Source organism: Lampetra fluviatilis, chromosome 70, assembly GCF_964198595.1.
Source record: "Lampetra fluviatilis chromosome 70, kcLamFluv1.1, whole genome shotgun sequence".
Classification (NCBI taxonomy): Eukaryota; Metazoa; Chordata; class Hyperoartia; order Petromyzontiformes; family Petromyzontidae; genus Lampetra; species Lampetra fluviatilis.
In genome coordinates, this window is record NC_136344.1 from 4,346,305 (window position 1) to 4,418,393 (window position 72,089).

Here is a 72,089-nt window from a genome sequence, read left to right on the forward strand (position 1 = left end):
AACACAACGTAATATGTACCGTCATTGTGGAGAATACTCTTTGGTTCTTTCGGTAAAGTTACGTAGGTATAAAAATAAAATAAATCACGATGTTTCGGGCGCAACACAAGCGTCCGTCATCAGGTGGGAAAGCATGGCCTGCTGCTGATGCAGACTATTTTAAAACACTTGATGCAGACTGTTTTAAAACAGTGTTTTAAAACAGTCTGCATCAGCAGCAGGTCATGATTTCCCACCTGATGACAGACGCTTGTGTTGCGCCTGAAACGTCGTGATTTATTTTATTTTTATACCTACGTGACTTTACCGAAATAACCAAAGAGTATGGATTCCTGCAGTCACGAAAGCTTAAAATCAAGATTGTGGAGAATTAATATGCTGATGAGACTCTGAATGTCGAAACCGGTCCAGAGTATTTCTCGTACTAAACTAATGGTTCAAACAAAAGCTTGACATTGCTGCTGATGTGTCACTAAATGTGGAAACTGATGTGTAATTTGTGGTGGAGAGAGTTTATTTGCTCATAGAGCTCGGCCAATAATTGGTTCGATGTTATTGTAATAATCAGTTTCATGTAAATTAGTGTTTATATGTAAGTATGTTCATATAATCGTGTATATATGTTACTTATGTTAATGTATGAATAATGATAATTGTCCCACGTTTTAACTCCCCAATTCCTAGCTCATTTGAATAAATTCTACTCAATTTCCCAAAACACATGTGTTTAGTAGGTATATCTTATAATCTGGTACATGTGTTTATGAGATGACTGCGTTTGCTGTGTTTAATTCTTGAGTACATTGCAAACATAATCAGCATCACTTCATAAGCCTGCAAAACATAGACACAACATAGTTACACAAGGCTAATGGAGAGCCACAGCCTCGCACAAAAACACACAGACTCACGGACACATGCACTCACAGGGAGAGATGGAAACTCACATAGAGACATGCAGATTCACAGAGATGCACAAACTCACAACAAGACACAAGGACTGACAAAGACACAAATTCCCATACATAAACACACACACTCCCACAAATACATACGGACTCACACAGGGACTCATATACTCCCACAGTGACACAATTATAATCCTCATAGAGTGTCTCCATTATATGGTCGTAATTTACTCCATTGCGATTACAACAGCATCGATCATTTCCCCTTTCTGGCAGCAGACAAATACACGAGGACAGCTGCCACTGGGGGTGCTATAGGCGAAACCATATTAGAGGTTTTGGGTTAGATCGCGTAAATATAAATGCGTTGTTAAACTTGCCACCACCTGTCACAGCCAATTAGTAAGGTTTGTCACGTTAATAGAACGTGTCAATTCGTTATGAGTATAGCATAATGGTGTGTTGGAGAGTAAATCCACAACATTTACAATTCGTGACTTAAAGCTTTCGTGACTGCATGAATTCATATTCTTTGGGTCTTTCGGTAAAGTCACGTGACTTTACCGAAAGACTCAAGGAATGTTTACAATTCGAGTATGACGCTTCGCCAGTAATTACAACTAGCATAATCAGGCGACAGCCAGGTTTGTGGAGCGATCCCATTGTTTTGTTTTTAACCACGCACTTGGGGTGCCATACGTTGACCACACAGCAGCAATCATCGCCCCCTACTGGCAACAGACGAATGCCCCAGGTCACTTTTGCAAATTCGACTATATTCTGATCTCTCAACTGGTTTCTCACCTTGAGCTCTGGCCTGGTCACACATTAAATTTGACACTTGAACCTTCATCTTCTTGGTTCTTTCGGTAAAGTCACGTAGAAGGGAAGTAATAAAATAATAAAAATAAAACATAATAAAATAATTATCACGACGTTTCGGCCACAATGCGTGACTTTACCGAAAGAACCAAGAAGATGAATCCCTGCAGTCACGAAAGCTTTAAATCGAAATTGAACCTTCATCATTACTACGATGGCTGTAGTGATGCGTGTGGCTTTGTTTAACACTCACAGAACATCAGTGCGATACTGATGAGGATTGATGCGGTGAACTCCCACATCAACACACTGCAAGGAGGGGAGGACGAATTCTTGGTCGTTGGGGACCAATTCCTGGTCGTCGGGGACGATGTACTGGTCGTCGGGGACGATGTACTGGTCGTCGGGGACGATGTACTGGTCGTCGGGGACGATGTACTGGTCGTCGGGGACGATTTACTGGTCGTCGGGGACGATGTACTGGTCGTCGGCGACGATGTACTGGTCGTCGGGGACGATGTACTGGTCGTCGGGGACGATTTACTGGTCGTCGGGGACGATGTACTGGTCGTCGGGGACGATGTACTGGTCGTCGGGGACGATGTACTGGTCGTCGGGGACGATGTACTGGTCGTCGGGGACGATGTACTGGTCGTCGGGGACGATTTACTGGTCGTCGGGGACGATGTACTGGTCGTCGGGGACGATTTACTGGTCGTCGGGGACGATGTACTGGTCGTCGGGGACGATGTACTGGTCGTCGGGGACGATGTACTGGTCGTCGGGGACGATTTACTGGTCGTCGGGGACGATGTACTGGTCGTCGGGGACGATGTACTGGTCGTCGGGGACGATGTACTGGTCGTCGGGGACGATGTACTGGTCGTCGGGGACGATTTACTGGTCGTCGGGGACGATGTACTGGTCGTCGGGGACGATGTACTGGTCGTCGGGGACGATGTACTGGTTGTCGGGGACGATGCACTGGTCGTCGGGGACGATGTACTGGTCGTTGTTGGTGATATCTGTACATCATAAGCAGAATTATTAATATCATCATTAACATCATAAGCAAGATTGATATTAAGATCAACATCATTCTTATCAGCAAAAAAGAACATTATCATCATCATGAAAATCATCATCACCAACATGAATAATATCATCATCCGCAAGATTAATAATACATTTATTATCAATATCATCTGCAACTTAAAGAACATGACCATCGTGCATACGTTTTGTGAGTTTGCGTTCGGGTGCTTCTTAAATAACAAAGTATGTGTGTGTTTATTTATCATATCTTTTCTTCTTTTTTTTTCTTATATATAAAAGTATCCGCGCGCTCGCGCTTGCGGGGGATTTGGCTCTCAGACGGTGGCCTTCACGTAGAAATTTTTTTGCCAGGCGGCACGCCCCAAGCCCAGCGGTGGGAATAGGCTATTCCGTTTTCCCGTCCGTAAACTTTAAAGTAGTTTCATTAACACTTTTGTGCCGTTTCTATAATTAATTATTTACTTATTGCGCGCCATCGACCATACCAACTAACGACAATTGCGTTGGGGGGGGCGGACCCTGCCAAGTGATGCGCGTTCGCTCCAGCTCACGGGGGACATTTCCTTTTACGTGTTTAACAGCCAATACATACACACATGACGCTGCGGATATTTCTTCACAGTGTGATGTCCTCTTGCCCCCCCCCCCCCCCCACACGATGCGTCCAGTTTATACTACAGACTCCGTAGATCATATTTTTTTAGTGCTTACGTAGCATTATTCTTGCACGCCCGGGGGATGCTGGGGGGGGGTAGAGGCCCAGCCCCTAGCCTGGCAACGTGCCAACTCCGCCGCCTCGCCAATGTAGGCCAGGACGGGGCTACGCATGGCACAATGCCTCAACATGGCAATGGTAAGTACAAAGTTCCTTGCTTCTTACGCTAACAACTCAAGTCAATTGTTTACTATTGTTGTGCAGATAATTAATCACGTTCATTGCTTATTATTATTATTAAACAAATACCTTGCCAGATATTACAAGAATTATGTTTGTGTGCAGATAACAACTCAGGTTCATTGTTTACCATTATGAAACAAGTTCACAGATGTTATAATAATTATGTTTGTGTGCACAAAACTAATTTTACATTATTAGGTTGCTAAGTATTCGCTTTTTTTGCTGTGCTTTTATGACGCTGCGACGGTCTACTGCCAGTCTGTGATGTGGCCTGCTGCCTGCTGATTAATTAACATCAGTGCACTGCCACTCTATTATCTACTCTGCTCATTTTCCTTTTGACCATTATGAGTATAGGCCAGTCTATAATCTGTTGCCTGCTTCTTTACCTCACTCAGTGTACTGCCAGCCTTTCACGTCGACTGTATTCTGCTTTATCAGCTGCTGCCCGTATTGCCAGCTTTTTATGTCGACTGTATCAATGCTTATGTCATTGAGTCGGGGTACTGGCAGTCTATACTCTAGACTGTAGCCTGCTTCTCAACTTACCTTTGCGTACTGCTGCTCTTTAATTTACGCTTATTTCTGCTTATTTCTTCAATGCATTTCAATTGTTTCGATTGCTCACGTCACGCTATTTACTCATACGTAGTACTGCCATACTGATAGCTGGTCCATCATCGGGGATTGCTGTGCACGTCGATGTGTGTGTGAGTCGATGTGTGTGTGTTTGAGTCCATATGTGTGTGCGTGTAGGTCCATACGTGTGTTTAAGTCCATGTGTGTGTCTGCCTTTTCGACCGGACAACGCTCGATGTGCGTGTGTACGTCAAAGTGTTTGTGTATGTGTCAGTCTATTTGTGTGCGTATCAGTCGCTGTGTGTGTGAGAGTTCATGTGTGTGTGTTAGTCGATGTGTGTGCATGGCTCCATCTGACTGTGTAAGTCAATGTGCGTTTGTGTGTCTATGTGTGTCAGTCGATGTGTGTGCGTACGTCGATGTGTATGTGTGTGTCAGTCCATATGTCTGTGTGTTAGTCCACATGTGTGTGTAAGTCCATACATGTGTAGCGGTGTCAGGGGAAGGATTCCCACCAATTGGTGGGTTAGTGGGAGGGGTGATCGAGGAGATATAAGGAGAGAACGGGCGGGAAGAGGAGGCCTTTTGGCGGGAACGATATTGGGATGGCTGGGGACAGGTGTGGATGGAAGAAAAGGAATAAAGGACGAGACCCCTGCAATCTGGTGTCGGCTCCCCTTTACATCTGGTGGCAGCGGTGGGATTACAATGGCTACAAAGAAGAATCCCCGCGGAAAAGAGCCAAGGGAAGAGGAAGCAGGGGCCGGGGATCCTTCCCATCCCGGGCAACAAGGGGGCCTGCTATCAGAAGCAGCAGCAGGGGGCCCGGATCGCCTGGAGGACCCCATGGAGGACCGCATGGCCCGCGTGGAGGGGCACTCCAGGAGCTACTGCAGAGGCTCCCTATGGGGGGCCCGCCAGCACCGGGACCCCCACCCCCACGCGTACTATGGGAGGAGAGGCCACGGGACCCGGAGGCCGACCAGCCGGCCGGGCAGGAGCCGCAACCAACATCGTCACGACAGCCGCCGCTGCTCCCGCCAAAACCCCCAGGGCTAAACACCCAACATGGAGAGCAGGTGGCCGGACGGCCGCGTCGGCTGGGGCCCGTCGACAAGTTCATGGCTGAGCAAGAAGATTGGGAGGGGTTTGTCCGCCGATTCGAGGCTGCCTTCCACGCTCTCGAGTGGACAGACGAAGAGGCACAACGAGCGCTGCCATCCGTTCTGGGCAAGGAAGCACTCTCCTCTTACACCTCCCTTCCCTCGCACAGCAAGTCCACGCTACAGGCGGCCTACGAGGCTTTGGGAGAGATCTATTGCCCGGCGGAAGGAGCCTTTAAACGGTTCCAGGATCGCCAGCGAGGGGCTAAAGAATCCCCTTTAGCCTACAGGGGTGCGCTGCTCGTGTTGGCGAGGAGAGCTTTCCCTCGCCTGGCTGAAGAAGCGCTCGAGGACCTCGTGGTCGAGCACCTCATCGCCTACGCTTGCTGCGCTGGCGTTGTAATGCCCGTGGTGACGCCGGGGGAACGCACCTCGCTGTGGGCTGCCCGGACCATCCAAGCCCATGAGCAGGTCATGGGCCGGGCGCCACCCGTGGGCCCGGTGGCTGGCGCGGCGGGGGGGAACAGCCGAGCCGTTTCCACGGCGCTACTGGGTCCAGCGACACCAACCGCCGAACCTGCACCATCGCCACAGGCTGCCTGTGGGGCAGCTGGGAACGGACCCCCGACGTCTGAGACGGAGCCATCGCTGCGGGAGGTGTACGTGGCGATCCGGGGACTGGCGGAGCAGAGGGACCAGGGGCGCGACCAGCTGCCGCGTCGCTGGCAGCCGCCTCTACAACATCGCGCCAAGCCCCCCCAACGGAACGCCCCGTGGGTCTGCCACCGTTGTGGTCGAGAGGGGCATGTGGCGAGGGGGTGCCGCACGGAGCCGGAAGCCGCCAACGTCACCTGGAACCCGCCGGGGCCGAACGCCGACAGGATCCAGGCGAGTGACGCCGTCCCGCCCGGCCTCTCGGTCGGGCCGAGCAATTACAATTCCGACGCCGCAAACTTACCGGGAGTCTCCTCGGGGTGGGCGCCATCGGTGTCATTCCCCGGTCCCCATTGTCCGGGTCGGGGGAAGGGGATCGCGCCGGGGATAGCGCCGGGGCCGGTGAATGCGTCGCGACCAGAAGTGGCGTCGCGACCCGGAGTGGTGTCGCGAACGGACGTGACGTTGCATCCGGAAGTGACGTCGCGGCCGAAAGTGGTGTCGTGGATTGCGCCGGGAATTGCGCCGGGGCCGTGGACCGCGCCGGGAATCGCGCCGAGGCCGGGGACCGCACCGGGGATCGCGCCGAGGCCGGGGACCGTGCCGGGAATCGCGCCGAGGCCGGGAGGGACGTCGCGGGCGGAAGTGACGTCGCGGGCGGGGGTGACGTCGCGGGCGGAGGTGACGTTGCGGGCGGAGGTGACGTCGCGGCCGGCAGTGACGTCGCGGCCGGGCGTGGCGTCGCGGGCGGGTGTGATGTCGCGGGCGGGCGTGGTTTCGCGGGTGGGCGTGACGTCGCCGGCGGGCGTGACGTCACCAGTTACCTGCGACGCCGGCAAGTTGCCAGGGGCAACGGCCCTGGGGCGGAGGCAGCCCACAAAATTGACATTGCGCCCTGGAGCAGTTCCACGGCCCGCCTCACCACCGCTTTGCGGCAGAGCGAGACAGAACCAGGGGGACCACGCCCCCGTGACAAAGGAAAGGGAGGGGAGAAGGGAGGGGCTCATGGGAAGGCCCACCCCCCAGTCCCCACCGCCCCCTACAATGGGGGGGGCCCCCCCACACCACAAGGGGGGCCCATCCTACGTCATCAAGGGGGGGCAATTTGCACCACATAGAGAGCCCAGCCCGCAACCCAGGGGTAAACCCACACTATGTAACAAGGGCGCGTTCACCCTGCTGCGACGCACTCCAAAGGGAGCAACCCCATCTTCGGTCCATTCACATCTATCCCCCATCATTTCACCATGCACCACAGGATAACGAGACGCCGCCTGATCAGTGGCCGGACTCAGCCACACAATGGAGGAAGCTGACAAGGCGGGTGGTAGCGGCCACGTCAGGAACCTCGGTCCTGGTCGGTGAAATCGCGGGAGTGTCGGCACGTATCTTGGTGGATACGGGGGCATCAGCCACGATCATTTCGAGCACCATGCACGAGATGCTGCCGGATAAAATCCGACCTTTAGTCCCCGTCAAGACAACGTTCATTGCAGCAAATGGAGGCAGCATGGGCTTCCTGGGCCAGGTTGAAGCCCCGATACAGATTGGGCAGCTTTCGGTAGCAGGACCCATCTTTGTCTCCGCAACGTTGCCCGTACCCTGCCTGTTGGGGACGGACTTTCTGAGGCGGATGCCAATGAAAATCGATCTGGCCAATGGGCGGGTGGAAGTCCAGGGAACGCATCTCCATTTCCTAAAGGCGGAGGGGGCCAGCCGGGGTGTACCCTACGTGCAGGCTCTGGTCAGTAAGTCTGTCTCCATTCCCCCGGCAGCCCAGATGCTATTTCCGCTGCAATATCGGTCCCCCCTCGTGACAGCCCGACCAGACTCACCCATCCTGGTGTCCCCGGCGTCAGCTGCCATGGATCGCCATGCGCTGGTGGGAGCCGAAACTATTGTACAGAGGAACCAGCATCTGTTCATTCAGGTGCTGAACACCTCCGATAGAACAGCGACGGTGCAGGAGAGAACAGTTCTGGCCCACACTAGTCCCTTGTCACTAGGAGCCCCAGGGACAGAGCCCGAGCTTGTAGGCAGCATCAGCCAGTCCGAGGTCAGAGGGGCCGAATCGTGGATGGACCAGCTGGCGGGGCCTGAGCCGGGATTGCCGCCCGACCAGAAACAGCAGCTGCACTCGTTATTGCAGGAGTTCTCGGACGTGTTCAGCCGGGGACCGTTCGACCTAGGGCGCACAAATCTGTCGCAGCACCACATCAACACGGGAGATGCTGCACACCTGCGCCAAAACACATATAGAATGAGCCCAATGGAAAAAGGGCACATTCAACAAGCGGTGCAGGAGATGCTGCGGGCCGACATAATTTCTCCATCCTCGAGTCCCTGGGGGGCACCGGTGGTCCTAGTCAAGAAGTCAGATGGGTCACTGAGATTCTGTGTGGACTTCCGACGCCTCAATGCCGTCACGCTGGCCGACGCATGTCCCCTACCAGGTATCGACGACTCATTGGATGCACTGGCGGGAGCAACATTTTTCAGTACACTGGATTTATTGTCCGGGTTCTGGCAGGTCCTACTAGACGCAGACTCCCGGCCTAAAACAGCGTTCCGGACACCACAGGGCCTGTTCGAGTTCAACTGCCTGCCTATGGGCCTCCAGACTGCGCCGGCGACGTTCCAACGCATAATGGAGTTGGCCTTAGCAGGCCTCCAATGGGAAACGTGCCTCATCTACCTGGATGACGTCATTGTTTTCAGCCGATCATTCGAGGAACACATTGACCGATTACGTCAGGTATTCCTGTGGTTCCGGAACGCGAACTTGAAGCTCAAGCCATCGAAGTGCCACCTTATGCAGTCGTCGGTACGCTACTTGGGCCACGTCGTCAGTGAGTCTGGAGTGGCTACAGACCCGGAAAAGACGGCCTGCGTGAGGGCCTGGGCTTTCCCACAACGGTTCCAGAGGTACGCCAGTTTGTGGGTTTCGTTTCTTACTACCGCCGGTTTGTGCCCAACTTCGCAACCATTGCCAAGCCCTTGCACGTGTTGACGGCGAAGAAACAGAGGTTTTATTGGGGCCCTCTGGAGGAAGAGGCATTCCAGCAGCTGCGCTCATGTCTGACAGATGCACCACCATTGGCCTTTCCGGATTTTGGCCTCCCCTTTATCCTGGACACGGACGCCAGCGATGTGGGCATCGGCAGTGTTTTGTCGCAAGTCCAGCAGGGTCGGGAGGTGGTTATCGCCTATGGTAGTCGCGTGGTTTCATCAGCGGAGCAGCGCTACTGCGTCACACGTAGGGAACTCCTGGCAGTCGTTCACTTCGTGCAGCAATTCAGACCCTACCTTTATGGTCGCAAATTTACGGTCCGCACTGACCACGCGGCCTTGCAGTATTCGCTCTGCATCGACCAGCCTTCGGGCCAGCTGGCCAGATGGATAGAGCGCCTGCAACAGTACAGGTACCAAGTAGTGCATCGCAAAGGGACCAGACATGCCAACGCAGACGCATTGTCCCGACTGGCGCCCCAGGGCCCTTGTGCATGCACCACAGGCGGGGCACGCTGCAAGGAGGCGAGGCCGGAGGGGACGGTCATCGCTCCCGTACGCACGGCGGAGGGCGCACAGGGTGAGGTCCAGCTGACCGACCACGACCTGGGGCTGACCTTGGACAATTGGAGACGGCTACAGCTGGAGGAAGCCCCACTGCGAACGCTACGCGCCTCAGCAGAGGCAGGGGGGGAGGAGTACATCGTATGGGAGGACCTCCTCATGCGATGGGACCTGACAGGGCGCCGGCGATGCCTGATAGTTCCGGATTTGCTGCGTCAACAATTGGTTATGGACGTACACGGCCGCCAGCTGCTGCACCTGGCGGGGTGGAAGACACTGTACACATTACAGGGTCAGTACTTTTGGCCAGGTATGACCGCTGACGTGCATCGATGGGTCGCTACCTGCGTCGAATGTGCGCGGCGAAAGCCGCCATCCCGGGTAAGCCGGGCGCCCCTACAGCCCATCACGGTGACCAGGGTCAACGAATTGGTTGCGTTGGACATCCTGGGACCACTGTCGGTCACGCCACGGGGAAATAAATACCTGTTGGTCGGAGTCGAGTACTGCATGAGGTGGCCGATGGCGTGGGCCCTCCCGGACCAAACGGCACAGACCATCGCCGATGCCTTCGTGGGAGGCTATGTCCTTGATAAGGGGGCACCGGAGCGGTTGCTCACGGATCATGGCAGGAATTTCTCCTCACAGCTATTGCAGGACGTCTGCTCTATTCTGGGCACTAAAAAGGTCTGAACATATCCGTATCATCCCCAGACCGATGGGATGGTAGAGCGGCTTAACCGGACCATAGCGGCCATGCTGTCCCAAGTGGTGGACGAAAACCATTCCGACTGGGACCTCCACATTCCATCGGTCTTAGCGGCGTACAGGGTGGCCCCACACGCAGCGACGGGGTTCTCGCCGTTTTTTCTGATGTACGGACGGGATCCCGTTCCGCCTATTGAGGTGCAGCTGACGGACATTCCCGCAAGAGCCGACGCATGGCCGAAGGCACTAAAGACCTCCCTCATTTATTTGAGAGAGGCCCGCCAAGCAGCCGAGGCCGCATCGGCCACGAGCCAAGAGAGTAATGTATGGATACGGGAGAGGACAGTGACAGCCAAGCCCTTTAAAGTCGGGGACCAGGCATGGCTACACTGTCCTCAGGTGCCGGTTGGCCTCTCACCAAAGCTGCACCGACCCTGGAAAGGGCCGGTCGAGGTCATTAAAGCACTCCGACCGCAGTGCGTCCAGGTCCAACTGGGTAAGCGAAGATGGTTTGTACACCCCACCCGCCTTAAGCCATACATCTCTCCACCGTCATCTTCACCAACATCACCACCAACATTACTGCCAACATCATCATCCCTACCCAGGCCAAGGTCGCCGACCACCACGCGCCGACCGGCAGGGGGTTCGGTGCCCTGTGTTCCCTTGTCACCTACAGCACCCCATGTGAGGCCTGACGGAACGGCGGCACGAGCGGGTGCCGGAGAGACAGCGGCGCCAGGCAAGGCTACACCGGCACCACCGAACCAGGGACCGCGACGAGAGGGCCTTCGAAGGAGGGGGCCGCCACGGTCATCTAAGGCCTGTGGATGTCCGGGCTGTTATGGGATGCTGGCTGGAGACCTGGGCAGGCCGCGCAATTGATTTTGTTGTGTTATATTGCATTATATGGTTGTGGGGGGGGGGTAAGGGCTGTCGTCACTGTCAGTGGTGGGAGGCATGGGGAGACTTAAATGGTCCATGGGGGAGGCAGAACCGAGGACGGTTATTTTTTCTCCGGGGGGGGGGGGGGGGGGTGATGTAGGGGTGTCAGGGGAAGGATTCCCACCAATAGGTGGGTTAGTGGGAGGGGTGATCGAGGAGATATAAGGAGAGAACGGGCGGGAAGAGGGGGCCTTTTGGCGGGAACGATATTGGGACGGCTGGGGACAGGTGTGGATGGAAGAAAAGGAATAAAGGACGAGACCCCTGCAATCTGGTGTCGGCTCCCCTTTACACATGTGTGTGTCACTCGATGTGTGTATGTAAGTTAATGCGTGTGTGTCAGTCGATATGTGTGTGCTAATCCAAGTGTGTGTATCTAAAGTACATTTCTGTGTGTCACAGTCCATATGTGCATGTGTGTGTAGGGCAATGTGTGTGTCAGTCTATGTATGTGTGTGTAAGTCTAGTCCGGCAAAACAACCCCCTACCTCCTCGCGGTGCCGGACGGGCAACACTGTCGTGGACATTGCTGTGTGGGGAGGACCAATGCCAATTGGCCTCTCCCCTCATGGCGTGTGTGACCACCACAGTGGCTAAACGGGGGCTCTGGACGGGTATTTCCTGCCTGTGTGAGTCTCTGTGACTGTGTGTGCCTCTGTGCGTGTCTGCCTGTGCTTCCACTTCTCTGGGTATAGCTGTGTGTATCTCCGTCTCTTTGTGTGTATTCATGTTTGTGTGACTCTATCTGCGTCGGTGTGTGTCTTTATCTTGTATATGTCTCCATGTTTCTCCGTGTCTTTGTGTCTCTCCGAGCCTCTTTTGTCTGTTTCTCTGTTTGTCTCCGTGTGTGTGGATGTCTCTGCATGTATCTCCATGTCTGCGTGTCAACCGTATGTCTCAGTCTTTGTTTGTCCAATTTTGCATGCGCGTCTGAAGGAGTTGAGAGCGCTGGGGTGGGGGCTGAAGGCTTTCCGTCGTACATCGCCGCCACGAATGCAGAGGGGAGGGCGGGAGATGGAGAGTGGGGGCTTGAGTTGAGTGAGTGAGTCATTCTTCGTATGAATCAGCGGGTGAGTGATAATTATCTGTGTGAGTGATTTTCTGTATGCGTGAGTGAGTAGGTGAGTGAGACAAAAGAGATGCACAGACTCGTACGGAGACGCGCATGCTCGTTATGAGTTACACACCGTCGTGGGGAACTGCATCCCCGTGATGGAGGTGATCCAGGGATTGTAGTCGGACACGCGGGTGAAGACGCTCGGCTTTGTGTAAACGTTACAGCCTAAAGAAGACACGAAGCTCGCGATGCCGTGCACCTCCCACCCTCTGTCCGTCTTACAGTTCAGAGGGCCCCCCGAGTCCCCCTGCATATAAGGACAATTGTAATAATAGTAACAATGACTTCGTTTTATACAGCATCATTCATGACGATTGGCATCGTGTAGCGCATGACAATATGCAAGGTGTGGAGGCACGAGAAGAAACCGCAGACATGCCAATTACATTTGTGTTTCCATGTGGGAGGAAACAAGAACACCGACAGAAACAAAGCGTGTTCGAGGTGGCAACACGATCCGATACATCACATCCGGATGGAACAGATGGGGATTAGCAGGCTACACCACGCGCCAAGGAAACTGTACAGCATTATAGGAAGCAACTGCACAGCATTTGTGAGTAGCACTCACGGGGCTCCGAAAATAGGGGCCTGAGCACAGCGTGAAGCCAGGGAGAGAGGCCGGGCTTAGATGCCCTCGTGCCGAGCCACCAGAGCCCCAATGAGTTGGGCGAGTCTCATTCCCCAAAACGCCTAACATTACCAAAACATGTCAAATGCGTTGTCATGCATTATGAATGCATTTTACCGTAAACACTGTAAATGTTGTCAAAGATAGTCATGCAAACTACGGTGATATACTGTGTTGTGTTTATTTTGTACTGTGTGACATAGTGTGGTTATGTACGGTAATCACCATTCAAGTGTGTTGCCCTGCAAGTCATGAATCTCACAGTGCAAACATGTGGAGTTTGAGATTCTTAAACGATCACAAACAGGGAGCTGCAATTCACTGGAAACACGTGGCAAGAATAGTGTCAGATAGGGATGGCTTCCTCGCACGAAGACTGTGTAGAGGCTATGTGAAATTAAGATATAATTTAGCCAACCTGGTGCAGGTGAATGCGAAATCCTACCAGCAGGTGTTTTGCTGCATGGGAATTGCAATGGCCTCTGATGACTGACACAAATCCAGCGTCCTCTTGTTAATAATGTATTTGCATGAAGGGTGTGTATAACTATTACACTCACGTAGCAAACAGAGTGAAGGATGTCGCCTGCACAGACCATGCTGGGCTTCACTGTGGTTCCCCAATACTCGCTGCTGCTGCATTTGGCGTAGCTGATAAAGGGAAGCTTCACTTGTTGAAGAGTGGAGGGTGATGGGCCATTGGCTGATGAAATGCAATCAATGTGACAAATACAAAATAATAATTAGTGTTGTTGTGGTGTATACATGAAAAGAAGTAGGGGCGGTGACATGGGCCAGCCGTAGCATGCTAGCATCTTATTGAAGAGGTTTGTGGTGCGACATCATCAGGACCCCTTGGTTATAACTGCAGGTGTATTTACCATACCATTCTAGGTTCTGTCTGTGTCACCGTGCACATTAACCATCCCATAACATCATTTGAAAACAGTATGCCAGCGTCGTGGTCCCAAATTAAAAAAAAAATGTATTTGGTTATTTCGGTAAAGTCACGTAGATAGAAAAAATAATAAAAATAAAGTGAATAAAAATACCACGACGTTTCGATCGTTATCAGGAAAAGGGGTTAGCCTCTAAAGGCACATTGTTTATAAAGGTTTGGAGATAGGCGTAGCCCAAGTGTATCAGCAGCACAAGCAATGCATTGCTCCTGCATTGGCATTGCTGCTGCATTGGCATTGTTGCTGCATTGGCATTGCTGCTGCATTGGCATTGCTGCTGCATTGGCAATGTTGGTGCTGCCGCATTGGCATTGCTTGTGCTGCTGATACACTTGGGCTCCGCCATCTCCAAACCTTTATAAAGAGTGTGCGTTTAGAGGCTAACACCTTTTCCTGATGACGACCGCTTGTGTTGCGATCGAAACGTCGTGGTATTTTTATTCACTGTATTTGTATGATTATTTTTCTAAGTACGTGAATTTACCGAAAGAACCAAAGAACATGAATTCCTGCGGTCACGAAAGTTTTAAGTCGAAATAAAAAAACAACTATTTGAAAATTGCTCAATTGGGATTACACATAGCACCGTGGCCCCTACTGTGAAACTACTGCAGACTTTCTTAAAACAACACCTTCATGATATCCTCGTCTCATAATAATAGCGTGAATATCAAATGTACTTAAACAATATTTTAGATCGGCAGACAATATGCCTCCCTCCACACAGATAAAATGTATTCGTGTTTTTTATACATCTCATCAGACACACGTCCTTCTTGCAATGTATAATTTGACCAGCATTGGTTTAAGCAAGCATGACTGCTGATAAGACACTGAATGTCGACAATGTTCCAGAGTTTTGATTGTGTGGAACTAATGCTGATGAAATTATGCACTCTCAGAGTCTTTGTTTTTTTGGCGTGTTTACGAATGTGAAACCACATTTTAGGTAGGAATAAAGTAAGAACAAGAGAAATTTATAAGAGAGAACAACATTTTAAATTGAGGAACTGCAAAGAGTGAAAGAAAGTGTGGTTGGTGAATTTGGAAATGTATTCATTCAATGTCGGTTGCCTTTTATAGAAGTAAATATTTACGCGATCTAACCCAAAAACCTCTATTATGGATAACCTAATGGCATTAATACTTCTATTAAAGGCAACCGACATTAAATGATACATTTCCAAATTCATCAACCGCACTTTCTTTCACTCTTTGCGGTTCCATAATTTAAAATGTTGTTCTCTAGTAGTAGGGTTTTACCCTTTAAGCTGGTACAAAAACTGACACCTTTATACAAGGTATCATGTTTGCAATAACCACAACACAAGCAGTCAAAATGCAAACAAAAAGAGACAACTTTGATAATGATATGCACTGTCTTTGAAGTGGATTGGTCCACACCCGAGACAGCTTTTCTTAGAGCCTAGTCTCCATTGGTGTTGGACCAGATGACGTCAAAAGGCATACAACTCAAAAACAGCGCACTATCAGAGTATTGAGAGCTCGGGGTAAGCATTTAAACTATGAGACCTCCTTTACCAGTGGCAAAATATAGTAGTAGGTTTTTACCTTTTAAACTGGTACAAAAACTTACACCTTTATACAAGGCATCATGTTTGCAATAACCACAACACAAGCAGTCAAAATGCAAACAAAAAGAGACAACTCTGATAATGATATGCACTGTCCTTGAAGTTGATTGGTCCACACCCGAGACAGCTTTTCTTAGAGCCTAGGCTCCATTGGTGTTGGACCAGATGACGCCAAAAGGCGTACAACTCAACATTGTCGACATTCATTGTCTTATCAGCGGTCAGAATTGCTTAAACCAATGCTGTTCAAATTATACATTGCAAGAAGGACGTGTGGCTGATGATATGTATAAAAAAACTCATATTTTTTCGTGTAGGGAGGCATATTGTCTGCTCATCTAAATATTGTTTCCGTACATTTGACATTCACGCTATTATTAATCTCAATAATGGATATTGGTCGCGAAAGCCTACGTGTTAAGCCATTTGGTTATGTGGATAGTAATGAAATCATATTGCAGTTTCCTTTGTAAATTGAGGACAGAAGATTCAGGAAAATATAGGGTTATATCATAAGCATAGACATTTATTTATGTACGCAATTGCTTTGTGCTGGCATTATTTATACAAAGGGAGAAGCACGATGGACCTTTGTTGATCCTGGAAAAGAAAGACGTTACCAAATATAATGCGTTGTTTGTTTGGTCCTTACTTGACAGTCTTCCCCAGCCGGTCGCATAACACTCGGGGTTGTTGGACAGGATGTGTTCCGGGTAGGGCAGGGTCGCAGGTTGGGTCGTGTTGGTGATCGGCACAGATTCATTGAGCTCAATGAGTGCAAGGTCAAACCTGGCATGGGGTGGTGGGGGCACGGTGAGTGGACAATGGGCGAAGAGGAAGAGGAGTTTACGGTAACAGTGCATGAGGAATTATACACGGGTCATCGCTTTCAGAATCATTAAAGTTGCATGGTGAATACGACTCTAGTCACTGCAAGGCACCTACTCTAAGGCACCTTGTGATATTTGCCTTTATTTCTGAGTTACAAGGTAAGGGTTTGCCGTACAATGTCTTGGTCATGCCAGTGTAATGTAGTAACTCCACGGGAGACGACTTCACGGGTAACACACTCTTTATTTTATCAAACTTGGTTACAGGTGACTAACACCTACTTTGTATCTCGGGTGACAAACACCCACTTAGCTACTTGGCGACTAACGCCCACTGAGCTACTCGGATGACCAACATCCACTTAGTACTCGGGTGGCAAACACCCACTTAGCTACTTGGCGACTAACGCCCACTGAGTTACTCGGATGACCAACATCCACTTAGTACTCGGGTGACAAACACCCACTTAGCTACTTGGCGACTAACGCCCACTGAGCTACTCGGATGACCAACATCCTCTTAGCTACTTGACGACTAACGCCACTGAGCTACTCGGATGACCAACATCCACTTAGTACTCGGGTGACAAACACCCACTTAGCTACTTGGCGACTAACGCCCACTGAGCTACTCGGATGACCAACATCCACTTAGCTACTCGGCGACTAACGCCACTGAGCTACTCGGATGACCAACATCCACTTAGCTACTCGGCGACTAACGCCACTGAGCTACTCGGCTTCACTAGGTCTTCAGCTCCGTCTTCGGGTCTTCAACTGGGTAACTCTCCCCGAGTGCTCTCGCGCGTCCCCCTTTATACCCCACCTGCGGACGTCGCTGCGAGCACCCACTTATTCGACCAATCGCCGGGTGCTGGCTACGATCCTCTTTTCCCACATCTCATCATGCCTCACCACTCACTCCGCGCCGCCTCGTCATCTGTCACTCCCGGCCCGCGCGTCCACACCACGCCCACAACGCGTGCCCAACCCCGCACCCCGCGCCGCCCCGTGATCCATCACTGTCACAGTCGGCGCACGTCAATACCACCACTACATCACCCCCTACCACATAGCTCGCAGCCGCCCCGGCTGCTACAAAAATATACAAACCCTCCCTGTGTGCCCCGTAACACAACACAACAACAAGAACAACAACTAAGCTAACAACACAACACGACGCGAACACCACCATCCGCAACCCTCAACCAATGCCACCGCGACAATAGAACAATATATACAAACCGGCGAGTGACAATAGCAATGTGTATACAAAAAAATAAATGGAAAAATGTTTTTTTTTCTTTCGACTCGTGCAGTGTCCCCTTTTCTTCCGAGCGTCCCTACAACGGGACATTACCCCGGCAGAGGGGAACACCGGCCGAGCTCGGTGTAGAGCACAAAAAAACCGTCCTCATGAAAATTGTTGAGACCTAGCCCGAGTCCGCCTTGCCGGTCCGTCGTACGGCACCAGACGCGGTTGAACGTCCGGTGGTGCCGGCGGTTCAGGAAGACATCGGCCAGGCATCGAGGACTCGTGCGTGCCCCGGGGTTCAGGCTCTCGACGGTCAGCAGCCGTCAAGCCCGAGGCACCTGGGGGTGGGTCAGGTGGAGACACGTGAGGAGCAGCCTGCGACACCTCCCTCCCCGAGTCGACGGTCACATCACACGCCCGGTCATCACGGCACAGAACGGGGTCACACGGTGCCGCATAGGGCTTCAGTCGGGAGGGGTGCACATACCAACGGCGTTTCCCCCATTTAATCTGTATACTCTGGGGCCGTGCAACCCGCACAATTTCCACCGGTCCCCTCCAAGGTCTCAACAACTTGGGGGACGTAGCCAACGGTGCATGTGGACAATGCAGCCAGGCCTTATCGCCTGGTTTCCAATCATGCGTATGCACCCTCCGCTCATGCAATTTCTCGTTTGCAATTTGCCGCGACCGCGAATTCAACCTTGCCGCCTCGCGCGCTTCAGTCAATTTGGCGATATTAAATTTGATGTGGTCTGCCAATTTAGATTTTGCACGTGGCTGGGAAATCCCCAGTTGGACGTCCATGGCCGGATCGGCCTCCCGCCCATACATAAGAAAAAATGGGGAAAACCCCGTCGCTGCATGAGGGGCCATTCGATAGGCCGCGAGTACCCCCGGCACCTGTAAGTCCCAATCAACCTGATCGTCGCAGACCTGCTGGCACAACATAGACGTAATCGTCCTGTTCAGACGCTCAACCATCCCGTCAGTCTGCGGGTGGTAGGGGGAAGTACGCACTTTCTTTGTACCCAACAGGTCGCACACCTCGCGCAACAAAACGCTCGAAAAATTCTTCCCTTGATCCGTCAGCAAGCGTTCGGGGGCGCCCTTGTCCAACACATAACCCTGGACAAAGGCGTCCGCCACCGCCGCAGCCGACTGGTTGGCGAGCGGCCATGCCATAGGCCATCGGGTGAAGTATTCCACGCCAACCAGCAGGAACCTATTTCCCCTTGGTGTAACCGGAAAGGGCCCCAAGATGTCCAACGCTACCAATTCGTTTATACGCGAAACCTGAATGGATTGCAGCGGTGGATTAGCTGCAAATGGTGGCGGTTTCCTCTTGGCGCACCCTACGCATCCCTTAAGAATATTCGCCACGTCGTTACCCATCCCCGGCCAATAATAGTCTCGCTGGATTAGGGCGAGCGTTTTGTGAAAACCCAGATGCATGAGCCGTTCATGAGCTGCCAGAACAACCCTACCCCGCATAGCAACAGGCACAACGAGCACGTGACGCCGGGACATGTTGTCCCACCTCATCAAAAGGCCCTGTCTGCACACCCAGGAACCGACCCGCGCCTCCCCTTCTTCGGGAGCGCCAACTTTCCGACGCAGCGTAAGTAGGGAGCTGTCGGACATCTGGAGGCGGCCCCACTCAATGAGGGGCAACGACAACAGCGAATCCCTCCCCGTGGGGGCGTCCTCTCCCGGGGTGTCAGTGGCGGCGAGCGCAACTCCCGGGGTGCCGGCGACCGGGGGTTTGCACCACGCTGATCCCAACAAACATGTGCAGTCCGTGCACGGCGGCAACCGCGACAAGGCGTCCGCGTTTGAGTGCCGCAGCCCCTTGCGGTAAATCGTCGTGAATTGGTAGTCTTGAAGGACCTCCAACCATCGGGACAATTGGCCCGATGGCTGTGCCACGCGCATAGCGTATTGTAGAGCCGCATGGTCCGTCCGGACCGTAAAATGACGGCCGTAAAGATACGGCCTGAATTGCTGTATAAAAACCACAATGGCTAACAATTCACGACGAGTTACGCAATAGCGTTGTTCTGCGGGGGAAAGAACCCTACTACCGTAGGCGACCACCCGTTCAACCCCCCCGACCAACTGTGAGAGCACCCCCCCGATACCCGTATTGCTGGCGTCCGTGTCAAGCAAAAACGGTTGTGTGAAATCGGGGTAACACAAGGGGGGAGCCTGCACCAAAGCGTCACGGAGGGAGCAGAACGCATCCTCCTCCTCTGCCCCCCAGTGAAACCTCACACCCTTAGCCGTCAAAGCGTGCAGGGGCTTGGCTATGGTGGCAAATTGCTTGACAAAACGACGGTAATAGGAGGCAAAACCAATGAAACTACGAACCTCCGTGACCGAGGTTGGCGTTGGCCATGAGCTGACGCAATGCGTCTTAGCAGGGTCCGTCGAGATCCCTGAACGACTCACGATATGGCCCAAATACCTGACCGATTCCCGAAGCAGAAAACAATTAGCCGGTTTAAATTTTAGCTTAGCGGAACGCATCCTGAGGAACACCGCTCTCAGTCGCTGGAGGTGCTCCTCGAAAGTCCGACTAAAGACGATAATATCGTCAAGATAAATCAAACAGGTATCCCATTGGAGGCCCGACAAAACCAATTCCATGAGTCTCTGGAACGTGGCGGGAGCGGAATGTAAGCCCATGGGCAAACGGTTGAATTCAAAAAGGCCCCCAGGTGTCCGGAAAGCAGTTTTAGGTTTAGACTCGTTATCGAGTGGCAATTGCCAAAATCCAGAAAGCAGATCGAGTGTGGAAAAAAACTGCGCTCCCGCCAAGGCATCCAGCGACTCATCCATCCTGGGGAGCGGATACGCATCCGCCATCGAGATTTTGTTTAAGCGGCGGAAATCGACACAAAACCGCAAGGACCCGTCCTGTTTCTTTACTAGGACGATAGGAGCACCCCACGGACTAGAAGAGGGCGAAATGATATCGGCCGCCAACATATCATTAACCGCCGATTGCACATGTTCCTTCTCGGCCGGGCTGAGCCGGAAGGGATTCTGACGAATAGGGGCCGCGTCCCCTGTAGCTATGTGGTGGCGCAACAGGTCAGTGCAGCCGATATCGTACTTATGTTTGCTGAACACGTCAGCAAACTCGATGAGCAAACCCCTCAATGCTCCCAATTGCACCCCGGACAAGTTAGCAGAACCCGCACACAGCGAGTCCAACCATTCAGTCAGTCCCCTCATCACTTTGAGGATGCGACTCGACAGTAAAATCTGCTTGAGCCACGAGCCGTTCCTCAACGGGCAGCGGCGCGGCGTGAGCCAGCACCGTTCCCTGCGCAATTACGGCCGGCCGCGACCCCGTATTCAGGACCATTACGAACGGCTCACTGTCCCCTCTCACCACGGTTTGAGCAACCGCTAAGTCGAGGCCCTTACTGGCTCTGTTTGACGGCCCCAACAGCACCCCCTGTGCCTCCGCACCCACCTCGAGTGGCTTCCTGAACCGAAGGGGTACTAACATTTGCGATCCCGGGGGTACCCGTACAGTGTGAGTCGCCAGCGCCTGCACCGTCGCACAAACCGTGCGCACTTTGATAGGGCTCGACAAGAAGGCAACCCGCCGACCTGACGGAAGCTCTATGCAGGCCTGATCAATAAGAATTTTGATGGGCATTTTTGACAAAAAGTCCGTACCTAGCAAACAGGGAACGGCCAGCGATGATGATACAAAAATAGGGCCCGCTAATTTAATGTCCCCAATGCAAATAGTCGCCCGAATCTGGCCGATGATCCCCAGGGATCCCCCATTCGCCGCATAAAATGGCACGTCTACTGGCAGAAGGGGTCTACTTTGGACGGGAAGAATGTTATAAATAAGGTCCGAGATGATGGTGGCCGACGCACCCGTGTCAACAAGCACCCGGACCTCAACCCCGTCAATGAACCCCGTTACCACGGACGACCCGGCTGACGCAGCCACGATCCTGTGGGCCAATTCGGACCACTCGACTGCTTGCGGGCCGCGTACGGACCCCCCTCGCCGAATTGAACCCCCGGCACCCAGCCGCGAACCCCCCACCGCGAAGCGGCGACCCGAATGTGCCGTGTTTGTGGACCGAACGTGTGAGGTGCCGCGACTTGCCGGGTTTTGTTGGGATGACTTGTGGCCCTGGTCGTCGTCCCGACGTGGTCCTGCGGCGCGCGGACGCGGGGCCCGGCACCCGGCTGCGACGTGACCCCGAAGGCCGCAGTTGTAGCAGACGACGGACGTCGTAGGTTTCGGTTGCTCCAGCTTGCGGGGCGAACGTGTGGGCGAACGACCTCCCGTTCTCCACTCCCCCGGACGCGATGCAGCGAAGGCCTGCTCCTGCACCGCAGCTGGCTGAGGCTCGGCGATCGTGGCTGCCAGTACCGCGTTCCCCGCCGAATTGCAGACGACCCCCGGCCTGCGTTTGAGGACCTCGTACGCGTGAATGCTCGTGGCGATCGCCAGGGAGCAGATCTCCATCTCGTCTGCCACGTTGATGGGGACCCCCAACTCGTGGGCCAACACCAGCAGCTGCTCCGTCACCATGGCGTCCTTCCCCTCCTTATCCATGCGGGGAAAAGCCGCGTCCGCCAAGGCGAGCAGTGCCGTGCGGTAGGCTAGCGTCGTTTCCCCAGCCACCTTCCGCCGATCGTAGAACTGGTGGCGACACGTGGAGGGCGGCCCGAACACCTTCGCCATCAGGTGTAGTGCGGCCTGGAGCGTAGAGCGGGACGACCTTGCAGCAGATGTGAAGGCTGCAAGCGCGTCGTCGTCAAGCATCGCTGGCAACGCACGCAGGGCAGTGGTGTCGGACCACCCCGACATCTCCTGATGAGCGAGGAACCTTCGTTGGAAGGCTCCCCAGTCGCCCCCATCCGCCTTGAACGCCGACAGCGCGGGCAATCTTTGCTGGAGGACCCGATCGTCGTCGACGTCGGAGAGATTTTCCCGCGCTCCGCTGGAGTTGTGTAAAATGTCGGCTCGGTTGTCAGGCACAAAATGGAGGGCTCCGGCGCGCGCTGATGACGTGGGCTGCGCTGCGCGGAGGTGTCCGGCCACGTGGCGTCCGTCTTTCCCGCCAATCAATGGCGGCCCCTCAAAAACGGCGGGAACTTCCAGACTTTCGGCGCGAAGCGCCTTTTGGCGGGATCCCGCCAGCCTCGCTCCTTCCTCCAACCCCGCAGCCGTTTTCTCGGCCGCTGGAACGGAGATCTCGGCCAAGATTGCAGCGGCGGCGAGCAGCAACTCCGCCAACCGGGAGTGTGCGTCTTGGAGGCTGGTGTCGGAGGCAAGCGGAGCGTCGGCCATCACCGCGAAGTGCTGCATCGGCGGCAACTCCTCGTCCTCTACTCCCGAGGTCGGTGTCCCCGGTACGCCGTCGTCATCCCGACCTCGCTCGTGGGTACGGGTAGTCTTCCTTGTGTCCATACTTCTTGAAGACAGGTTTACTTCTGACGCCAGTTGTAATGTAGTAACTCCACGGGAGACGACTTCACGGGTAACACACTCTTTATTTTATCAAACTTGGTTACAGGTGACTAACACCTACTTTGTATCTCGGGTGACAAACACCCACTTAGCTACTTGGCGACTAACGCCCACTGAGCTACTCGGATGACCAACATCCACTTAGTACTCGGGTGGCAAACACCCACTTAGCTACTTGGCGACTAACGCCCACTGAGTTACTCGGATGACCAACATCCACTTAGTACTCGGGTGACAAACACCCACTTAGCTACTTGGCGACTAACGCCCACTGAGCTACTCGGATGACCAACATCCTCTTAGCTACTTGACGACTAACGCCACTGAGCTACTCGGATGACCAACATCCACTTAGTACTCGGGTGACAAACACCCACTTAGCTACTTGGCGACTAACGCCCACTGAGCTACTCGGATGACCAACATCCACTTAGCTACTCGGCGACTAACGCCACTGAGCTACTCGGATGACCAACATCCACTTAGCTACTCGGCGACTAACGCCACTGAGCTACTCGGCTTCACTAGGTCTTCAGCTCCGTCTTCGGGTCTTCAACTGGGTAACTCTCCCCGAGTGCTCTCGCGCGTCCCCCTTTATACCCCACCTGCGGACGTCGCTGCGAGCACCCACTTATTCGACCAATCGCCGGGTGCTGGCTACGATCCTCTTTTCCCACATCTCATCATGCCTCACCACTCACTCCGCGCCGCCTCGTCATCTGTCACTCCCGGCCCGCGCGTCCACACCACGCCCACAACGCGTGCCCAACCCCGCACCCCGCGCCGCCCCGTGATCCATCACTGTCACAGTCGGCGCACGTCAATACCACCACTACACCAGCACTAGAAGGAGCTCTATATGATATTTGGTTCACAGATATGGTGGGTGGGGAAAGGTGGATATACCCACAATTAATGTCATCATATAGGACCTGACGATCGATTGTGCTGTGTACATTTTACTGCTAGGTGAGTAGAGGTGAGAGCATAAAAAAACGTCTTAATTTATCCAACTGCCATGCCAGGAGATCGAATAAAACTGGGGACCTCTGAATTGCAAGACCAATGTGATAACCATTGTACCACTATGGCAGCTCCATTTGTTTCTTAATTTAATAAAATATAAAACACACGGTTATTGCTCTATACAATCCTGTATGTGCGGGAAACTTGTAACTGATTGTTCTTCACCATGTTTTTGAATGTGGTTACCTGTAACACAAAATCAACTATTTTAACAATTTAAAAGTGGAAAAAATTAAAATGTTCCCCAACTCCATCGACCCACGCTGACCAGCGTGGTAGTGTATGCCCATATAACCTACACATCCCGCCATAGGTGTGATGAAGCCCTTATCCAACAGTGGATTGACCAATGGGCTATACATGTATATACGTACCCATAGTCTACAAAGCTTGCATTCCATCTCGGATGGACGTGTGTATTCTTGATTTGCACATGAAGTTGTCCCTCTTCAAACATTTGCAAATTGTGTTTTCCAAGAAACACGGACTGAGAATAATTAGTGCTGTGGGAGATAAAGGGCAGCAGGAGATTAGAAGGATTAATGAGGTACAAGGATCGGGCGCTCACTTAATAACAGTTCTTGGTTTAAAAAAGAAACACATTCACTCCGGCCCTACCCTGTGGCCGAAATGTCTGATGCATGACAGTCAATCCATTTTTGTTTTATTATGAGAGCTGGAATTCAGCGAAATTATGAAAAATCCAAAATGTATTTGATGATTTATTTCGTACAGTCATTGTTGATCGCATTTAGACCATTAATTCATCACACTTTGGAACTGCGTTTAATCACGCCTCTGTGTAAGTTCATGGGTCTCTAGGTAAGACATGGGGTGACCAGGTGGCAGACTGTCCACACGTGCGCCTGGTATGTATGTATGTATGTTGAATTTCTTTCTGACTGTGCGTAGCCAACCATTCTAATCGGAGGTGTGGGGGAAGGACAACAAACTAATTACTAAAAGCAGTTATAAAGAAATGGGTTTCCAATCTAGATTTTCGCAAAAGCCACTGCGAGGATGACCAGAGTTTATATGATAGATTATGCTCCTTGACGAGATCAACAATGTTTTGTGGTTCATTTATGGCAAGCACTTTGTGTGTCATGAGTGAGACGTTATAATGTATTCGTTCAGCAACCTGAAGCCAATGCAGCTTAGGAAACACCGGACGGAAGCTGTGCATTCTGTGTGGAGTTTGTCCGTTCAAACCTGTAGAGTGTGAGAGTAAGTGTTTGATGTTTAGGATGGACAGTCCATCACACAGTGCAGGAAACTGCGACAGGAAATGAAGGAGGTGTGGGAGCGTGGCGATGAGCTGTCAGAAGCTGTGAGTCCCAGGCTACAATGGACTCACCTCGCCACATAAAGGGGTGGCGAGGAATAGTTGTAGCGTTGGCTTACCCTCCACCAAAGACGAATATCAGTGGAAGGATACAGTCAAGGCTGATTAGTCAGATGCATTCTATTACCTCCCTATCCCAGGTGATGGCTAAAGTGCCCCTTAGGATAAAGTAATCTTGCTCGGTGACTTTAATTCTAAAGTAGGTCATGACGCAGGCACCATGGCCAGAGTGATTGAAAAGCATGTGCCAGACCAGGTCAATAACAATGGTGGGAGGCAATTCGAATTCTGTGCAGCCCATGGGCCTCTACTCACCAACACAATGTACGAGCATTGGCACATCCATACAATATTATTTATCCACGCCGGAACCAGGCAAGAACATGTGATGGACTATATAGTGATGGAAAAGCGAATGAAGGCCCATGTCCTCCACACCAGGACCTACTATGGGGTTAATCTGTCCACTAATCATCGACTTTTTATTTCTGTGGTGGTGGGCATCCACTTGGGACACCACTCAAACCCACAATAGCCTGGTCTTGGCTTGCTGATAAAAGTTGCAAGCAAAAATTTCATCATCGTTTTCAGCTGTGGCTGTTTTTTACCCCTTCCTCATGATGCCGAGGGAAAATGGGTGAGAGTTTAGGTCTGTAACTGCATTTTGTAGGCACTTCAGAACTCATTAGAAGCCCTGGCTGATGGGGGGAGGTTTCCGGATAGCTTAGTTAAAACGACAAGCCCACTCTCACCATCTACAACATCTGACATCGGAGAAAGGACGTTTGAAGGGCCATGCAGCACTGCAGGGTTGAGGGGTGATATTGAGTTGCTGAGGAGATTGATCCTGCCTTAGTAGCAAGCAATCAAGTATCGCTAATTAATTAAGCGGATGAAATTGATATCTTCATTGGCGTTCCTCAAAAGGTGCAGAGATTCGAAGGTAATACCAAACGCAGTTAAAATAACACATCACATAAAGTCTTCTAAAGCTAACAAAATACTACACAAAGCTAGCGAATTATTATTAATAGAGAGAATACAACACAACAGGAGTGAATTATACAACATTTTTGAATCGCTAAAGCATTTACATTTAAATATAAGCAATAGTGTGTCCATGCATGATTGGAATATAATCGACACTATAACACAACAATCGGCTGATAATGTGTTTAATCTAACAAATGCTAACCAAATTAACACATTTTCTATACTTTACAATAAACAAATCCCTATTAAAAACGAACAATTTAAAAACAAAACCGTAATGAACTTGACTAACACTGATTTCACCACTGACATGATTTCTGTCCTTTCTAAAGGCCTTAACTTTGCCGTTACCCCACGCACAATTCCAGTGGATGAGATAATAGCTGAGGTAGAATCAGCAGTAAGACTCCTTCCACATAATGAGGCAGAGATGACTAGACACGAGGTTGCCAAAATAATTGAGAATAGTAAAGTACCAAAAGTAAATATTAGCTCGAACGAGGCAAAAGCCTTAAGAGAGCTTCGTTTAAATAAAGATATCAAAATCCTAGCAGCTGATAAGGGCCGCACTACTGTAGTGATGTAACGAGCAGATTATGATAATAAAATTAAAGATTTATTAGAGGGAAGTACTACATTAAAATTAAACGAGATCCAACTAATACTTTGGAACGTAAGACTACTGCAATCATTGCAAATTCATTAATCCCAAAAAATGAGCAATTCCTAATTAAGCCAAGGGCTTCAAAACCACCTAGACTGTATGGGCTACCAAAGATCCATAAAATCGGCATCCCTTTACGACCCATAGTCAGTACAATTGGCTCTGCCACATATAAATTAGCAAAATATGTAACTAAACAAATACAGCCCTACATCGGTAGGACATCATCATTCATAAGAAATTCAGAACATCTTGTGAATATGATCAAAGATATTAAACTAAACCCTAATGATATTTGGTGAGTTTTGATGTGATTTCGCTATTCACTAAGGTTCCAGTGAGCGAGTCGCTTAAATTACTTGATACACTGGTAAAGAATACAGGTTTACCAAAAGATATTCCGAAACTCGCTGACCATTGTTTAAATAACACTTACTTCTTATGGAGAGGCGAATTCTTTAAACAAAGGGAGGGAGCAGCAATGGGCTCCCCTTTATCTCCTGCTATAGCAAATTTGTACATGGAAAACTTTGAAACCAGAGCACTTGCCTCGAGCACATTAAAAACATCCTTTTGGTTTAGATATGTGGATGACACTTTGGTTGTCTGGCCACATGGTAAAGATACACTGAACGATTTTCTAAATCATCTCAATGCACAAAACCCGGCCATTCAGTTCACCATGGAAATGGAGGTGAATAACACACTCCCGTTCCTGGATATTTTACTTGGGCATGGCCTAAATGGTAAAATAACACACAGCGTTTACAGAAAGCAAACGCACACTGATGCCTATCTGAATGCAGATTCGCATCATCACCCAGCTCAGAAATCCTCTCTTATCAAGACGCTCATACATCGGGCTAAAACAGTGTCAGATGGTGAAAGTCTAGTGAGAGAGATTAAACATGTTAAAGAAGCACTAAGACAGAATGGCTACAATAATGCTCACATTAACAGAGCACTAAATGCCAAATCACGATCGCAAAGCAACACTGCTGAAAGCGATCAGATTATCAGAAGTAACTGACAAATTAGCCCGTGTTTTGCAAAAGCAAAACATTACAGTAAGATTTGGTAGAGTCCACAACATTCAACAACTAGTAACGTGCACTAAAGACGAATTACCTAAATTATCAACAGAAGGTGTATATCGGATTAATTGTGTATGTGGCAGATGCTATATTGGATAGACAGGGCATAACGTTAGTGTAAGACTAAAAGAACACCAGAGAAATATTAAACTATCGCAAACACAACTGTCGGCAGTGGCAGAACATGCATGCCAACAGGGACACTCAATTGATTTTGACAACGTTGAAGTGTTGTGTAAAACTAGTTACTACTGGCAAAGACTAATTAGAGAATCCATTGAAATTGAGAGAAACAGAAATAACTTTAATCGCTCAGACAGCTACAGGCTTAGTGCGGCCTGGAAGTGTATTATTAAATAAGATACATTACAATTCCTTATAAGGGAAACAAACACTAACTGATTACTAATGTTGCATAATCACAATAAAACACATTCCAAATGATTACTAATCTACAACTCGCATCGTAACAATAGCCTGATTACTAATCTATATATATAAAATCGCAAATCTGTCTGTCTGTGTGTGTGTCTGTGTGTCGCCGGACCATACGCAGTTTCATTGGACGGCGGTTGCCCCTGGCAACGGGTAGCGACACATTCGCTGCCGGGTGGACGCCATTTTTAATTCCCGTTATAAATATGCGCACGCATTTGTCGTATAAACTCGATATACCCAGCGTTGCCCGGGGGGAAAATACATTTAAAATTTTATGAAAACTTTCAAACATTACATACCAATGAAAAAACAACTGTGTAACTACTTTTAAACCCGACGCGCCAAGAATCGATTCTCTGAATCGCGCAAAGGAATCGAAGGTTGTAGATTCCTTTACATTCCGACGATTCCCGTTTACTATAAGTTGCTTAAAGTCGATATAAACTGCTACGAACGGGAAATATCCGGCGTTGACCGGGGCAAAAAATGTAATTAAAAACTCCTGAAAATGTAAAAAACAATGAAAATTAAACTCTATCATTCAAAATGTAAACCCCCAACTTGCCAGGAATCGATTCTTTGAATCGCACAAAGGACTAATCGAAGGTTGTAAATTACTTTACGATCGCGCTTCCTGTTTAATATAAGTTGCTTTTAGAGTTGATATAAACTGCTACGAATGGGAAATATCCGGCGTTGACTGGGGCAAAAATATAATGGTGAGGGCGGTTGTGAGTGGCGATTGTGAGTGGTGATTAGTGAGTGGTGAGGGGAGGTTGAGTGGTGATGGTGAGTGGTGAGGGTGAGTGGTGAGGGTGTGATTGGTGAGGATGAGTGGTGAGGGAGAGTGGTGAGGGAGAGTGGTGAGGGTGAATGGTGAGGGTGAGTGGTGAGTGGTGAGGGTGAGTGTTGAGGGTGAGTGGTGAGTGGTGATTGGTGAGCGTGTCATTGGTGAGGATGAGTGGTGAGGGAGAGTGGTGAGGGAGAGTGGTGAGGGTGAATGGTGAGGGTGAGTGGTGAGTGGTGAGGGTGAGTGTTGAGGGTTAGTGGTGAGTGGTGATTGGTGAGGGGGTGATTGGTGAGGATGAGTGGTGAGGATGAGTGGTGAGGGAGAGTGGTGAGGGAGAGTGGTGAGGGTGAATGGTGAGGGTGAGTGGTGAGTGGTGAGGGTGAGTGTTGAGGGTGAGTGGTGAGTAGTGATTGGTGAGCGTGTCATTGGTGAGGATGAGTGGTGAGGGAGAGTGGTGAGGGAGAGTGGTGAGGGTGAATGGTGAGGGTGAGTGGTGAGGGTGAGTGTTGAGTGTGAGTGGTGATTGGTGAGGGTGTGATTGGTGAGGATGAGTGGTGAGGGAGAGTGGTGAGGGAGAGTGGTGAGGGTGAATGGTGAGGGTGAGTGGTGAGTGGTGAGGGGGAGTGTTGAGGGTGAGTGGTGAGGGTGAGTGGTGAGTGGTGATTGGTGAGCGTGTCATTGGTGAGGATGAGTGGTGAGGGAGAGTGGTGAGGGAGAGTGGTGAGGGTGAATGGTGAGGGTGAGTGGTGAGGGTGAGTGTTGAGGGTGAGTGGTGAGTGGTGATTGGTGAGGGTGTGATTGGTGAGGATGAGTGGTGAGGGAGAGTGGTGAGGGAGAGTGGTGAGGGTGAATGGTGAGGGTGAGTGGTGAGTGGTGAGGGGGAGTGTTGAGGGTGAGTGGTGAGCGCGTGTATGTGTACCTATGGACGGGGGGCACGTGTGTGGGGCGAGCGGTAGTGTAGTGGTTAGTGCACTGCGCTATGAACTCGGCGACCCGAGTTCGATTCCCACTTACTACCACCACCTGTGACGATCATTTGAACCGGTCCTGGGCCTCTCCTAGGTCGACTCAGCCTCAAACGAGTAACCGTGGTGTGAACATCGCCACTGGGGAGACAAAGACGGCCGGCCGTCGAGAATCCAAGTCCCGGGCGAATCCAAGTCCCGGTAGTACAATAACCCCCCCCCTCAAATCTTTGCACCTGATGAGTTAATGAGTTAATGATGACGTCACCCTGCTGCTGCTCTATATAAGAACGGGAGACACAGCAGAGCCTCACCATTCTGGCGAATTGCCCGATGATGCTGGATGCAATTACCAGCAAAACGTCGTACTCAAATTGTTAATTGTTGTGGTTTCACGCTTCAACACACTAAAGCAGTGAACTATTTGTCTTTGTCAACGTGACACTTTTTTACTGATTGGCCGTGTCGGGTGGTGGAGGGTTACGACACATTTATAAATAACGCGATCTAAACCCAAAAACGTTGATTATGAATAATATTGGTCGCGAAAGCCTACGTGTTAAACTGTGTAATGCTGTGTGGTAGCTATATTGTTGTTTTATATATATAGTACCTTCAACCAAGGCGCTTTACAACAATTATAAAATAGTACCTAAGATGATAGTGGTTAAAATAAAGAGTGGAGTTATTGAAAGTGGTGTAGTTATGGTGACAGGTGGACAGATGGGAGAGGTTAAGAAGTGTTTGGGGTAGTGATAGAGATAGGGTTGGTATCGGCCTGGCCGGAGTTGGGGGACGAGGGCAGGGCTTAGCAGTAGGATGGGCAAGGACAAAGAGATGGGTATTAATGGGGGAATGGAAGCAGGTGGTGAATGTGATTGTTTTATGTGCAGTTGGTTCCAGTGAAGGGTATGAAGAAGGGAAAGGTATGAGAGTGTAACTGGGAGGAGGGTGAGAGAGACAGAGGGGGATAGTCGAGATTAGAAGCATAGAAGGAGGGATAGGACATCGTAAGATATGAGGCAAGCAAGATAATGTGGGGCAAGACAATGGAGGGGTTTATAACTAGAGTGAGAAATTGAAATAGATGGTGACCGTAGACAGGGAGCCAGTTGAGTTGGCAAAGTAGAGCAGAAATGTGGGAATTGTCGGGGAGGCTAAAATTATACAGGATGTGGCATTTTGTAACTGTTGGAGAGGACTGAAGGTGTAGGCATGAAGGCCGAGGAAAAGAGAATTGCAATAATACGAGGGAGTGAATCAGAATCTTCATTTATCTTTGATCAGTCCAATGAGCTATGAAGCTCTTTTTCACAGATGTTCAGTAGGAGTTTAGCAGCAGAGAGCGACATTGGGAGACGGATTTTACGAATATTGAACAGGTGAAAGTGGCATGTGGGGGTAGTGGTGTTGTATCTATGCCCTGTTTTCCGTTATTAATATTAAGAATAATTAAGAAAAAAAAGATGTTTTTTTTATATCTATATATTTTTTTAAATTAAATAATGAAAACAACCCACTTCTCCTCACAAGCACACCAGTAATCTATGAAACATGGAGGGCCATTAAAACGACGAATTCGGTCACAGAGAGGTCATAGACATCCAGATGGACAAAAGATCGATGGACTAACCTCCCAAGACATCTGGAGATGTACATATAAGGTGCAGAGTAAAGGATAATAACGGTTGCAACTCGTGTTTTCCTTAACGTTTTCCTTACCGAAAAGTAGAAACTTAACAAAAAGAATTAACCAACAAACAATAGGGGCTTTTTATTAGTAATTCCCTTATATTACTCGTATTCACCACATACATATTATTTATAATTATATGTTTCCTATCTATATAACCTTCCTAAAAACTAAAGAGTACGAATTCCAGAAAGTGTAAGTGGAAACTTAGTTACACTTAACCTCAGGACATTAAAATATAACTCAGAATAAAACACCAATCTCTGGAGAACTAAACTTGGCGAAGCCCTCAAAATAATGATGTAACGAGGATCATTACGAATATTCATTAAACATAGACAAATAATAACCACGATACTAAGACCGAGGGAACTGATAAGAAATATCAAGAATAAATGTAACACACAGAACCACATAGGGTATTGCATAAATCTCCTCGACCAGCTTTGTCTTCCAGCGGGGTCTGGCCTCGGGATGACCCACGCAGGGCAAGCAAGGAGGGAGCCAAAGGTCACAAGGGGGGAGTTTGTGCTGACATTCCAAGGACATCTGTTTTTTTCTGTTTGTTTTCTCTCGCAAGAGACGCGGAGAGAGGAGAGGGTGTTCACGTTTTTAAGTTAAACACGCGCAGGGTGCTCCGACGACGGAGCACAGCCGTCTTTGTCTCCCCGCAGCACGGACAGCAAGATTTGCACACGTGAGCAAATAACATTTTCCATGGGGAGATCGGGCCACGATGAAATGCCGTGAACACGGTTACGGCATACCTTGGGTCGCTTGCAATCAAATCACCATGATACGAAGCAGACAATGAGTCATTTTAACTTCCAAACCAAAAACAACTTAAGCTGTGTGAGACAAGGACATAACGCCCAGAGCGAGGGAGGGGATCATTAAGCTCGCTTAACGCGTAGGTTTCGCGACAAATTATTCATAATCAAAACGTGTATTGTGTGGCCTCGGTGCGAACGCGAATCGTCGGTCTGGCTAATGGATAAATCATGTGTGCCATCAATTCGCAAAGAAGCCCCACCCCTCCTTCCAGAATGATTACACAGCTGTGTCTTTAAAACTAATAAACACACACACACGACACATACGGACGCACACGACACACGACACACACGGACGCAGATGTGTTCACCCTCACAGGAAGATATATGACACGGCCTTTGAACAACTCGGGAAAACTCAGTGAATTTTCCCGATATAAGCCGAGGAAAAATCCATTCAACTCAGATCTTCAGGGCTTCGGCCCCATCACAGATCTCCACGGGGCTTCGGCCTCCATCTCCTCTCGTCGCCGCCAACGAAGAAGCTCTTTCGTCATCCAGAAGGACGAGGTTCGCGGGGTGGCGACGTGCATCGCCAAGCCAAAGTGCTCGCCTGCCGTTCATGAGTGAACGAGCCTCAACCCCCCTTGTCGTGCCGCCACGCCGAGGTGCTCGCCTGCCGCACACGAGTGAACGAGCTCAGCCCCCTTGCCGTGCTGCCACGCCGAGGTGCTCGCCTACCCGCGCAAACGAGCGCGGCCGCGCCGTCAGTCATTGTACGGGGTCAGCCGAGGGAGGAGTCGGAAAGCGAGCCGCTCACCGCAGCCGCGCAAGCCAGAGGGTCCTTCTCCGAAAGTCGTTCGTACCCACAACTTCCCCCCACCCATAGACCCACACACGCACGCATCGACGCCCCACTCACCTATGAGACTATCCTATCTGTTTCACCCTTACCATCGTATCAACCCTAGTCAATTATCAGAAGACTGATTATCAACTACATGAACCATCAGCTGGCCATGAGGAATCGTGGCCCATCGAGTGATTAAGAGTCCGTCGGTTATAAGAGTGAGGTTATTTTCCTTGCCTTTTCTTTTGTTCCGCTCATCGCATAGGCGATCAATAGATTCATCGAGGCAAACTCAAACTCTCGGAATCCTCATTACAAATCGACCCATATACAGAGAGAGAATATCTTGTCAGAGAATCTCGCCGAAGAATTAATCAAAGCAGAGCCGATACTCTCTCTCACAACACGCATCCACCCACCCTCGTCTCAAACATTTCGTTAAAAGGATTTTATGCTTGCCGATTAATCTATCGACGTATACTTTCGCCTCTGGGGTATAATAAGTTGCTTTTATTGCCTTCATATGGATATCGTCGCATGTCCGTTTAAAACTCCGCCAGTCGCCGGTTGTGCTCGATACATGGGGGAACTACTGAGATGTCTGGTGGGAAAGTAGAATTACGGTTGTTAGAAGAGTTTTAGTCATTCAATTTCGTTAATTGTATAATCTCGCCAATGAATAAGTGTTTTAGTCATTCATTTTGGTTAATTGCATAATCTCGCCAATGAATAAGTGTTTTTAGTCATTCAATTTCGTTAATTGCATAATATCGCCAATGAATACGTGTTTTTAGTCATTCATTTTAGTTAATTGCATAATCTCGCCAATGACTAAGTGCTTTTAGTCATTCAATTTCGTTAAATGCATAATCTCGCCAATGAATAAGTGCTTTTAGTCATTCATGTTAGTTAATTGCATAATCTCGCCAATGAATAAGTGTTTTAGTCATCCATTTTCGTTAATTGCATAATCTTGCTCATGAATTTATTGACGCATGTTTGACTTGCATGCTAGAATGTCACATGTTTGTTTAGAATAAAATTGTTATCACAGAAGCCTATCGAGTGTTCCTTCCAAGTCCATGCAAAACTGTCTTATTCCCAAGAACTGTATCCTGTGATGAGATATGAAACTGGAGACCTAAAATAACATAACACACACTAGGATAATCGGTATATGTTTAATCAATGATAATCGTGTTATCCTGATTGATACAACTCTGGATAAACGAAACTAAGCCTAATTATCATAACTGCTCACATTAACATAATCGCAAGCATTCGCATAAATTACTACGATTATCTCCGTGATTATCATAATTTATGCATATAATTACACACATTAACATAATTAATGTGATTTACGCATTTTTCGGAAAATTATGAATTTTTACTATTTTTATCAAAATTTCATAATCACAACATATACAACAGTGGCAGAGATGTGGTCAATCACTCTATGCAGGGCTCTGAGTCCTCTCGGCCACAGTTATGCCCTCCCTTACTCTTTAGGTCTTTCGGTAAAGTCACGTAGATAGAAGAAGAAAAAATAAGAAAATCATGACGTTTCGATCGCAACACAAGCAATCATCAATTACCGAAAGACCCAAAGAGTATGAATTCCTGCTGTCACGAAAGCTTTAAGTCAAGATTATGTCCGCCCTTCTCTATTCTAATGAAACTTGGATTCCTTCAAAGGAAAACCTGCACTGGTTCTATACATTTAGGCTTTAATCAGAATAGATTGTTTGAGAAGCTCACATATCCTTGAGATATCTGGGCACAGTTACATCAGTGAGCTCCTCCAGAAGACGAGGCTGCATTGGCTGGGTCATGTAGCCCATATGCCCAGCCACCACTTGCCCAAGCTGCTTCTGTTTGGCCAGACAGACGGGGGATAAAATGGGCACTGCACAGGATGGAGAGGACATGAACTGATATGGTACTGGAGGATCTGAAGTTGAGTAGACTTGCCGACAACTGGTGCCAGCGATGTCAAGATCGGCTTCTATGAAAGAGGCTCACAAAATATGCTAACAGGAAGTTTGAGGCAGTTGCCCTGCAATAACAATGCGGGCAGAAAATACTCCTGGTTGGCACAGTGGGGAGCACATCTCAGTCAGTTATTTATGACACCTCCTGTAGGGTTGACCCGTAACCTTCTAGTGAGAGTGCACCTACCCTGGCACAAGTGTAATGGTGTAAATACTGCTGGAGATGAGTTGATGGAGGCAGCACGTATTTATTTATAACACCCTACAGAACAGTCATCTATACAGCCTAGGAACACAGCCTACGGCTACGCGTGCCTTACACCGGCTACGCTCTCATGTCCTCCGGCTATGTACTTCCTAGAGGAGGCTATCTGACCCAACCTAGCCAGGGTACGGGTCCCAACCATTGGCCCATCAAACCCGGCCCTGATAAGGACGTCAGGCCGTGAGTACCCAGGGTCTCACCACTGAGCCACACAGAGTCCCGGCCCTGATAAGGGCAGCAGGGCTAGGGGTCCCAGGGTCCTATCTAGCTTGCTCCGTCTTCATTCTCTGATGGGGATGAGTCTGACTATAGGAGGGAAGCTGACAACCTGGTGACCTGGTGTAGCCAGAACAACCTGGAGCTTAATGCTATTAAGACCGTGGAGATGGTTGTGGACTTCAGGAAGAATACAGCCCCACTCACCCCCATCACCCTGTGCGACTCCCCAGTCACCAATGTTGAGTCCTTCCGCTTCCTGGGCACTATTCTTTCCCAGGACCTCAAGTGGGAACTGAACATCAGCTCCCTTATCAAGAGAGCTCAACAGAGGATGTACTTCCTACGGCAGCTGAAGAAATTTTATCTGCCAAAGACAATGATGGTGTGCTTCTATACAGCCATCATTGAGTCCATCCTCACCTCCTCCACCACCGTCTGGTACGCTGCTGCTACTGCCAAGGACAAGAGCAGACTGCAGCGTATCATCCGCACTGCTGAGAAGGTGATTGGCTGTAATCTACCAACCCTTGAGGACCTGCACACTTTGAGGACCCTGAGGCGAGCGAGGAAGATTGCGGACGATTCCTCGCACCCCGGATACTCTCTGTTCCAGCTACTCCCCTCCGGTAGAAGGCTGCGGTCCATCAAGACCAAAACCTCACGTCATAAAAACAGTTTTTTCCCATCCGCTGTTGGCCTCCTCAACAAGGCCAAGGGCTTAAAATTACTTTTACACTTAAAATGACTTTTACACTTACTATAACATTTTATCTACATAATTACACCTTTCCATACTTACAACGTGTAATCTTATTTGTATTTTAGTATTTTAAGATTGTTTAATACGGCTAATTAACATTTTTCATTTCGCATTTTATAAGGTCTACTTATTCATAATTTTATAGATTTTAGCCCTTTAGTATTACTTACACTTTGTAACGTTAGTATAGTTAGAGTGTATACCTTTTATAAAAGTTTTTAAGATTCCTACTTGTTAAATGTATGCACCGCCCTGCCATAGTGAATTCCTTGTCTGTGCAAACTTACATGGCGATTAAAACCGTTTCTGATTCTGATTCTTCACTGGCTTCAACGACTCCCCGAGCGTTCACGCGCACCGCCCCATATAGCCCTCTGCCCCCGAGGGGCGGGGCTAATGCGGACGTCGGTGTAGCCACCCATGTGCGGACCGTGATGTAGACACCGGCTACGCGATGGCTCGCTTCACCACCGTACGTACCACCTCTACACAAGCACGTGGTATCATCACCACCACATAGTGATGGATGGCGACTGGTGTTCTCTTTCGGAATTTGTCTGCATGATTTCTTCCAGGTTAGCCAAACATCCCGATGTATCAGGACCATCTTAGAAGTGTGTATTCAGACGCAGTGTATCACGGGTACACTTGAATCGTATTTACTGTTGTGATAAACGGTAGGGCGGTGTATTCTCTCTGTGTGAGCTGGTGGATGAAGGGAGTTTCCTGAACTTGAGAGAATTCTTGCTCGACTGGTTGGCCAATCTTTTGATGCCCGACTAAATCAGCAGCTCAACCAAATCTTGACAGAATGATTTATATGTAGCGCCATTATTAAAGAGCTACGTGAAAGTTAGCTTGTAGGTTGAGTGGCAGTTAAGAAAAGGTAACCCCCCTGGGTATCTCGTGACTGGCGGGGTGGACCCCGGCTAGGGGCAGAGTGAGCCCCGACTCGGGCATAAAAGCCGGTCCTCTCAAAGGGACCGGCAGTTGTCGCCCACACGAAGAACTGAAGCCCATGGGGGAATAGGACACGCTGGCCGGATATCGGGTAGAAGGGGCCATACCCGGGACAACTGTTATTGCGTTTATTGTTAATTAACGTGTTGCCTCCAAGAGGAAGTCCCCTACAAGTTTGTACCTACTACATAAACATGCGAGAAGACGGGTCTGGAGGAGATGCATGGCAGAGGCTTGGTGGATAAAAGCTCTGGAGGCAGTTCAGTGCAGAGAGCCAGTAAGCATAAACTTCTCCCAGCTCGTCCAATACCAACCACCATCAGCAGGATTGACCTGACAGTGAACCCAGCCGTAAGTGCAGGTAACTCGCGCATTCTTTTTTTATCTCATTCATTTAATAACTTTAAAACGTTATGAATATTATTTCCACATGGATGATGGCAGCGGGATTTTGCCCTGTGCAAGTTTCTTATCCGGGTCGAGGCAGTGGTAGAGACCCGAGGCGACTCTTAGAGCAGCGTTTTGGGGGAACCAAAGGGTGTGGGTAGGAGAAATGATCCAGCCTAGGCCTCTAATCCCTCCCCATAGCGATAGCCAGCATGAGGCAACAGTGCTGTTCTCCAATCTGAATTGTTGCGAATATAATGCATTATACAGCTATGCTGAGTCTGTGTTTGTTGTATGTGTAATGTAATCTGAGATAACTTCACTGCACTGAGCATTTGGATGATCAGGAGTGTGAAAGGTTAAACTGAACTAAACATTTGTTTATTTTACCAGGTAAGACCAACTTAGCCATATTGCTGTTTTCAGAAGCGACATGGCCACAAATGATATCCCAATGAAGTAGCTTATTGTGTGGACATTTATAGCAGCCAAATACTCTCTGGGAATGTTTCCACATGTGGAGGGAAAACCGGAGGACCCGGAGAAAAATGCACGTGACCACGGGGAAAACACGATACTCCAAATATACAGTTATGCAAGCAAAGAGTAAAACTGCTCAAACTCCAAAACAACCTTGCTCGTTGCTTTATCGTGCCCGTACACGTCATCACGTGTGCCATGCTGCCAATTGCCCTGCATCGTAATTTACCGTGGTGGAAGAAATACATGAATGATGCTGGAAACGGACTGGCCACCAAGCAGTCCATCGTTTTTTGGATAAGTAATTAATATCGGTCACTGGGCTGAGATTTTGCGAGGTGGTAGACGTGACGTCTTTGCATTTCATTGTCACACGGGAAAAACATTAACGGTAATGTGTGGTGTCTGCTATAGGCATTGAATTGGTCACTCACTTTATGCAATGGGCAGCAGTTAGCACCCATTCAGTGTTGAGGAGAACGCCTCCACACGTGTGGTAGATTGCATCAGGCCTTTCGGGATTCAATGCAGCCACGAGTGAGATCTGCAATGACATCACAATATACGTGAGAAGATGTTTCATATCACAAAAGCACAGCAAGCATTTATTTGTCTGTCATAATGATGTTCGTACGATACAGTATAGAGTGATTTTCATCCTTGCTTTGTTCAGCCACCAGACTGCAGGGTGGAGCAGCAGGGGCCCAGGGAAACCACGTGGTGCATCTCTCGGGTTCCAGAGAGATCCGTTTTGGAGCTGTTTCGTTCTGCTGTTCATGAATTTGAGTTTATTTGATTTATTTTACGGATGATCCCGTTTATTCAGTTTCTTGGATATTTTCCGTAGATATTCATAGAGACTCATAGGGATACATTGAGACTCATAAAGATACACCGAGACTCATAGATATGCATAGAGCCCACAAAGATCAATAGAGATACATACAGATTATGTGTTGAATTTATTTGATTGTTTACATGGGCGGTCCTGTTTAGCCAGTTCCTGGCAATTTTACACGGGAGATCCGTGGTGCGTGAGTACAGCAGCAATAACAAAACAAAGGCAAAACACATCAATAATCTTTACGAATTATTTCTCAATACACGAGGAATGTAACGGTCATAAACCAACAAAAACGAGTAAAAATATGACAGCAAGAAGCCACAAAAAAGTTAAGTATAGGTGCAATAAAGCTCTGTGTTTTGGTTTAATCGGGAAGTAAAGAGGGTGAGTGAAAGAGAGAGCTGTACATGAGCGGCAAGGCAATTCCAGAATCGTGGAGCAGCAACACGGACAGACTCTTTTAGCAAACAAATTTGAAGAAATTTAATTTTTAGTAGGGATAAGGAGGTACTTCTGAAGTTACAGGAAGGAGTTAAATGAACTCAGTGGTCCTTTAGGTAATTTGTGGATTTGTTTACGAGGACCAGTAGGGTTTAGACAGACCAGTGATGGTCTCTCCAGATATCAGGGTGGACAAATTTGAATTAATGTCGAGGTTGTAATGTTGATTTCCATAGGGGGCGTCAAGGGGCACAAATGGAGAGTGGAGCTGCTTTTGTCTCTTCAGTCTGTGGTAGCATCAGCTCCTGGGGCGTGGACTACACTGGTTAGCTCATCATAACTCTAGCCATTTCAGACTGGTACTTGCAAAAAATATCTATTACAGGACCCTGAAAAAAACTTTAATATAGATAGCCGACTTCAGGATGAAAACGCAGAATAACATCAGGGACGTTGACGTTGTAAGAGTGAATGTGACAATATTGGACAAATTCAAGTCAATGGGGGTGCTCATAGGTAGTTTGATGTTTTTTAACTGCTTGAGTGTCTTTCAACACAAGCAGTGTGAAAAAGCATTCAATTACCATATCAGACCACACGCGCAATTTTTTTTATCTGATTTCATGTTGCAATGACACTAGCAAGTAGCACAGCAGGATCGCAGATAAACTACTGCAGTACTATAAAGGATGAAAACTATTTGGTTCGAGTTGTTACGCAGTCACCAAAACAATTACCTCATTAAAATATCTCACGTCATGTATGATAATCTAACATTGCCACGAAGTACACGTATTTGTACTTGTTTCATCACGTTATACTTCCATATATAAAATGAGATATTGTAAAATAAAATAACATAAATTTCGATTTAAAGCTTTCGTTACTGCAGGGATTCATCTTCTTGGTTCTTTCGGAAAAGTCACGTAGAAGGAAAGTAATAAAATAATAAAAATGAAACATAATAACATAATTTTCACGACGTTTCGGCCACAACGCAAGCAGCCGTCCTCAGGTGAAGAACATGTCTGTCGATAAGACAGAGTCTGAATGACACGTCCTCGGCTTGGAGCGTCTATTTAAGCTGGGAGGGAGGAGGAAAAGCGCCTTGACAAAAGAATTTGCATATGAAGAGGAATTTAGCATATTTATGGGAAATGCAGGAATGCGAATAGTGCTAATTGTGAAATGCGTGGGAGGTGGGCGGGGGGTTTTCAAAGTCATATTATGCCCATGCATTATACAGGATTAGCAGCATCAAAGGGAGGGGGTAGGGGTAGCATTAATGAAGGGAAGGAATGTTAATAGTATGTAGCTGCAGTAACTAAACAACCACGTAAAAAACTAAAGTATAAACTACATAGTATCATCAGTATGCTAAATATACTCTCAATAAGCTGAGCTACTAACCGTAAGTAATACATTACAATTCTAGGTCGCAAAAAATATATGCTTCCAGCTAAATTTTTAAACTTTTGCCTTACATCACACGGGTCTATCCTGTACAATATGCTGCCATAGACAAACCCAACATTAAATTGTATACTGGCTTGCAGCGGAGCAAAGAATCCATTCCCTGCGGAGAATACAAGATATATAGTCAATGTCAGTGAGTGGAACGCGGTCTGAAAGTCACCGTAAACGTGGACACAATCAGTTAAGATCCGAAATGGTTTATTACGTCCTTCCAATGATTGCTAAGCCGGAATCCATGTTCTCGGTTGAAATTGTCTCTGTGTTTGTATATGTGGATCGCCTCATGAACGAATCTCTCATTGTAGCCAGATGGCTTGCAGAGAACCTCTGTCTTGGAGAAGTCAATATCATGTGAACCCACTAAATTGCAACAGTGATCTGCCACTGCTGAGGTGTTTGTCCTACCGTGTTTCAAGTCTGCTTTATGTTCACGGATGCAGTCCGAGACATGTCGTTTGGTTTCTCCAATGTAACTGCTACCACAGAGGCAACTTAGTTTGTAGACCCCAGGGTACTGTATGTCTGGAACCACATCTTTTACAGACGGTACCAGATCACGGATTTTATGTACTGTGTTGAATCGGACCTGGATCTTGTGTTTAATCAGGATTTTGGAGATCTTTTTGGTGACCCCGGCAATGTAGGGTAAGGTGATGGTCTTGAGAGGCTCCTCAACAGGATCCTTCTTGATGGTTGGAGTGATGGCTTTGCGGATTGTGTAGTCGGAGTAACCATTAGCCTTAAGAGCTTGGCGTACGTGTTTGAGTTCACTTGCAATGTGTTCCTGGTCGGAATGCATTGGGCTCTATGGTATAGAGTCTTGATGAGGGAATTCTTCTGGGATGGATGGTAGTGGGAATCCTGTTTTAGGTAAGCATCCGTATGGGTGGCTTTCCTGTAGACAGAGTGGCTCATTGAACCATCAGGTCTCCTTGTAATTAGGACATCCAAAAAGGGTAGCTTGCCATCTTTTTCGACTTTCATGATGAATCTGATGGCTGGGTGTATGGAATTGATGTGGTCAAGAAATTGGTCTAGAGCAGGCCGGCCATGTGGCCAGATGACAAAGGTGTCATCTATGTACCTCTTCCATAAGGTCGGGCGTAGAGTGGCAGTCTGGATGGCGTCAGTCTTAAATTTCTCCATGAAGACGTTAGCTACAACCGGAGATAGAGGGGAGCCCATTGGGGTGCCCTCAGTTTGCTTGTAGAAAGTACCATTCCAGGTGAAGTATGTATTGGTTAAGCAGTGTCTCACCAGGGGGGGGGGGGGTACCCCAGCATTCAGTCCTTGATGAACCAACTCTTCAATGATTGCGATAGTGTCAGGTACAGGAACTTTGGAGAATAAGGAAACCACATCAAACCTGACAAACAGGTCGTCTGGGGACAGGGAAATCCCCTTGATTGTCGATACCAGGTCAGTAGAGTTTAGTACCGCAGAGGTGGTTTTTCCAGTGAAAGGCAGTAAGATTTCAGACAAAAAACGAGCCAGTTTGTATGTGGGGGAGTTGATCGTAGAGACAATGGGACGAAGTAGTGTATCTTCTTTATGTATCTTTGGCAAGCCGTATAATCTTGGTGGCCTGGCTGCAGAAGGTTTCAACGAGAATTGTTTGGTCTGATCAATTAATGCGGTTGAATCAGAAATGATTTGGTTGGTTTTAGAGACGAGGCTTTTGGTGGGGTCTCTTTTTATTTTTGTATAGCTGCCATCGTTGAGTAGTTCTTAAATTTTGTTGTTGTATTCTATTTTGTCCATGATGACAGTGGCATTGCCATTGACGGCTGAGAGGATGACAATGTCAAATATAAGGACAACTTGATTTCCAAATTCAACCGCCTCTCAAACAAGAGACCGGACCCACACATTGAAAAGCTAGATGTTAACAAAGTCGTAATTAATCGCAGAAACAGTTCTATTTCTGAAGGTCTGAAATCCGTTTTATCTAAAGGACTAAACTTTGCAGTCACACCTAGACACATACCAGTTAATGATATAATTGCTCGAGTAGATGTTGCTCTCAAGGGCCTGGGTCACATCTCTGCAGGCGTAGCAAGATCTGAAATCTCTGCAACCCTCATAAACGCTAAGATGCCAGCTAGCAACATCAGCAAAGATGAGCGTTTTGAATTAGCTCAATTAAAAAAGAGGGATGACATTGTCATCCTCTCAGCCGACAAAGGCAATGCCACTGTCATCATGGACAAAATAGAATACAACAACAAAATTCAAGAACTACTCAACGATGGCAGCTATACAAAAAAAAGAGACCCCACCAACAGCCTCGTCTCTAAAACCAACCATATCATTCCTCATTCAATCACATTAATTGATCAGACCAAACAGTTCTCGTTGAAACCTTCTGCAGCCAGGCCACCAAGATTATAGAGCTTGCCAAAGATACATAAAGAAGATACACCTCTTCGTCCCATTGTCTCTACGATCAACTCCCCCACATACAAACTGGCTCGTTTTTTGTCTGAAATCCTACTGCCTTTCACTGGAAAAACCACCTCTTCGGTACTAAACACTACTGACCTGGTATCGACAATCAAGGGGATTTCCCTGTCCCCAGACGACCTGCTTGTCAGTTTTGATGTGGATTCCTTATTCACCAAAGTTCCTGTACCTGACACCATCGCAATCATTGAAGACTTGGTTCATCAAGGACTGAATGCTGGGGTACCCCCCCTGGTGAGACACTGCTTAACCAATACATGCTTCACCTGGAATGGTACTTTCTACAAGCAAACTGAGGGCACCCCAATGGACTCCCCTCTATCTCCGGTTGTAGCCAACGTCTTCATGGATAAATTTGAGACTGACGCCATCCAGACTGCCACTCTACGCCCGACCTTATGGAAGAGGTACATAGATGACACTTTTGTCATCTGGCCACATGGCCAGCCTGCTCTAGACCAATTTCTCGACCACATCAATTCCATACACCCAGCCATCAGATTCATCATGGAAGTCGAAAAAGATGGCAAGCTACCCTTTTTGGATGTCCTAATTACAAGGAGACCTGATGGTTCAATGAGCCACTCTGTCTACAGGAAAGCCACCCATACGGATGCTTACCTAAAACAGGATTCCCACCACCATCCATCCCAGAAGAATTCCCTCATCAAGACTCTATACCATAAAGCCCAATGCATTTCCGACCAGGAACACATTGCCAGTGAACTCAAACACGTACGCCAAGCTCTTAAGGCTAATGGTTACTCCGACTACACAATCCGCAAAGCCATCACTCCAACCATCAAGAAGGATCCTGTTGAGGAGCCTTTCAAGACCATCACCTTACCCTACATTGCTGGGGTCACAAAAAAGATCTCCAAAATCCTGATTAAACACAAGATCCAGGTCCGATTCAACACAGTATATAAAATCCGTGATCTGGTCCCGTTTGTAAAAGATGTGGTTCCAGACATACAGTACCCTGGCGTCTACAAACTAAGTTGCCTCTGTGGTAGCAGTTACATTGGAGAAACCAAACGACATGTCTCGGACCGCATCCGTGAACATAAAGCAGACTTGAAACACGGAAGGACAAACACCTCAGCCATGGCAGATCACTGTTACAATTCAGTGGGTTCACATGATATTGACTTCTCCAAGACAGAGGTTCTCTGCAAGCCATCTGGCTACCATGAGAGATTCGTTCATGAGGCGATCCACATATACAAACACAGTGACAATTTCAACCGAGAAGATGGATTCCGGATTAGCAATCATTGGAAGGACGTAATAAACCATTTCGGATCTTAACTGATTGTGTCTACGTATACGGTGACTTTCAGACCGCGTTCCACTCACTGACATTGACTATATATCTTGTATTCTCCACAGGGAATAGATTCTTTGCTCCGCTGCAAGCCAGTATACAATTTAATGTTGGGTTTGTCTATGGCAGCATATAGAACGGGATAGACCCGTGTGATGTAAGGAAAAAGTTAAAAAAATTTAGCTGGAAGCATATATTTTTTGCGACCTAGAATTGTAATGTATTACTTACGGTTAGTAGCTCAGCTTATTGAGAGTATATTTAGCATACTGATGATACTATGTAGTTTATACTTTTGTTTTTTACGTGGTTGTTTAGTTACTACAGCTACGTACTATTAACATTCCTTCCCTTTATTAATGCTACCCCTATCCCCTCCCTTTGCTGCTGCTAATCCTGCATGATGCATGGGCATAATATGACTTTGAAAACCCCTCGCCCACCTCCCACGCATTTCACAATTAGCACTATTCGCATTCCTGCATTTCCCATAAATATGCAAAATTCCTCTTCATATGCAAACTATTTTGTCAAGGCGCTCTTCCTCCTCCCACCTTAAATAGACGCTCCAAGCCGAGGACGTGTCATTCAGACTCTGTCTTATCGACAGACATGTTCTTCACCTGAGGACCGCTGCTTGCGTTGTGGCCGAAACGTTGTGAAAATTATTTTATTATGTTTAATTTTTATTATTTTATTACTTTCCTTCTACGTGACTTTACCGAAAGAACCAAGAAGATAAAAGAACATAATTAATGCACTTACATTAACCTCTCAGCATCAATTCCTGCCACTCCATGCTCCCTTGTGGACGTACATTAATGACTTCACACATGTCTATTGAAGGTCCAAGATTGGAGGACTTTTCCACAGTTCTGGCTTCATGACATTGTTGTGACAAGCAGTAATAAAATTACACTACTGTTCACGTGATAACTGTATTTGTTGCTTGTGTTGGGTGGAGGAGGGTTTATAACACACACGTACTTATGAATCATAACATTGGTCGTGAAAGCCAAAATGTTAAATTCATACAGATGATCTTATTATAGCAAAAATACATTAAACTCATTTGCTCATGCCACCCTCTAACTCACCCACCTATTCACTGACCCACTCCCTCACAAAACTTTCTGCTATTTCGCTTGCACTCCTCTTTGGAACTCCCTCCCATCATTGTCTCTGTTCCCAAGCGCTTATAATAACAACCTTGCTCAATACAAAAAAAAACTCGCTGACGTTGCTGTTTGTTGCTGACCGCTTGACATGTTGGGACTTTGTGCCTGTGCTCAGCAGCTGTGTTTATAACAAGAGGAAGAAGTACTGCATCTGCATGATGTGTACACGTGTACAACACAAGCGGCTGTGAGACCCAGTTTAAACCATGCATTGCGTTTAGTGCCGCAAATACTTTAAATAAGCTTTGATTAAAATTCAATGAAGTGTTAACTTTTTAGCTCTGTCCATCTGTCTTTAATGGGGGGTTGCGATACATCTCTAAACTATAAACAAAACTCGAGTATGAAGTTTAAATTGCGACGATGAACTTACCCTAGACAAATTAGGTCCCTTTGCTCACAGAGTTATTTACGAAAAACTTGGCGACGAGAAACCAGCACTAAAAGTATTCACCTTGTAAAGGTTAGCACACAGAACCTTCCATCCACGGGCCATCAATTCGATTCCATCTCCTGGCGTGGCACTTTAAACAATGGTGCCACTCACAATCAGTGCATTTATTACCAAATTACACTGGCATTGGTTATGGGTTCCTGATATTGGGAAACGGTAAATTATCCTGAAAATAACTTCTGATTTACACTTGTTATTGGAATTTAACGTGTAAAACATACGACAGCATTTAACTAGGGTGGCCTGTCGGGTTTGAACCGTCTGGACCTCCGTAATAAGTGGCAAATGCAGTACCACTGGGCCATTTCACCATCCTGCACACCGGAGGTTTTGTTGATGTACTCTCACCTGCCAGGGCCAGCTGTTGGGTGTCGCCTCATTACCGTTGACGATGCGGCCCTGCTGGAGGTTAATTTTAATTCCTCGACGCTTCAGGTTGCGCCGTAACGCAGCTCCATCCTCCTGGGCTGAGATAAAACCTGGAACACGGAGACAGCAACGCGATATTAATATGATAATTCAGAATGTGGAACCCGCTTTTTGTATTAAGAAAGGGATATTTAGAGGTGCGGAGAACAACAGACAAGTGGGAAGAGCAGCCAGTGCCGACGGTAATAATTATATAATTTCCCAAGCTCTGTGGTCCAATATTGGTATGTTGTACCAACTCCTTAAATTCGTGTTTCTACATTTGGGAGGAAACTGGAGTGCCCGGAGAAAACCAATGCGTGCGGGAAGGGTAACACTCAATCTCCAACAATTTCCCAAGCTGTGATCCTATATTGAAATGTTTCGCCAACTCTAAGTATAAAAGTGTTTATGCATTGGGGTGAATCAAAATTCCATTGCGTACGTATGTTTATGTCTATGTGTGTGTATGTCTAGTGGGGAGTGGGAATGTAGTGGTTAGCGCAATGCGCTACAAACCCGGCAATCCCAGTTCGATTCTCGCTCACGGCCAACACCAGTGACGTTTATCTGAACCGGTCATGGACCTACCCTAAGTCGACTCAGCCTAAAATGAGTACCTGGTGCGGTGTGTAAACATCGCCACTCGGGAGACAAATGCGACCGTGCATGGTGCTGACCACCCACCCCCTTGTGTGCCGTTCCGGCCTTCATAGGTGCTCTCTAAGTGCACTTGCCTCAACAGTCTGTTTTGGCTATACGAGGGCTCTTTGCCATTGTATGTCTGTGAGTCGGGAGTGGTAGGATAGTGGTTAGCGCAATGTGCTACGAACCTGGCGACCCAATTTTGATTGCCTCTCAAGGCCAACACAAGTACTTGGTGCGGTGTCTAAACGTCACCACTTGGGTTTGAAAGGCGGCCGGGCGTAGTGCTGGCCACCTGCCCCCTCGTGTGCCGTGCCGCCTCCATAGGTGTTCGCTAAAACACTTACTCCAATAGCCTGTTACAGGCTATGTGGAGGAATCTTTGTCATTGTGAGTGTCTGTTTGTCTGCGTGTAAGTTGGTTTGAGTCTTTCTGTGTGTTCGTGTCGTTTGAGAAATTAAGTGGTGTGTGAGTGTCTGTAAGTGTATGTGCAAGTTGCTTAGTATACAGTGAGGGAAAAAAGTATTTGATTCCGTGCTGATTTTCTACGTTTGCCCACGAACAAATAAATGATCAGTCTATAATTTTAATGGTAGGTTTATTTGAACAGTGAGAGATAGAATAACAACAACAACAAAATCCAGAAAAACGCATGTCAAAATGTTATAAATTGATTTGCATTTTAATGAGGGAAATAAGTATTTGACCCCCTCTCAATCAGAAAGATTTCTGGCTCCCCGGTGTCTTTTATGCAGGCAACGAGCTGAGATTAGGAGCACACTCTTAAAGGGAGTGCTCCTAATCTCAGCTTGTTACCTGTGTAATGCGGGCGAAAGCGACCTTCCGGATGTGACGTCACGAGGAGGCGGAGCCAGGTGACGTGGGTGAAAGGTAGGGGGTCCTTAAGCGCGTAAACCGGAAGGAGAAGTCAGTCGGGGTGTGAATGGAAAGGTGTGGGGCCACGCGGGCGTACGAGCCGAGGGGGCACCGTCAGAAGCGGGAGCCAACCCTGGGAACAGTAGGGAGCTACTGGGAGGTGCAAAGCTGCAGATAGAGATAGGCAGTAAGGCTGTGTGTGAGGGGCAGCGGGGTGGCTGCCAAGAGTCGCAGGAGCAACGAGAAGGCGAGACAGCACGAGGCTGTCAGAGCTGCAGCAGGAACAGCCAAGGGAGCTGTGTGAGAGTACAGCAGCGGAGCTGCTGTGGGGCTGCAAGAGCGACAAGAACAGCAGCGGGGCTGCTGATGTGGACTGGAGTGACATCGGAACCAGCACAGAGAGAATAAGAGAGACAGCCGTGTGGGAACGCAGTACGGACCGAATAAAGGACACTGAGCCAGAGATCGTGGTCAAGTCTTTTATTACACTGGGGTCAGAAGTGAAACGGCATGTCTAAGCAAGTAAGGAAGAAAATTCCCCCGGCGCCAGCATCGGCTTCTTCGTCCGACGACGACGAATTCCCTCCGACCACGGATTCTGCTGGGGTGGTGGAGGAGAGCCCTGCTGAGGCGAGCACGGGGACGGGCGTGGAAGATGTCGGCGCGATGGCGGGTCCGTCAACAACATCGGACGCTGACCAAAGATGGCAACAGGTGGCAGAACAACTGGAGACACTAAAGGACGTCCTGGCGCATCTATGTCACCTCGTTACGCCAAGGACGACGATGGAACGAGAAGGTGCTCCACGGGCCGCCACGTTGCCTGCCCTGCCGCCGCCATTGGCCACGCGGCAAGAAGACGCCATCTTGCGCGCTCCGCGGCGCCAAACCGCCATCTTGGCCACGCCGCGGGCCGACGCCATTTTGAATTTGCCTCCAGAACAACCATCATTGGAAGACGGCGTAAAGAGGAGTCGGAGTCGCCACCTTACTACAGTTAAGGAATTCTCTATCGGGGGCGATTGGAGCGCTTTCGCCTGCCGATTTTTGGCGGCGGTTCGTTCAGCAAGATGGACCGATGCGGAGGCCTTGGAAGTGTTGCCGACTCTACTGGACGACGAATCTGTTCGATTTTTCCGTTCCATAACGGCCGATAAGAAGAAGACTTTATGTGGAGTTTTTGAGGAAATGGCCGACGCCTATGAGCCACCTGACGACGCGCATCGGCGATTCGCTCAACGACAACGAGCACCCGAAGAATCGCCCGTGGCGTTCAGGGGTGCGGTGTTGGAGCTGGCCATGGCAGCATATCCTGACACGCCACAGGATCTGCTCGAGCCTCTCATATTGGGAAAAATGCTGGAGCTGTCTCGGGATCTGGGGATCCCCATGCCTGTGTGTGGGCATGAGAAGCTCACGTCCCGGGCGGCAGCAAAGTGTCTGGATGCGCAGTTTAATCTCCGTCGCTGGAAGCAAGTGGCGGCATGGACGGGTGGGCCCGTCAAGGAAGGAGGCGCGATGGGGTGGGACCCCACAAGGGCGATCTATGTGCCGGATGAGCGGGGTCCACAGGAGCTGACGGCTGCCTCCTCTCCATGGTCGGGACGCGGAAGGCCGGGGCCGCGCGCTACGCCATCGGGACGGGGCCGCCGGGATGCAAGACCTGCGCTTCGGCGCAACGAGGCCGATTGCTTCCGCTGCGGCCGTAGGGGCCATTACGCCAAAGATTGCTGGGCCCGCTTCCCGGGTCCGCCGCAGCAGGAGCCCACAACACCGGACAAGCCGACCAAGGAACCTCCGAAACAGGCATGTCGGCACGCACCAGACACTCGGCAAGGCTTTACACCTCACCCACCACCTGTGTTGCGCGATCCTATTGTTGTTGTTAAAGAAAGGCCATCGACGGGGCCTTGTCATTCAGTTACGCAGTGGCGCAAATTGGCACGGAGAGTTGTCGCGGCCGCTACGGGTTCATCCACTGTACCGGGGTCCATACAAGGTGTGGACGTGCGCATTTTGGTCGACTCGGGAGCGTCTGCGACTATTATATCGGATGTCATTTTCCATCTGTTGGGCATTCCGCCGGGGGCTGTGCGTCCGGTTTATGGGTCTTGCATCGCTGCGAACGGGGGTAGTATGGGTATCGTGGGACAGGTGGATGCTAAGATATCTATAGGGGATGTGTCGGCTTCGGGCGTTGTGTTAATATCGAGATCTTTGGCGGTTCCTTGCTTACTAGGCACGGATTTTTTGGCTAAGATGCCCATTTTGATTAAAATCAATGAGAATTGTATTGAATTGCCGGGGGGCCGTCGAATCTCGTTTCTGCCGTCGCCCTGGGGGCGACCTGCTTCGGCCGTACAGGTGCAGGCGCTGTCCGTCGCATCTGTGGACATCCCACCTGGTTCACAGATGCTTATACCCTTGCGGTATCGGAAGCCCCTGCCCAATCGGCTAGGAGCATTAGGGGTCTTGTTGTCACCATCCGCCACGATAACAACGGGATTGGCGTTAGTTGGGGCACAGACCATCGTCCGGCCGGATCAATTACCGGTTTTACAGGTGCTTAATGCGGGGGTGGAAAACATCCGTGTTCCGGCCGGTACGGTTGTGGCACATGCCACTACGGCGTTTGCGACGCACGATTGTCCGCATCGCCGGGGAGTGGTCGCTGGTGTTTCCGAGCCAAGGGGTTCGGATAATCGTTGGATCGCTACCTTATGTGACGAAAATTCTTCCCTGTCCGTGGGGCAACGTGATGCGCTGCGTAAATTGTTGCTGACGTATTCGGATGTGTTCAGCTCCGACGATTTGGATTTGGGACGCACATCGTTGCTTTCCCATCACATTGAGACGGGCGACGCTGCCCCTATTCGGTTAAATTCGCATCGGATGAGTCCAGCGGAGCGAGAACACGTTCGGGGGGCGGTGGAAGACATGTTGGCTGCGGACATTATATCGCCATCTAACAGCCCATGGGGCGCTCCTGTGGTCTTGGTTAAGAAAAAGGATGGCAACTTGCGATTTTGTGTCGATTTCCGGAAATTGAATAAGATATCGGTGGCAGATGCGTACCCCCTGCCGCGTATGGACGACTCCCTTGACGCATTGTCGGGGGCTAAGTTCTTTTCCACACTGGACCTCTCTTCGGGATTTTGGCAGCTTCCCCTTGACGAGTCCTCACGGGAGAAAACCGCATTCCGTACGCCGCAGGGGTTATTTCAATTCAACTGCCTCCCGATGGGATTGAATGCGGCCCCTGCTACATTTCAAAGATTGATGGAGCTCGTTTTGACGGGGTTGCAGTGGGAGACGTGTCTTATATATTTGGACGATATTATTGTGTTCAGCCGCACATTTGAGGAACATTTAACGCGGCTGGAGACAGTGTTCACGAGGATGCGCTCTGCCAATTTGAAATTCAAACCAAAGAAATGCCACCTACTGCAACGGTCCGTCCGTTATTTGGGGCACATTGTGAGTGCAGAGGGGGTGTCCACGGATCCGGAAAAGACGGCGTGTGTCCGGGACTGGCCGACTCCGACCTCTGTGGGGGATGTTCGGCGGTTTTTGGGATTTGCCTCGTATTACCGAAGATTTGTGCCGGGGTTTGCGACGATTGCGAGGCCCTTGCATCTCCTTACGGGTAAAGGACGGAAATTTGTTTGGGGAGAGCCGGAAGAGGCGGCCTTTCGGAGTCTGCGTGATCTATTGGCTACGGCCCCGACATTGGATTATCCCGATTTTGATCGCCCTTTCATTCTTGATACGGACGCGAGTGACACAGGTATTGGGGCGGTATTATCACAGTCTAAAGGGGGCGTAGAGCGCGTCGTGGCGTATGGTAGCCGAGTCTTGTCGCCTGCGGAAACACGCTACTGTGTCACTCGTAGAGAACTTTTGGCGGTTGTTTTTTTCCTACGGCAATTTCGACCGTACCTTTACGGTCGTTCTTTTATTGTGCGTACGGATCATGCGGCCTTGCAATATGCACTTAAAATGGACCAGCCATCGGGACAGTGGGCGCGTTGGTTGGACACGCTGCAGGAATTTTCCTTCCAAATTCAACATCGGAAGAGAGTGCGCCATGCGAACGCTGACGCACTTTCCAGATTACCAGGGCGCGCCCCTTGTAAATGTGCGTCGGGGACGCATAGGTGTTCGCCGATTCTAAACCCCCCTCAGCCGCTTACGTTGGCCGTCGAGAAGTCGGATACTCCGATGGAACCGGGACCGACTGACGGGGTTTTGAATCTGCCGCGGTCTGTCTGGATTCGGGAACAGATGATGGACGAGTCGTTGTTGTCCATGCGGGAGCGGTCTATGAGGGACAATGGGAGTCCGAGTTCGGCTGTGGGGCCGCGAACCGCTCTCCGAGATGGTCTGCTTATGTGGCAAGAAAGGTTCCAGGAAAGCTGGCGTGTGGTGGTACCAACGTCCTTGCGATTTGAGTTGATTAGAACTCTCCATTGTGACACACTATTGCATTTAGGGGTGCAGAAGACTCTGTTGACGTTACAACGTCATTATTTTTGGCACGGCATGGCGACAGATGTCGTAGGGCACGTGCGCGCGTGCCCTGAATGCGCCCGGCGTAAGCCGCCTAAACATCCTTACGTGCCGCCTCTCCAGTCGATTCAGGTGTCTCGAGTCAATGAATTGGTGGCACTGGACATATTGGGACCCTTCCCACCATCGGCGAGGGGAAATAAATATTTGCTGGTAGGGGTTGAGTATCTCTCCCGTTGGCCGATGGCCTGGCCGTTGCCCAATCAGTCGGCCGCGGCCATCACCGACGCCTTTTTGTTTGGGTACATTATGGACAAGGGGGCGCCTGAGAGACTCCTCACGGACCAGGGCCGAAATTTCTCTTCTAAATTATTGGCTGAAGTGTGCGCAGGCCTTGGGACTAAGAAGATACGGACATCTCCATACCATCCGCAGACGGATGGTATGGTTGAGCGGCTGAACAGGACATTGTCTGCCAAGCTTTGCCATACTGTGAGTGAACAGCAATCAGATTGGGATCTGCACATCCCCGGAGTGCTTTCGGCGTACAGGATGACGCCCCATGCGGCTACAGGGTATTCGCCGTTTTACCTTATGTATGGTCGGGAAAACGTGCCTCCGGTGGATGTGCAATTGGGTACTGGGGTGAAGGGACCTCGTAAACCACTCCCTGAATACATTCAGGACACGGTTCGCCGGGTTACGGAGGCGCGGGAAAACGCCCGCGTGGCTACGGCCAAAGCCCAGGCCCGGAACGAGCGGTATGCTCGGCGGTCTGAGGGGGAGTGCCCCTGGAAGGTGGGAGACCTGGCCTGGCTCCATTGCCCGCAGGTGCGGCCGGGGACCTCTCCTAAATTGCACAAACCTTGGCATGGTCCTGTGCGCCTCATTGAGGTTCCCAATCCACAGTCGGCGCGCGTTCAGTTTGGTTCTCGCCGTTGGTTTGTTCATACGTCGCGGTTGAAACCATATGTTGCTCCCCTACGTGATGCGTCATCTCCCAATGTTGCCTTGCCGGGGTCTGTTGCTGCTGACTCTGACTCTCCCCCGCCTGCGTCCATTGATCTTGCTGGAGCGCCTGTCGTACCTGTTCCAGACAGGCCGACCGTGACACCGCGGGGGAGGAGTGGGCCTGTTCGGAGGGCGCCTGCCAGGGCTGCGGTACCTTCAAGCCCGGCGACCCTTCCGACCCCGCTGCAGGCGCATTCGCGGAATACGACCAAGACTGATTCGTCAGGGACACGAGATGTCGGTGGACTTCCAATCGCAGCAGGGGAATTACCCCCTGTCATTTCTCGTGTTCCATCGCGTCCCCGTTCTACAAGTGGGCCGCCGACCGTCCGGGACGGGCCGGCGTCCCGCACTCGTTCCAAATCGCTTACGTTTCGTTGATTGTATGTTGTTATTGTTCTTGTTCTTGCCGTCGTATTTATCGCATGCTTTCGTACGTTCGTCGATGTTACTTGTGTGTTGTTCTTGTTGTTATATTGCATGCTTAGTGTCCTTTAAGGGGGAAGGTCGGTTCACCGCATTACGCTTTGGTGTTGTTCAGCCGAGGTCGGCTGGGTTTTTTCTATGGGGGAGGGTGGTGTAATGCGGGCGAAAGCGACCTTCCGGATGTGACGTCACGAGGAGGCGGAGCCAGGTGACGTGGGTGAAAGGTAGGGGGTCCTTAAGCGCGTAAACCGGAAGGAGAAGTCAGTCGGGGTGTGAATGGAAAGGTGTGGGGCCACGCGGGCGTACGAGCCGAGGGGGCACCGTCAGAAGCGGGAGCCAACCCTGGGAACAGTAGGGAGCTACTGGGAGGTGCAAAGCTGCAGATAGAGATAGGCAGTAAGGCTGTGTGTGAGGGGCAGCGGGGTGGCTGCCAAGAGTCGCAGGAGCAACGAGAAGGCGAGACAGCACGAGGCTGTCAGAGCTGCAGCAGGAACAGCCAAGGGAGCTGTGTGAGAGTACAGCAGCGGAGCTGCTGTGGGGCTGCAAGAGCGACAAGAACAGCAGCGGGGCTGCTGATGTGGACTGGAGTGACATCGGAACCAGCACAGAGAGAATAAGAGAGACAGCCGTGTGGGAACGCAGTACGGACCGAATAAAGGACACTGAGCCAGAGATCGTGGTCAAGTCTTTTATTACACCTGTATAAAAAACACCTGTTCACAGAAGCAATCAATCAATCAGATTCCAAACTCTCCACCATGGCAAAGACCAAAGAGCTCTCCAAGGATGTCAGGGACAAGATTGTAGATCTACACAAGGCTGGAATAGGCTACAAGACCATCGTGCGATTATTCGCAAATGGAAGAAACACAAAAGAACTGTCAATCTCCCTCGGCCTGGGGCTCCATGCAAGATCTCACCTCGTGGAGTTGCAATGATCATGAGAACGGTGAGGAATCAGCCAAGAACTACACGGGAGGATATTGTCAATGATCTCAAGGCAGCTGGGACCATAGTCACCAAGAAAACAGTTTGTAACACACTACGCCGTGAAGGACTGAAATCCTGCAGCGCCCGCAAGGTCCCTCTGTTCAAGAAAGCACATATACATGCCCGTCTGAAGTTTGCCAATGAACATCTGAATGATTCAGAGGACAACTGGGTGAAAGTGTTGTGGTCAGATGAGACCAAAATGGAGCTTTTTGGCATCAACTCAACTCGCCGTGTTTGGAGGAGGAGAAATGCTGCCTATGACCCCAAGAACACCATCCCCACCGTCAAACATGGAGGTGGAAACATTATGCTTTGGGGGTGTTTTTCTGCTCGGGGGACAGGACAACTTTACCGCATCAAAGGGACGATGGACGGGGCCATGTACCGTCAAATCTTGGGTGAGAACCTCCTTCCCTCAGCCAGGGCATTGAAAATGGGTCGTGGATGGGTATTCCAGCATGACAATGACTCAAAACACACGGCCAAGGCAACAAAGGAGTGGCTCAAGAAGAAGCACATTAAGGTCCTGGAGTGGCCTAGCCAGTCTCCAGACCTTAATCCGATAGAAAATCTGTGGAGGGAGCTGAAGGGTCGAGTTGCCAAACGTCAGCCTCGAAAACTTAATGACTTGGAGATGATCTGCAAAGAGGAGTGGGAGAAAATCCCTCCTGAGATGTGTGCAAACCTGGTGGCCAACTACAAGAAACGTCTGACCTCTGTGATTGCCAACAAGGGTTTTGCCACCAAGTACTAAGTCATGTTTTGCAGAGGGGTCAAATACTTATTTCCCTCATTAAAATGCAAATCAATTTATAACATTTTTGACATGCGTTTTTCTGGATTTTTGTTGTTATTCTGTCTCTCACTGTTCAAATAAACCTACCATTAAAATTATAGACTGATCATTTCTTTGTCAGTGGGCAAACGTACAAAATCAGCAGGGGATCAAATACTTGTTTCCCTCACTGTATATATGACAGAGTGTATGTGTGTGATTGCGTTTAAATCTGTCTGTGTGTGTGTATTTTTTGTGTGCATATGTCTGGGGAGAGCGAAAGAGTAGCGGTTAGAACTCCGTGTTATTAAGCGGAATTAGATTTCCCTCTCACGGGTAACACCAGTAAGGCTATATTATAACGAGTGTCTTTGTCTGTGTGAGTCTGTGAGTCTGCGAGATACTCACCCTCACTGAGCAGCAGCACCAGCAGGAGACTGAGGATTTTCACCGTGCACATCTTTGCCTCTGAGGTCTCTGGGTTTTCGTGTCTGTCCACTACCACCGAATGCGCTGCTATTTAAACCCATGGACTCCTTCTCCTCTCACCTCCTCTAATATCACTCAATACCCCATCTCTGACACCCTTTCATTGCATGTGTTTATGAATTTGCATACTGCATGAGCACATTGCCTCGTGCAGTGTTATTATGCAGAAAATACTGAATTCATATCCGTATAGCCATACATGATGTGCGTGTCCTCGTGTTTTACAATAGTGGGTGGATTTCCTTCCTGATTCCGACTGATTTGGGTTGTTTTACATGGCGCTTCCATGGATCGGTGGTGGTGCAATCGCAACCTTCCCTCATTGTTTGTCCTGAGCTCGACAAATACAAACATAGCTGCATCATGGTCACCCATTCACGTCAAAGCAATTTCATTTATTTAACGCAAGATGCAACATGTTACACGTTTACATTTAGGTCAATGAGTTGTATAGATTCACACTCTTGAAGTTCCAGCAATATATTGTTTTCATGAAAATTACTTCTTTTTTTTCCAAATGTCAAAAAGCTTTAGTTATACATTATTTTAGTGCGAGCGAGAAGTTGTTCATGTCAAATTGTGGTGGACAAGGCATATCAGATAGATGCTCTGAAGGTAAAGCAAATATATTAGATTCTCTCAGGTGAACCTGTTTGGCATACTCTTAGGTTTTTTCGGTAAAGTAACGTAGGTAAAAAATAAAATAAAAGTAAAATAATAATAGATAAAAATAAATCAATTTTCATCTATTATTATTATTATTATTTTATTTTTATTTATTTACATGACTTTACCGAAAACAACCTAAGAGTATGAATCTTTGCAGTCACGAAAGCCTCAAATCTCGAACTGTTTGGCGTATTTGAAGAGATCGTTTTCAATGTTAGCGATTTTTTAAAGGATAACCTCCAATAAAAAAATATATACATATTTCTTATATTAGTTATATTAGTTAGGCAGACATGTGGTTTTAGACTTTTGGGGTAGAAAGCAGTGGCGGCTCGTCAATAGAGGGCGCAGGGGCGCCGCCCCCATCAAGATTCAAGAATATACATATACAAAAATTATATAAAAATACATAAATAAAATATTTTTTTCATACGATGTGCCGGCTGGTAGTAAGAAAAGCATCAGCATTTAATAAAAACTGGCTTTAATCGGTCAACTATTTTCTATGTTTTTCAATGTGTTTCATGCGGGGCGCCGGACAAATGGATGTCTATGTGAGACTTTAAATTTTCGGACAGCATGTGACCTGAAGCTGGTCTCTAATTGGTTTCTTAAAGATTCTCCTCGGGGCGCAAGTCGTTGCGTCCCTGGCCAATCAGAATTGGATACATGTTATTTTATCCAATCTGATTGGTTCTCGTCACCTGTCATTCAAAGTTACGCTCTGGGCCACTACTGTGAGTGCGCAGGCGACACCACTTCGACACTTGCTAGGCTGATCAAATTTTTGTGTAAACAATGGCAGCAGTTCATCCAAATTCTGTAATTTATTTACAAAAAAACCCTTTCACAAGGCTTTCGCTGGAAGAAATAAAAAAGATAAAGGATCTCGGACCGGACCAACCCGATTTACAAATCCAGCAGCAGGCCAGCGACAGAGGACGAAGCTACACACGAAGCTTCACCCGCGCTTGTTATGAGAAACGGAGGTGGCTGGCTGGATGTGATGTTAGCAATTCTCTTTTTTGTTTTCCCTGTCTTTTATTTCAAAGTGTCGGCACTGAAGTTTTGTGGACAACGACGGGGGTAAGAGACCTCAAGAATCTCTGACAAATGCAAACGTCATGAAAGTAGCCGCAGCCATATTGATAATAGCATGAAACTAACGTTTTTATGTTCAAGTAGGAAACATGCTTTTTGGTACTTTGGTCTGAAATGTATATAAAAGAGAAACATTTATGTTCAAGTAGGAAACATGCTTTTTGGTACTTCTTTTGGTTTGAAATGTAAATAAAGATCATCAAAATTTATATTCAAGTAGTCAAAATGGTTTTTGGTACTGCTTTATATTTATTTGCCCCCCTCAATAAAATTAAAAAAATGCGCCCCCCCAAAAATAAACATCACCAGCCGCCACTGGTAGAAAGGAGAATAGGTTGTGCAAAATGTTCATCTTTATGCCTGAATTAAGTGTAAATACCACAATCCTACACATGAAAAAACAGTGACATAGAACAACCTCAAACTGCCTAGTGTATGAGCTGTAAGTTTTTTCGAGTTTTTTTCATGCCCGTTTGTGTCAGCAGCTCTCCCCTGCATTGCTTTTCTGTCACAGTGTGGCCGCGTGGGGGAGTTTTGCCACACTGGGTAGCGCACCACAATCGGGATCCAATGACCTAAGCTTAATTTGCATCCCACTTGCAGCTAAAATTAGTTTCCAAAAATATCTGAACATGACAACGCGGCTAAATCAATTTGACGATATTTGATTGAAAAAAATTTGCACATTCCTCTGATTCCGATTTCCTAAGTAACTTCTCAAAAAGAGGAGTGTATTAAATTCAAGAGTTATGTTTACTTACGATTAGTGAAAGCCACATTAATGTAGTTGAACCTGCCCAGAAGATTGCCATTTTTTGAGACTACAACAGATCACACAAGGCAGTCTCTTTAGTCCTGGAAGATATTTGTTGTCAATAGAAGTGACTCATGATTAGTGGAACACAGCTATAGGTAGTGGTGGCCACGTTAACTAATGGATGCTTTTTTATGCAATGTGAGGTTACCTGTAATTCATGGAGATTACCTTGGTGTTTTGAAGGCCACAAGGGAGTCCTACAGATTAACTAAGCAAATTGAAGGCACTTGAAATTTGTGCACGTTTTCAGCGCGAGAAATTAAATGTCATTTAAATAAATTTTCCAAATAAGATGTAGAAAATGGATAATCAGACAATACATTAATTCATAGATTTGGATATCTACAAAAAAAATGACAAATAAAGACTTTTGGTCGACCAAAAATAACATTATTCGGAACAAGATACAATTCGCTCAGTCACGAGTCTCTAGAAAATGCACAAATAGCGGTTACTGTTATTTGTATACTTCATATTATTTTACCATAATGCCATTTCAATCTTTGAAAAAAATAAGTGCTTATCTGTCATATGTCAAACGTTACTTTGTGTAGGAAGATAGGGGGAAAGTATTGCCTCCTAATACATGGATCAGAGGTCAATTGAAAGTTAGAAAAAAATAGTTCTGTGATATTCATTACTGTTGGGCCTTCTCTAAAACGGTGGTTGCATTGCTCTTTGAGAGATCCTAATGAATATTTTTTCTTACAACATGACGCCAATTACACAATAAGGATACAACCGTGGTGAATGCTAAACCGTTCATGTTAGCTAGAAAAGCAAAACACATTTCCTCCTCAGCAAATTGACGCCCACACACATCGCTCACACAGCAGCAACCATGCATGACACTAACGCCAAAACATTGCTTTGTACAAATGTCCGTTCGTGACGATTTGGACCAATGTCAAGAATTTATTTTTTTATGCTGGCAAAGAGAATGACATATGTTTTGTACTGAATAATATCTGCAATCAGTAGAAACATGTTCCATTCATGTGGGTGGAAACTGGTCTGCATGCAAACATTGCTAGCCTTATCCTGTTCTAATCCATTTCCGCATACCATGTTTGTACACTCGATTCAGATTAGCTTCATAGTCAAATCGTTGAGGCTACAACAATAAAAAAAGTGTTTCTGGACAGAATACTAAATTGCAAACAACTGCTTTCACACACGATGATATGGCTTTTTAAATTTAGCCAGATCAGCGTATACTGTTTCATTAATACAGGTGGTACAAAGTTTATCTGTGAAACTGATGAGCGAGACCTTTGTTTCCAAGATGAGGAAGCTTACATTTACCATTTTGGAGGAATCTTTGGTTAGCTTTTAAAGATATATTGGCAGTAATGCTGCCACTTCAAGTCTTTCAACGAGTTACAACTATTATTTGAAGCGATTATTTTAAAGTCGTTTTTTTGTGCGGTCTAAAATATATAACAGGTAACATATGGATTCAAAATTTCAAACCAGATCCAAATAAAAAAAAATCTAAATCCTGAAACCCAACGTATTTTTTTCTGAAAAGCACCATACAATTAACGTGGTTGAAATTTAGGGAGGGTGAATAGCATAGTTTATTTCCATTGGTTAATGTTGTGCTAAATTATGGCTTCTTAAAAACACGTGAATATGGAACATTTCAGCCATAAACTTAAAGGCACGGTATTTTTCGATTTAAAGCCTTCGTGACTGCAGGGAATCATCTTCTTAAGCGCAGCCGTCCTCAGGTGACGGCTGCGTGCGTTGTGGCCGAAACGTCGTGATAATTATTTTATTATGTTTTATTTTTATTATTTTATTACTTCCCTTCTACGTGACTTTACCGAAAGAACCAAGAAGATGGCACGGTATTTTATTACAAAAAGCACATCCTATAGAATCCCCAATTTAATTCTCGACGACAAGAATACAACTCGTTACATACTGACAGCAAAGTTCATTATATTGATGATTTTTGCTAAGGAATCAAGAAACATGCTGTTTTTGAGTGTGCATGTTTTTTATAAAGTAAATCAACAAGTTTGAAATTATTTAGACTTATTAATCCATATCAAGGGAGCTCACATAATCGTTTAATTCCAATTTGCTATCTGTATTGTTTGACAAAAGTATCAACGTGGAAGTCATGTGGAGGAGTTTACCACGTAATTTTGCAGAATAGCCCCTGAAAGAGACGTGGTAATCCAAGTTCCATGGATATGTTTGTGTTCGACTGTGTAGGTGTAGTGGGTTCACAGATGACAGAGATGGTGTGGTCGAGGCACACTATCTTCTTACCTATAAACGTCACTTTTTGTCTGTCTGTCCGTCTGTCCCTCTGTGTACGCTCGCTTGCGAGGGATTTGGCGCTCGGACCGTGTGATTTAGGACAAAAAAAAATTGCCGGGAGGCACGTCCCGTGCCCCGCGGTGGGAATAGGCATTTCGTTTTTCGTCCGCCACCTTTAAAGCGGTTTAATTATAGATTTAGTGCGATTCCTCTTTATTTATTTATTATTTCCGGCCGTCACGTGACAAAGCACGCCGTTGCGCATGCGCGAGACGCCGACCAGGGCGGTTGCCCCTGGCTGCGGGGTGGACGCCATCTTTTATTCCCGTTAAAAAATATGCACACGCATTAACACGGGACGCTGAGGTAAATTCATTAAAGTTTCACGTCCTCTTCACTCCCCCCACCCACCCCAATGTGTGCAATTACTATTATAGGGTCGGTAGATAATACAATTATAGCGATTAGACAGTATTATTGTAGCACGGGGGGAGGGGGGGGGGTAGCGGCCCCAGCACCCAGCCTCGGCCGGGTGGGCAATCTAGGCGAGGCCGGAGGCTCTGCACGGTACTAGGCCTCGACACCCCACACTTGTCAGGCGAAGACTTTGTGCTATAAACTCGATATACCCAGCGTTGCCCGGGAGAAAAATACATTTAAAATCTTCTGAAAACTTGAAAACATAACATACCAATGAAAATACAACTGTGTAATACAAATTTTAAACCCGACCGCGCCAAGAATCGATTCTCTGAATCGCGCAAAGGAATCTAAGGTTGTAGACTCCTTAAGAATCGACTTATTCTTGTTAAATATAAGTTGGTTATAGAATTGATATAAACTGCTACCAATGGGAAATATCCGGCGTTGACCGGGGCAAAAATATAATTAAAAACTCCTGAAAACTTTAAAACATAACATACCAATGAAAATAAAACTCTGTAATTAAAAATGTAAACCCCCAGCATGCCAGGAATCGATTATTTGAATCGCGCAAATGAATTATCGAAAGTTGTAGATTACTTTAGAATCACCATATTCCCGTTTTAAAAACTGCATGTCGCCAAGTTTGCTTAACATTTCCAACAGACACACACATTCACACATTTAGCTTTTACATTTAACATACAAAACGTCAGCATGTACTGCTGTCATCATAGGCACAAATATATACAACCTCACCACTCTCCCTCACCATTCTCCCTCACCACTCACCCTCACCACTCTCACTACTCACCCTCACCACCACCACTCACTCTCACCACTCACCCTCACCACTCACTCTCACCACTCACGCTCACCACTCACCCTCACCACTCACCCTCACCACTCACACTCACCACTCACTCACCACTCACCTTCACCACTCTCACTACTCACCCTCACCACCACCACTCACTCTCGCCACTCACCCTCACCACTCACTCTCACCACTCACGCTCACCACTCACCCTCACCACTCACCATAAAAACTCACACTCACCACTTCACCACTCACCACCTCACCACCTCACCACTCATCACTCACACCACAGACCACTCACACTCACCACAGACCCCTAACCACTCACCACTCACTCTCATCACTCACCCTCACCACTCACCCCTCTCCCTCACCACTTACCGCTCACCCTCCCCAATCATCTCACCACTCACCCGCACCACTCACCCCTCTCCCTCACCCTCACCACTCACCCCACTCCCTCACCACTCACGCTCACCAATCATCCTCACTACCTACCACTAACCCTCACCACTCACCCCTCTCCTTCACCACTCTCCCTCACCACTCACCCCTCTCCGTCAACACTCATGCTCACCACTCACCCTCACCACTCACACTCACCACTCATCCTCACCCTCAATACTCACCCTCACCACTCACCCTTACTACTCAACCTCACCACTCACCCTCAACACTACTCAGCACTCACGCTCACCACTCACCCTCACCACTCACACTCACCACTCACCCTCAATACTCACCCTCACCACTCACCTTTACAACTCACCCTCACCACTCACCCTCACCACTACTCACCACTCACGCTCACCACTCACCCTCACCACTCACACTCACCACTCACCCTCACCCTCAATACTCGCCCTCACCACTCACCCTTACTACTCACCCTCACCACTCACCCTCAACACTACTCACCACTCACGCTCACCACTCACCCTCACCACTCACACTCACCCTCAATACTCTCCCTCACCACTCACCCTTACTACTCACCCTCACCACTCACCCTCAACACTACTCACCACTCACACTCACCACTCACCCTCACCACTCACACTCACCACTCACCCTCACCCTCAATACTCACCCTCACCACTCACCCTTACTACTCACCCTCACCACTTACCCTCAACACTACTCACCACTCACACTCACCACTCACCCTCACCACTAACACTCACCCTCACCCTCAATACTCACCCTCACCACTCACCCTTACAACTCACCCTCACCACTCACCCTCACCACTACTCACCACTCACGCTCACCACTCACCCTCACCACTCACACTCACCACTCATCCTCACCCTCAATACTCACCCTCACCACTAACCCTTACTACTCACCCTCACCACTCACCCCCACCACTACTCACCACTTACCCTCACCACCCACCCTCACTACTCACCACTCACCCTCACCACTCACCACTCTTCCTCACCACTATTCCTCACCACTCACCCTCACCACTCACCACTCTTCCTCACCACTCTTCCTCACCCCTCACCACTCACCGCTCACCCTCACAACTCACGCTCACCACTCCCCACTAAAACTAACCGCTCACCCTCTCTACTCATTAATCATCCTCACCACTCACCCTCACCACCACTACTCACCCTCACCACTCTCCCTCACCACTCACCCTCACCACTCACCCTCACCACTCACCCCTCTCCCTCACCACTCACGCTCATCACTCACCCTCACCAATCATCCTCACTACTCACCACTCACCCTCACCACTCACCCTCACTCTCACCACTCACGCTCACCACTCACCTTCACCACTCACCGTCACCACTCACCCTCACCAATCATCCTCACTAATCACCACTCACCCTCACCACTCACCCTCACCACTCACCACTCACCCTCTCCACTCACCCTGACCACTCACACCTCACCACTCACCCTCTCCACTCACCCACACCACTCACCCTGACCACTCACCCTCACCACTCACTACACACCCTCACCAATCACCCTCACCACTCACCCGCACCGCTCACCAATCACCCTCACAACTCACCCTCACCACTCTTCCTTACTACTCACCCTCACCACTCTCCCTCACCAATCACTCTAACCCCTCACCACTCACCACTCACCCTCACCACTCACCCTCACCACTCACCACTCACCTTCACCACTTACCACTCACCCTCACCACTCACCCTCACTACTCACCCCTCACCTTCACTACTCACCCTGACCACTCACACTCACCCTCACCACTAACCCTCACCACTCACCACTCACCCTCACTACTACCACTCACCCTCACCACTCACCACTCACCCTCACCACTCACCCTCACCACTACCAGTCACCTTCACCACTCACCACTCACCCTCACCATTCACCCTCACCACTCACCCTCACCACTCACCACACACCACACACCCTCACCACTCACCCTCACCACTCACCCTCACCACTCACCCTCACCACTCAACCCTCACCACACACCACACACCCTCACCACTCACCCTCACCACTCACCCTCACCACTCACCCTCACTACTCACCATCACCACTCACCCTCACCACTCACCATCACCACTCACCACTCACCCTCACCACTCACCACTCACCCTCACCACTCACCCCTCACACTCACCCTCAACACTCACCCTCACCACTCACCACTCACCCTCACCTTCACCACTCACCCTCACCACTCACTCTCACCACTCACCCTCACCACTCACCACTCACCCTGACCACTCACCGTCACCACTCACCACACACACTCACCACTCACCCTCACCACTCACCACTCTTCTTCATTACTCACACTCACCACTCACCCTCACCCCTCACTACTCACCACTCACCCTCTCCACTTACCCTGACCACTCACCCCTCACCACTCACCCTCTCCACTCACCCTCACCACTAACCCCTCACTACTCACCACTCACCCTCACCACTCACCCTCACCACTGTCCCTCACCCCTCACCCTCACCACTCACCACTCACCCTTACTACTCACCCTCACCACTCACTCCCACCACTACTCACCACTTACCCTCACCACTCACCTTCACTACTCACCACTCACCCTCACCACTCACCCTCACCACTCACACTCAACACTCACCCTCAACAGTCACCACTCACCCCTCACTACTCACCACTCACCCTCACCACTCACCCTCACCACTCACCCTCTCCACTCACCCTGACCACTCACACCTCACCACTCACCCTCTCCACTCACCCACACCACTCACCCTGACCACTCACCCTCACCACTCACTAAACACCCTCACCAATCACCCTCACCACTCACCCGCACCGCTCACCACTCATCCTCACAACTCACCCTCACCACTCTTCCTTACTACTCACCCTCACCACTCTCCCTCACCAATCACTCTAACCTCTCACCACTCACCCTCACCACTCACCCTCACCACTCACCACTCACCTTCACCACTTACCACTCACCCTCACCACTCACCCTCACTACTCACCCCTCACCTTCACTACTCACCCTGACCACTCACACTCACCCTCACGACTAACCCTCACCACTCACCACTCACCCTCACTACTACCACTCACCCTCACCACTCACCACTCACCCTCACCACTCACCCTCACCACTACCAGTCACCTTCACCACTCACCACTCACCCTAACCATTCACCCTCACCACTCACCACTCACCCTCACCACACACCACACACCCTCACCACTCACCCTCACCACTCACCCTCACCACTCACCCTCACCACTCAACCCTCACCACACACCACACACCCTCACCACTCACCCTCACCACTCACCCTCACCACTCACCCTCACTACTCACCATCACCACTCACCCTCACCACTCACCATCACCACTCACCACTCACCCTCACCACTCACCACTCACCCTCACCACTCACCCCTCACCCTCACCACTCACCCTCAACACTCACCCTCACCACTCACCACTCACCCTCACCTTCACCACTCACCCTCACCACTCACTCTCACTACTCACCCCTCACCTTCACTACTCACCCTGACCACTCACACTCACCCTCACCACTAACCCTCACCACTCACCACTCACCCTCACTACTACCACTCACCCTCACCACTCACCACTCACCCTCACCATTCACCCTCACCACTCACCCTCACCATTCACCACACACCACACACCCTCACCACTCACCCTCACCACTCACCCTCACCACTCACCCTCACCACTCAACCCTCACCACACACCACACACCCTCACCACTCACCCTCACCACTCACCCTCACCACTCACCCTCACTACTCACCATCACCACTCACCCTCACCACTCACCATCACCACTCACCACTCACCCTCACCACTCACCACTCACCCTCCCCACTCACCCCTCACACTCACCCTCAACACTCACCCTCACCACTCACCACTCACCCTCACCTTCACCACTCACCCTCACCACTCACTCTCACCACTCACCCTCACCACTCACCACTCACCCTGACCACTCACCGTCACCACTCACCACACACACTCACCACTCACCCTCACCACTCACCACTCTTCTTCATTACTCACACTCACCACTCCCCCTCACCCCTCACTACTCACCACTCACCCTCTCCACTTACCCTGACCACTCACCCCTCACCACTCACCCTCTCCACTCACCCTCACCACTAACCCCTCACTACTCACCACTCACCCTCACCACTCACCCTCACCACTGTCCCTCACCCCTCACCCTCACCACTCACCACTCACCCTTACTACTCACCCTCACCACTCACTCCCACCACTACTCACCACTTACCCTCACCACTCACCTTCACTACTCACCACTCACCCTCACCACTCACCCTCACCACTCACACTCAACACTCACCCTCAACAGTTACCACTCACCCCTCACTACTCACCACTCACCCTCACCACTCACCCTCACCACTCACCCTCTCCACTCACCCTGACCACTCACACCTCACCACTCACCCTCTCCACTCACCCACACCACTCACCCTGACCACTCACCCTCACCACTCACTAAACACCCTCACCAATCACCCTCACCACTCACCCGCACCGCTCACCACTCATCCTCACAACTCACCCTCACCACTCTTCCTTACTACTCACCCTCACCACTCTCCCTCACCAATCACTCTAACCCCTCACCACTCACCACTCACCCTCACCACTCACCCTCACCACTCACCCTCACCACTCACCACTCACCTTCACCACTTACCACTCACCCTCACCACTCACCCTCACTACTCACCCCTCACCTTCACTACTCACCCTGACCACTCACACTCACCCTCACGACTAACCCTCACCACTCACCACTCACCCTCACTACTACCACTCACCCTCACCACTCACCACTCACCCTCACCACTCACCCTCACCACTACCAGTCACCTTCACCACTCACCACTCACCCTCACCATTCACCCTCACCACTCACCACTCACCCTCACCACTCACCACACACCACACACCCTCACCACTCACCCTCACCACTCACCCTCACCACTCACCCTCACCACTCAACCCTCACCACACACCACACACCCTCACCACTCACCCTCACCACTCACCCTCACCACTCACCCTCACTACTCACCATCACCACTCACCCTCACCACTCACCATCACCACTCACCACTCACCCTCACCACTCACCACTCACCCTCACCACTCACCCCTCACCCTCACCACTCACCCTCAACACTCACCCTCACCACTCACCACTCACCCTCACCTTCACCACTCACCCTCACCACTCACTCTCACCACTCACCCTCACCACTCACCACTCACCCTGACCACTCACCATCACCACTCACCACACACACTCACCACTCACCCTCACCACTCACCACACTTCTTCATTACTCACAGTCACCACTCACCCTCACCCCTCACTACTCACCACTCACCCTCTCCACTTACCCTGACCACTCACCCCTCACCACTCACCCTCTCCACTCACCCTCACCACTCACCCTGACCACTCACACTCACGCTCAACACTCACCCTCACCACTAACCCCTCACTACTCACCACTCACCCTCACCACTGTCCCTCACCCCTCACCCTCACCACTCACCACTCACCCTTACTACTCACCCTCACCACTCACTCCCACCACTACTCACCACTTACCCTCACCACTCACCTTCACTACTCACCACTCACCCTCACCACTCACCCTCACCACTCACACTCAATACTCACCCTCAACAGTCACCACTCACCCCTCACTACTCACCACTCACCCTCACCACTCACCCTCACCACTCACCACTCACCCTCTCCACTCACCCTGACCACTCACACCTCACCACTCACCCTCTCCACTCACCCACACCACTCACCCTGACCACTCACCCTCACCACTCACTACACACCCTCACCAATCACCCTCACCACTCACCCGCACCGCTCACCACTCACCCTCACAACTCACCCTCACCACTCTTCCTTACTACTCACCCTCACCACTCTCCCTCACCAATCACTCTAACCCCTCACCACTCACCACTCACCCTCACCACTCACCCTCACCACTCACCCTCGCCACTCAACACTCACCTTCACCACTTACCACTCACCCTCACCACTCACCCTCACTACTCACCCCTCACCTTCACTACTCACCCTGACCACTCACACTCACCCTCACCACTAACCCTCACCACTCACCACTCACCCTCACAACTACCACTCACCCTCACCACTCACCACTCACCCTCACCACTCACCCTCACCACTACCAGTCACCTTCACCACTCACCACTCACCCTCACCATTCACCCTCACCACTCACCACTCACCCTCACCACTCACCACACACCACACACCCTCACCACTCACCCTCACCACTCACCCTCACCACTCACCCTCACCAATCAACCCTCACCACAGACCACACACCCTCACCACTCACCCTCACCACTCACCCTCACCACTCACCCTCACTACTCACCATCACCACTCACCCTCACCACTCACCATCACCACTCACCACTCACCCTCACTACTCACCCTCACCACTCACCCCTCACCCTCACCACTCACCCTCAACACTCACCCTCACCACTCACCACTCACCCTCACCTTCACCACTCACCCTCACCACTCACTCTCACCACTCACCCTCACCACTCACCACTCACCCTGACCACTCACCGTCACCACTCACCACACACACTCACCACTCACCCTCACCACTCACCACTCTTCTTCATTACTCACACTCACCACTCACCCTCACCCCTCACTACTCACCACTCACCCTCTCCACTTACCCTGACCACTCACCCCTCACCACTCACCCTCTCCACTCACCCTCACCACTCACCCTGACCACTCACACTCACGCTCAACACTCACCCTCACCACTAACCCCTCACTACTCACCACTCACCCTCACCACTCACCCTCACCACTGTCCCTCACCCCTCACCCTCATTACTCACCACTCACCCTTACTACTCACCCTCACCACTCACTCCCACCACTACTCACCACTTACCCTCACCACTCACCTTCACTACTCACCACTCACCCTCACCACTCACCCTCACCACTCACACTCAACACTCACCCTCAACAGTCACCACTCACCCCTCACTACTCACCACTTACCCTCACCACTCACTCTCACCACTCACCACTCTTCCTCACCACTATTCCTCACCACTATTCCTCACCATTCACCCTCACCACTCACCACTCTTCCTCACCACTCTTCCTCACTACACTTCCTCACCCCTCACCACTCACCACTCACCCTCACTACTCACTAATCATCCTCACCACTCACCCTCACTACCACTACTCACCCTCACCACTCTCCTTCACCACTCACCCTCACCACTCACCTTCACCACTCACCCCTCTCTTTCACCACTCATGCTCACCACTAATCCTCACCAATCATCCTCACTACTCACCACTCACCCTCACCACTCACCCTCACCACTCACCCTCAACACTCACTCTCACCACTCACCACTCACCTTCACCACTCACCCCTCACCCTCACCACTCACCCTCAACACTCACCCTTACCACTCACCACTCACCCTCACCTTCACCACTCACCCTCAACACTCACCACTCACTCTCACCACTCACCCTCACCACTAACCCTCTCTACTGACCCTCACCACTCACCACTCACCCTCTCCACTCACCCTCACCACTCACCACTCACCCTGACCACTCACCGTCACCACTCACCACACACACTCACCACTCACCCTTACCACTCACCACTCTTCTTCACTACTCACGCTCACCACTCACCCTCACCCTTCACTACTCACCATTCACCCTCTCCACTCACCCTGACCACTCACCCCTCACCACTCACCCTCTCCACTCACCCTCACCACTCACCCTGACCACTCACCCTCACCACTCACCACACACCCTCATCACTCACCCTGACCACTCACCACTCTTCTTTACTACTCACGCTCAACACTCACCCTTACCACTAACCATTCACTACTCACCAATCACCCTCACCACTCACCCTCACCACTCGCCCGCACCACTCACCCTCACCACTCACCACTCACCCTTACTACTCACCCTCACCACTCACCCCCACAACTACTCACCACTTACCCTCACCACTCACCCTCTCCACTCACCCTCACCACTCACCCTGACCACTCACCCTCACCACTCACCACACACCCTCATCACTCACCCTGACCACTCACCACTCTTCTTCACTACTCACGCTCAACACTCACCCTCACCACTAACCCCTCACTACTCACCAATCACCCTCACCACTCACCCTCACCACTCACCCTC

General features: G+C 49.4%; 1 protein-coding gene across 1 annotated transcript; it reads right to left on the reverse strand.

The window, feature by feature from the left end:
* Nucleotides 1-1,164: 1,164 nt before the first annotated feature.
* LOC144952854 (elastase-1-like) lies at nucleotides 1,165-57,130 on the reverse strand. The gene is made up of 10 exons (XM_078883325.1): nucleotides 57,079-57,130; nucleotides 47,376-47,506; nucleotides 39,279-39,388; nucleotides 24,549-24,677; nucleotides 16,201-16,337; nucleotides 13,555-13,697; nucleotides 12,434-12,610; nucleotides 2,625-2,755; nucleotides 1,984-2,147; nucleotides 1,165-1,220 (listed from the first exon to the last, which is right to left on the reverse strand). Exons 1-10 carry the CDS (start codon nucleotides 57,128-57,130, stop codon nucleotides 1,165-1,167), a joined length of 1,230 nt encoding a protein of 409 aa, XP_078739451.1.
* Between the last annotated feature and the right edge of the window lie 14,959 nt (nucleotides 57,131-72,089).

Coding starts and splice junctions, on each gene's coding strand:
- LOC144952854 (XM_078883325.1), bottom strand. CDS start 57,130: ATGTGCACGGTGAAAATCCTCAGTCTCCTGCTGGTGCTGCTGCTCAGT. Junction 24,678..39,278: donor ACTGCTGCCCATTGCATAAA/GTGAGTGACCAA, acceptor TATCTCCCACAG/CACTAATTATTCTCAGTCCG. Junction 13,698..16,200: donor CGGCTGGGGAAGACTGTCAA/GTAAGGACCAAA, acceptor GCATTTCATCAG/CCAATGGCCCATCACCCTCC.